This window comes from Uloborus diversus, chromosome 1, assembly GCF_026930045.1.
Source record: "Uloborus diversus isolate 005 chromosome 1, Udiv.v.3.1, whole genome shotgun sequence".
In the NCBI taxonomy this organism is placed as follows: domain Eukaryota; kingdom Metazoa; phylum Arthropoda; class Arachnida; order Araneae; family Uloboridae; genus Uloborus; species Uloborus diversus.
This window is the reverse complement of record NC_072731.1, coordinates 133,617,474-133,689,562: the sequence shown is the minus strand read 5'-3', so window position 1 is coordinate 133,689,562 and position 72,089 is coordinate 133,617,474. Positions and strand designations below refer to the sequence as shown.

The 72,089-nt window shown below is 33.2% G+C and overlaps 1 long non-coding RNA gene across 1 annotated transcript; it reads right to left on the bottom strand.

Annotated features, from left to right (window-relative positions):
* Positions 1 to 12,557: 12,557 nt before the first annotated feature.
* On the bottom strand, positions 12,558 to 41,440 carry LOC129221331 (uncharacterized). The gene is made up of 3 exons (XR_008580497.1): positions 41,403 to 41,440; positions 37,934 to 38,035; positions 12,558 to 12,991 (listed from the first exon to the last, which is right to left on the bottom strand). It is a non-coding gene; the product is annotated as an uncharacterized LOC129221331 (long non-coding RNA).
* Positions 41,441 to 72,089: the final 30,649 nt, after the last annotated feature.

The window sequence follows — 72,089 nt, the reverse complement described above, 5'->3', positions numbered from 1 at the left end:
TAGCTAGGCTGGTCCTAGTCAATTTATTGGATCCAAATGAAGTTCAATGACCGTCCTTAAGCTATCTACCACTTTGCTGATTACAGCCTCTTTCGGTAAGCTGTTCCAAGTACCCACAAACTTACCAAAGTTGTAATTTTGAACATTTGAGGTAAAGGGGAAAATTGGAGATGTAGGGAGGTAAAAGCATAAAAAACGAACCCTACTAGATTTTCAGTGAATAATCAATTTATAATTAAAATTAATTAAGTAATAGAATTCCTATAGACGGCAGTACTGGCAGCTCATTAGAGATTTAGAATCACAAGTTAGCCCTTTTCAACTCTGGGTCTTCATAGTGAAGCTAAAGAAATTAAAGTGAAAGAATTTCGGCATTATTATCTTTGAAGTCAAATAAGTCTTTAACTTTGTGTATCCTCCGTTCTTGAGTTAAAAAGGAAATAATTGTTTGAGTACAAGAAATTTTTTTATAGTTAAAATTGAATCACTTTTTTAAAAGTAAATTCTAAATAACTTGTTGCGTTAACCCTAAATCAACACAATGATCATAGCAAAACATAAGTATTTGTATCCTCCGTTACAGTATAGATGTAGTGGAGGATATACAATCAGAAATGGAGCATACAACTTTCTTTAAAAATCCATGTTAAGAAAGATGTGTACATTTTAATCAGTTCAAATCGTGTTTCTCATACAAGATGCAATGTTTATTTAAATGAAAAGTTTAAAAATGACATTTAAAATATATATTTACTACTCACTGCTCTCTGTTCACAACCAAAATTTTAACTACAAAAGAAAGTTACAAAATAACCAATAAAGAATGTGACTAACTATGTGAGAGTAAAAAGGTGCCTAAAAGGAACAATATACAGTGACTTTTAAACAAATTGAAGATTTTTTTTTCATGAATTTCAACTTCAAAAACTTACATTTTTTGTATAATGACCCAACCACTTCAGTTACACATCTTAATTATTTTAGCGGACAAAGAAAACACATGTACTTATAAATTCAACTTTATAAAATTATATAATTTAACTTTATATTTAAAATATAAGTTAATTTGTTGTTTTCAAAAAATCTGTTATGACCAAAATTTAGCTGAAGATAATTAAATTCAAAATTGCAAAAATAAATAAGCATATAATTAAACAAGACCAAAGTAATTAATTCCTTAATTCTTTAGTTATTAAAATAAGAAACAAAATAAGCTAATTGATGTAGCATGTGTCAAAATTACTTCTAGTTGCCAAAAATATAAAAATATTTACAAGATGCAAAAGGATTGAAATCGCAAACAAGGGAAGCAAATTTTTGCGAATTAAGTTCAATATTGTCATGTTTCCCATAAAATAAATTTATATTGAACTAAAACTAAACATAAAATATGATAATCTAAGGTAGCATAAATGAAAATAACAGTAGATTAGTCAATATATTTAAGTATTTGCAAGATGCAAAAAAATTAATTTTAAACATGAGAAACGATTTTTCGCGAAGTCCGAGTTCCTTCAATGTTGACATGTTTCCTAAAAAATAAATTTGTTTCTTTTTAATAAAATTGAACAAAAAATACTAATCTAAGGTAACAAAATCCCATTTGATTAGCCAAAATATTTAAATATTTGCAGGATGCAAAAATATTGAAATTTCAAACACAAGAGTAATTTTCTGCAAAATCCTCGTAAGTTCAATGTTGTCATGGTTTCCAAATTGATTCCTTTGTTAATTAATGAAAGTAAACAAAAAATAAACTAATCTAAGGTACCATATGTCAAAATATATTTCGGTTGTAAAAAACATCAAAATGTTTACAAGATGCAAAAGGATTGAAATCCCAAACAGGAATAAATTTTTCGCGATGTTGCATATTGAACACATGTTCAGAAAATTGCATTTGAGAAATACTTTTAAGCACAATCCAATGATTTATGAGAGAATTAAAGCACTAAGAAACTTTTTCAAGGTTTTCAAGCACTTGAAAATGAACTTTCTTTTTCAAGCACTTTTCAAGGTTTTTCAAGGGTGTACGAACCCTGTAGAAAGTAGCAAACAATCATGACAGCAGAAACAGCAAGAAATAGAAACAACTGTTGCAGATTTTTGAGAAAGTTGAAACACTATTTCTTAATTGTAAAAAAAAACAATAAAAACTGAGAAAACTACAATCTCTAATAAAGAATCAGATTTTAGCAAAAGCAGATTTGTATTATATATTTTGGAACATGCCGCATATAATGCAAAATATAAAAAAACTAGATAATGCACAGTGGTGTATGATCCACAAATAAACAATTTTTATTATCCTACAGCATATGACATGCCGATTAACACAACAAAAAAATGTTTATACAAAAAAATTAATTTGTATTTTTGTTTAACATACTTTGTAATGTATACTAACATTAAAATAAGAACAAACTATGGAGCATCCCCCCCCCTCTTATTGAGATAAAAAATATTCTTATATTTACCCACATTCAAAATTTCAGTGATGCAGTCTGCGCCATGTACCCTCTCTAGTGAGCCTCCTTGCTTTCTTCCTAATGGCAATGGTTGATTTTAAAAAATTGTTATATTCTGATAAAAAAAAAAATTTTAAGCCTTTTCAGTTTTCTTTTATCCAAAATACTATTCACTTGAAATGAGCCATTGAACATTTACAGCAGAATGTCAAAAATCTGAATGCAGTTTTAATAAACTCTAAAAAATATCAAAGGTCCCTCAGCCAAAAATCAGTGATTTTCTCAGAGTCTGTTTTTCCTTAAGACATTTGTTCAACTTTCTTTCTTTTGTGGTGTATTTTTCAGAGGTTTATTAAATTTTCTTTGTTTAATTACATCATTATTCCTCACAGAAAACGTGCAGTACTGCAATTTTTTTTCTTTGTAAATGTTCAAGAAACAATAAGATTTTTTGCTTTTAATTTGTTAAAAAAATGTATAATTAATAATTAAAATTAATTAAATAATTGAATTCCTATAGACGGCAGTACTGGCAGCTCATTACAGAGGTTTAGAATCACAAGTTAGCCCTTTTCAACTCTGGGTCTTCATAGTGAAGCTAAAGAAATTAAAGTGAAAGAATTTCGGCATTATTATCTTTGAAGTCAAATAAGTCTAACTTTGTGTATCCTCCGTTCTCGAGTTAAAAAGGAAAGAATTGTTTGAGTACAAGAAATTTTTTTATAGTTAAAATTGAATCACTTTTTTAAAAGTAAATTCTAAATAACTTGTTGCGTTAATCCTAAATCAACACAATGATCATAGCAAAACATAAGTATCTGTATCCTCCGTTACAGTATGGATGAAGTGGAGGTTATACAATCAGAAATGGAGCATACAACTTTCTTTAAAAATCCATTTTAAGAAAGATGTGTGCATTTTAATTACATTAATATTTATACTGTATGTAATTATAACATATCAAAGTGTTATCTCCTGTATTGTATGTAATGTACATACATTTGCATGACCACTTTATTTAATTAAATAGCATACTACTTCCCTAAATGATATTTTCTTGGTTATTTATTAGCCAAGCCATTTGAAAATCTACACTACCTACAATCCCAATTAGTTTAACTTCCCAATAAATGTCAGAACAGTTTAATACATAAAATATGGTAGTGAGATCCCCAACCTACCAACTAAAGACAGTTTAAAGTTAATGTCGGACGGTACACGACTAGCAAATATGTTGTGATTTCTAAGTTGTGGCGGCAGCCCTGCAGGTTCAGAGGTAAGGGTGGTTTGAATTAATACCTAAAAGATGACCTTTAAATGCCACTGCTGCTTCAGATTTCAAAATTGTGTTTCAAAATCCTATTTTTAAAAAGCTTTGATAAATGAAAGGAGAATGGTCTGGTGGGCCTTTGGGTCCTTTTGTTAGTACTTAGGTGCTCATTTCCCACAATTCTAGTCATGGGCGGATTTAAGGGGGGGCGAAGGGGAGCAATGCCCCCCCCCCAGTCTTGATAGGGCTTTATACATAGTAACAAGACACCTTTCAAAAACTGAAAAGAAAAAATGATATTTTTTTCTTTGTCTTTTGAATAGTTCAGAAGTGAAAATGAAGAGTATAGCGAATGTCCTTTTCTGATGGGGGGGGGGGGGGGACGTACACTATTACAAATAGTAAAGCTGTCATTGGATTGCTGAAAATGTGCTTAAAACGACTCTTTTGAACTGAAAACGATTAGGGCAAATATATAATTGAAAATATCAGCTGATCGAGCTATGCGTTCAGATACAATACTTAAAATAATTGACTGTTATTTCAACACATTACACGCTATAACCCAGGGGTGATTATGACTCCATAAAAAAAATACCTGAACTTTTTTTCCAAGAAGAAAAAGTGTTTTGATGGGCATATATATATATATATACACATTACGTGTATGTATACATATTATGAATATAAATAATTTATATACATAATTATTTGTTGGGACTAAAACTCGAATTTTTAATTGGACTTAATACGTCCATGTGCATGGTGGGAATTAAATTCTTTTAATTTTTCTCATTTCTTAAAATTTTTCAAAGAATGTTTTATTTTCTCCTTTGTATCTGAATCCTTAATTACATTCATTTACTAATACATTAAAGCCTAATACACCAGCATTTTTTAATGATTCCCGGTTTCTTTTATGAGTATTTGTAGAAGAATGTTGCAATAATGCCTTCACACCATCATTAGCATATGTAAAGGGCTTGTTGCAAGAAACACAAAAACAATATCCAGCCCTATCAATTTTTTACGCTATATTTCAATCTTTTCATTTTAGGATTCCCCTCTATTTAACCATTCCCAATTAAACTTGTTCTTCTTTCCTGCATCGATGGAGCCGATATCTTCAGATCTATCCAGATACCTCATTTTTTAAATGAGAACATGCAAAGTTCAAATGAATAAATTTATCAAACAAAAACAGTAGCAAAATAAAAAGTAAGAGTTAACTACATATTAATAACAATAAAGTATAATTAGAATTAGTTCAATAACAACAGAACGCACGCAGATAAAGATCATAAACCAGAATATAAAATCAAGGAAATATTTGCATACGATAAATACCTCCAACTGCAATAAAGAACAAAGACAGGAGTCCCACTTTTCTCTTCCTACCTTCCCCAAAAGAAAATAAAACTAGCCTCCGATTTCACTCCTTCCCAGTTTGACCTTGAAGCACGTGTGAAAAATACCATTTCTTTTGCAGAAAAAAAAAGCAAAAGAAGGAAAAATGTTCTTATCTAGCCTTTATTCCATCCCCCACCCCAGCTGTTCTTCCATAATTACCATAGAGTTTAAAAACATGACCGTAGCTTCCGCTTTATACCAAACAAAACGTCTTCAATTTGGACTTTTGACATTTCATTAAACATCGCCCTAAATTTTACAAAAGTGAGTTTTTCTGAAAATATAGAAGTTCCGGTATTTTCGAAGATGAAGATACCGGAATTCAAGATGAAAATACCGAAAATCCGGTAAAATACCGGAACACAATCACCTCTGCAAGAATTTAAAAAAAAAAAAAAACAGATTTACCTATAAACTAAACAAGCTATAGCTTAGGGTACCCATTTTGTTGAAGGGCCAAGGACGGATCCAGAAAATTTTCAAGGAGGGGCGATAATTTTTTCTTTTTACTCTTTGAGCTTACATTTCTAAAAAATTTCGGAGGAATGCACTAAACCCTATCGCTTACCCTTACGTAATCAAAGGTGTCTTACAGTTATGTTTCTTTCGAAAAACATCGTGTAAAATTGAGGTTTTGGAACTTCAATTTCGAAAAAAAAAAAAAAAAATCCTGTAGAAAGTTTCAGTCCCTATCTCTAAACTAGAGTAGTAAGAGAGGGACTACAATTTCATTTTCAAGACTTGAATTTCGGGGAAAGAATTCCCTATCTCTTTACGCCATCGAAGATATTGTAAAATTGCGTTTTTGAAACATTAATATCGTAAATATACCTGAAAAAATTTCCTGTACCTCGGCTCAAGGAGGGGGCTATCGCATCCACCTATCCTCTCTTGTATCCCTTCTTGTGAAGGGCCCTTTTAGTTGAGGAATTAAGCAACTCGCGAAAATTTCATGATTTGTTCAAAAAAAAAAAGAAGAGTACTTGAAAAAATAAATTTCATCTTGAAGTGCTTGAAAACCTTGAAAATTAGAACAAGTGTGGATACAAGTCATAACTTTTTAAATTTATAAAAAATGGGAGGGGTAGGGGGGGGGAATGCCGAAATGTGTCAAATTCAGCTCCTTGCCATATCCTGCAGCAAAAACGTAAAAATCATGGTTATCACGTTTCTGTGACATATTACTTGAGATAATTTTTTGTGACTCACATGTTTCATATCTTGCTGTTTATTTAATCTTGAATGCTGTACTTTGGAAATTCTTTTGTATTGCCTGTTTTCATTTACTTCTACTGCATATTGTTAATCTGTTTAGCCCGGAAAAAAAATTACGTTACTTCTATTCCTTTTCTTCTATCCCTTTTCGTTTTCTGCACCACTTGTAATTGAAAAAAAAGTTGGTGTAATGGGAAATCTATAGGTTCTTTATCCTTTACTTTAAACTAAAACAGTTGTTTTTATAAAGTTAAAACAATACTGTAAAACTGTAGAATCTAGTACTAAATTTCAGTGACTAGAAAGGGCAAATGAAGTGCCTTAAATAATCTTAATTGTTCTCAGGTCCTCGAAAAGAATTAGATCAGTTTTTGAAATTCCTAAGCAAAGTGTACACCAATTTTATTTCTTAACAAGTGGATAAATTATGAATTCTCCAAATGGGCAGCACGATACTCCCTTGTTACTTATTTTCGAAATCTGCACACAATTTCTTTTGAAACATTTTTTACTATTGATCATTTTGTATTTACAATCGACTCCCGCTACAACGCGATTTGACTTAAGCGAAATGGCTATAACGCAAACTTTTCATAAGTAACAAATTTTAGAACTACGCGAATTTTTCGTCTACAACACAATTTTTTGGAAAGAAGTATCAGCTTCGTTTTTGGCTACTAAATATTGATTCGGTGAATGTTATTACATCCCTTTAAGCATCACTGACACACCAAACTAGTCTATTGTACCAAATAATCACTCAGCATCTTTCATTTATTTATTTTTTTCACTCTAAACATAAAAGTTGATGAAATATAATGGCACCTTAGTGTCACCCTCATCTAAAGTTTGAAGATCGGAAGAAAAAGAAAGTTGCTGATAAAAAATATTAAAAAAAGTTAAAATTCTTGATACGCTTGAACAACTACAAAACTTCGATGGTAGCACGACAATAAGTATGAGTGAATCTCCCATACGGACAATTAAAAGTCAAAACAAAAAGATATCAGTAAAAGTTCAGAACTTAGTTTCAATATTGAAGCTTGCAGAGCAGTCTAGCAAAGTAAATATTATGAAAATGGAAGCTGCTCTTGTATTGAGGATTAATAAAGAGATCAAGAAGAGATGTTGCCACAAATTGAAACGTTATAAAGGGGAAGCAAACATATTTAAAAATGTATTAGATAAGAATAACGTCCGATCATGAAGCATAAATAATCACTATCTTCAATTTTTAACTCTTAAATATTGTTACCGTATCTATTGTACTATTATAGTGCATCATTTTAATTTTACAACATGGTGTGCGTACCATATTGTTTTATTTTATGTCCTTCATTCCCATTGGTCATTAATTTTGTTCATCTTAAAGTATTTCATGTTGAATAACAATTTTTTATTTTTTAAATACAGTAAAAGTTCATTTCTTTATGCAAGAAACTGTAGTGTATGGTTAAGGAATGCTTTAGAGCAGTTTAAGGGGTGTTTATAAGTGTCTAAAAGTATTTGGTATGCTTTAAAAAAATTGTATGCATATATTTTTCCACAACACGAAATTTCGACTTACGCGAAGTCTTGGAACGCATACCTCGCGTAAGTTGGGACTCGACTGTAATTCATTGTTGTATTTGTGGGTGGGTTGGACGCGTGATCAAAAACTTATTGAATTGAGCCGACAGCCGATGGAAGCAAATAACAATGCATAATCATCTGTTCTCCCTTTCTTTTCTTCTTTGTGAACTGCTGTCATTTATAGTCGACCCAAAAACAATTTTTTCTGTGTATTATTGTAATTTGCAAAAGAGTATGTTTGCCTATTCCCCCCCCCCCCCCGAGATTTTTGTAGTTCCAATTACCCCTTATAAGGCTTCAAAATGCAAAATTTCATATTGATTTGACAAAAATTCCTCCGGGGGAGAAGCCCCCGGACCCCCTAAAATTGGAGATATTCAACACCCCACTTAACAGAGATGCCATTTCCCCTCTTAAGTTCCAATTCGAAAGGACATCAAGCTATACATCAATTATTTTAAAAGAAGTATGGCATGATCGTATGTATCACAGGAAAAAAAAAAACAGGAGTGAGGGGGAGGGGTATAAAATGACCTTTTCTGCCACCTACAGAAAAGTTGCCCGGACTATAAATGAGACACAAAACCTGAAATAGCTTTGGGCCATGTTAAATTCTAAATCCTGCCTTGATTACAACTAATGTTGCACAAAAAAAAAAGAAAAAAGAAACCTGCTGTCCCACAAACTCAGTCCTAAATCCGCCTATGATTTTAGTGTGCTGGTACCCATTGGCAGAGCTAGAATTATAATTTAAAACTATCTACAAAGAAGAATAAGAGTGCTTTTAATGAATTTCAAAAATTAATTACTCATCAATTATGGATGATTTAAAAAAGAAAACTAGACATAAATTTAGAATATGAAAAAGCAAGATTTCTGAAAATTTCATGAGAATTAAAGATGGTATAGAGAAAAAATATTTTTCAGTTGATTTGACATAGAACCCAAAATTCACCTGCATTATAGAGACAGAAGTATTTTTTAATATTCATTTCATGCATAACATGCCTACCAATGCCCAACTTTTCCACACTAGCAACCAAGCCACCTACCCCTGTTTTACATATGGAATTGTTTGAGCCTCAGCGATTCGGAAGTCAATTTGTCAGAGCCAAACTACAAGCAAGGGACCAAATCAAATGTCTGTAGTTGGACACAACTTCAATAACCACATAGATATTAAAAAAAAAGTATGTGTCCTTATTGAGGTGGTATAATTTTTTTGAAATCATGCAAAAGCTAGAGGCAGATGTAGATAAATCAGTTTGGGTTATCAACAGGGTCTGAAATCTTGATGATCAAACCGTTTTAAACATTTGTGGAGCTCCAAGAATGACTAATTTTCAAACTGCCACATATGACGCTTCTTCTTGATAGTGATCACTAGTGCATCATATATTGTTGAATTCAACAAAAAATAAAGTGAACAGTTTCGGCCTCGAGATAGCTATAAATAATTTTAAGAATTCACCTTCATAGAGGAATTTTGAAAATAAAAAATAAGATTCAGAGTTCTTGGGGGGATTACAACATGATTGATGGAAGGGAATGGATATTTGCCCTCTCAAGAAATATCTGGAATTTGTAATGTATGCCGGTTTATTGTAAAACATTATGAGAAAAGGTATTTGCAAGCAGCAACTGTGTTTTGCCTCAAGAAATGATAATGAGCTCTTAAAAAGTGTAAAAAAATACAAACTATGAGGTTTGTAAATATCCATAGGCAGTTTTCATGGATATTAGTGGTACTACCTTTCAAAGGAACACTGATGAAAAACTTCCGACTTATCGGAAGTTCGACTTACTGCTAGTTTCGATTTTCGACATTTTAATATCAAAAACCATTGAATATTTTTAATATTTTCAAATAGCAGATAAAATTAAAAGTTTTTAAGCACGGTACACATAGTTTAATCATTAAATATTGAGAGAAAAAAATCAAAAGCATGGTTTTGATTTCGATACTGCTGGACCGCGGATTTTTCACGAGTAACGAATTTTAGAGCTAACGTGAATTTTTCGCCCACAACATGAGTTTTTTTAGAAGGAAGTATCAGCTTCGTTTTTGGCTACTAAATATTGATTTCGTGAATGTTATTACGTCCCTTTGAGCATCACTGACAGCCTAAGTTCCCAAGCCAAACTAGTCTAGTGCATTAAATAACCATAATGGCACCTTAGTGTCACCTTCATCTAAAGTTTGAAAATGAAGAAAAAGAAAGTTTCTGATAAAAAAAATTAAAAAGGCTAAGATTCTCAATATGCTCGAACAATTACAAAACGTCGAAGGTAGCGCGACAATAAGTATGAGTGAATCTTCCATATGTACAATTAAAAGTCAAAACAAAAAGATGTCCATAAAAGTTTAGAACTTAGTTTCAATATTGAAGCTTGCAGAGCAGTCTAGCAAAGTAAAAATTATGAAAATGGAAGCCACGCGCGCTTTTGCATTGTGGATTAATAAAAAGATCAGGTAGAGGAGATGTAGCCACAAATTGAAACGTTTTAAATAAAAGGTGAAGCGTGTTTAAAAATGTATTAGATAAGAATAACAATCTGATCTTGGAGCATAAATCATCACTAGTATCTTCATTTTTTAACTCTTAAATATTGCTACTGTATCTACTGTACAGTACTATTTTGTGCATCATTTAAATTTTACTGCATGCAGTACGTACCGTGTTGTTTTATTTTATATCTTTTATTCCCATTGGTCATTCATTTTGTGCATATTAAGTATTTCATGTTGAAGAAGTTTTTTTTTTTTTTAATATAGTAAAAGTTCAGTTCTTTATGGAAGAAGCTGTAATGGTTAAGGAATGCTTTAGAGCAGTTTGAGGGGTGTTTATAAGTGCCTTAAAGTATTTGGTATGCTTTAAAAAATTTGTATGCATATATTTTTCCACAACGCGAAATTTCAACTTACGCGAGGAGTCTTGGAAAGCATCCCTCGCGTAAGTCGGGACTCGACTGTACTTGGATTCTACCGCTTTAGAAGTTTCACTTTTTCTTTTAATATCATTGACAGAGTACTTGCTTAGACATCTTTAATAGTAAAGAATACTCACTCTGTCTCTCAGGAACTTATCAGCAAATGATAGAACTAAAGAATGAAGGGGAACACATCGTAACTTAGGTCAGCCTTTGAATAAAGGTACAATCGGTTGGTTAACTTGACAGCTTAAAAGCTAATTCATAGTCCAGCAACATGGCAAAGGGTAAACAGTACAGTACAACAAAAGAAAACAAGCTAACTCATTTCCGCACGTGTGACTCCTCTATCACACATTGGCTCAACTCTTCTTGCTTTAGAAGTCTATTGTTCAGGAATTGCAAGTAAAGGTGAATTAATTTTTCTCTCATAGTCACTTGTTTCTTTCTTTCTTCTTTATTTATTTATTTATTTATTTTGTTCCTTTGAAATAAATTTTTAGTCATCTTTGAAAAAACTTCGAGTTAAAGGAAGTTAACTTCGAGATATTGAGAATAATTAGCATGGAATTAAAGACAAAGGGTTCGGGACTTGATAAAAACTTCATGTTATAATAATATTTGAGTTATCATACTCCGAGTTATAGCGAATTGACTGTATTTATGATTCAACATCAAATAACAGTGAAATTATTCAAAACCTTGAACATACCTTCAGAGTTTAAAACAAAACCTAAACAAAAAATGAAAAAAAAAAAGGAATGGGGGGAGGGGCAATTTTACAAGGCAATGCAATTGCTAGTTCATTAAACAGGGATGCTCACCATGAGGAGAAGTCGTGGTCCTCAAATTGCGGCATTGAACTTTTCCTAGTGAGGGTTGTTTTTTCAAGGCTTTCTTAGTTTTTCTTTTTTGTGTGGGGGGAGGGGCATCTCTTATTGTAAATAATATAGCTAAGCACAGATTAGCAGTGATGAAAGAGTATAGTAAACCTCATATGAAAACTGATGAACAAAATCAATGTTTGGTTCTGCTAGTGAAGCAATTTAGATTCTGTGTATTTGCATTTTATTATCCTAAAAGGTAATACCTTGAAATTTTATTTCACAACTCTAATCATTTAATTTCTATTTTCTAGCTTCATAGATTTGATTATTTTTATACTGCATGAAATTACTTGAATGAATATTATTTTAACAGAAATTTGATTAATCCTATTTATTCAGGAATTCAAAAGTTTCCAGCTGTAGTAGCAACCTTTTAAAATGTCTTTGAAATCTTTAAAATTTACAGTAATTCTTTCCTACAGTTTAGATCAAAACCACTTGGTGCTCTGTTAAAAATTCAAACTTTTTTAAAACCCTCATGTTAAGGACCAACCTAATGCTACACTAATAACCTCTCTCCTTTTGCTTCAAGAGTTTTAAAAAAAGCCTAAAGAGCAAGAGAAATTAGTTTTTTACGTTGGACAAACTTTTAACATGAAATTCGAAGCTCGTACCAAAATGAGCATTCTTCCGTAGGATATTATCAAAATTCCCACATTGCATACTCTCCACATAGCACATTTTACATTCACACATGTAGCTACATTCCCACATTGCAAATCTAAAGCCATATGGAACAATCCTATAAGATGGCAGTTTCGTTACTATGATGCAACTTACTTTTGAAATTGTTTGGGTTCTTGGAAATCGCCATTCTTTGGCCTCATAATAGCACTGTCCCCTTCAAAAGAAGGATACTGCAAAGAAATATTTGGTTCATAACTGTCTTCATTCCCTTGATTAGGTGAGAGAAATGATTCATTACAAGAAAAGTAAGTAGAATTGTCATTTGATGCGAGAGTAGTGTTAGAAAAACTATTTCTGCTATCAAATGAGCTATCCATGCGATTTGTGGAGCCACCATAGTTGTTAACCATGCTGTCACTAAGGGAGTCTGGATTTGGTTTGCTTGCGGAAGACCTTGGACGAGGATATGACGAGGGGCCAGAGTATGCAAACCTAGGTCGTGGTGGCATTCTTATGCTAGGGGTTGAAGAATAAGGTGACGAAAATGAGGAAAATGAGGATGGAGATGAATAGCCATAACTCATATTGTTGTTCATGTTGAGGGCTAAAACCTAAAAAGAAAAAATATTTTAGAACTCAAAAATTTAAAATGCAGTTTCATAAAAACTACATTTTAAATTTGAGAACTAAAACAGATATGAGTGATTCCATACCAACTCAACCAAAATAAAAAAAGTTGGTTGCATGACCGCTCGGATTTTCTTTAAATATAGTACACATATTGATGATATAGAGGCATGAAAAAGTCCAAATTTTTAGGTTCCTGCTCCACTTATTTTTTGAGATACGGGTTCTCGAAGTTTGTCCACTCGCTCAAAGTGCCCAGAAAGTGATGTCATTTAATTTTTTTTTCTTAAAAATTCTACTCATTCAATATAGAAGTGGTTGGTATCTATGAAAATTAGTCACTCCAGGCATTCAGGAAAAAAATATTACAATGTTTAAAATGAAAACGGTTAAGGTACAGTACTCATAGAAGTTACTACCACAAAAATTTAATTTTATCGATTTCGCTGAAATTGAGACATTGATTCCATAAAAAGGGAAACAAAACCAATGGTTTGCTCACTTTCTGGTAGTCTACTGGTGTTCCCTATAAATAACTACACAATAAATTATTTGGGTTTCACACTCCTTCTTGGGAAAATTTAAGCTGAAAGACAACCCATAAATCAAAAAAACGCAATTTTGACCATTTTGGCAGCCGTTTTTCTTCTAAAGGGAGAGCACTAGGAACTTATTTCTTTTTTTAAGTAAGCTTCTGATATGTTAGCTATTCACAGGAAAGAGTTTACTTTTGGTTATTATTTGCATAAAGAGATATCCCGCTGATAGCATATGCATGTTTTCCTCGTAATACCATATGCTTGTGTTCGTCCCCTCAGACTTTACAATAATAAAAAAGAAAAATAACGCATTTATTAATTGTACTATATCTGGAAAAATTCAAAAAAAGTAACATATTACTGCATTTAAAAAAAAATTCTGTATTTTATATTAATATTAGGCATTTGATGAAAACAGAAAATAGACTTTTTTATCCAAAACTGAGCAATTTGCATTCATAATTATAAAGTACCAAATAATTTTTTAAAAAATCAGTTTAAAAAAAAGGAATTATAAATATTAATTTCACAAGCAGTATAAGTTGAATTTAGCATAATATTGAAAATTGGTACATACATAGTTTTATTTAGCTGCAAGCATAAGTTCCTGTATTTTTTTTTCCTTCCCTACAGCAGATACTTTAATCTGATTAGATATGTTTGCAGACACAATAGATACCGAAAGCTTAGATTCACTAATCGGAATAAATGTATGGTATTCTCTTGTAGCCTCAATTGTTGTGGCAAAAGCTAGTCTTTCAGAAAGCAATTCTCGTGTTTGCTACAGGGTTCATACTCTTTTTAGATGAAAAAATTCCATGACTTTTCCAAGACTTTTTCATGACTTAATAAAAATTTTCCTGACCTTGTTACACAAAAAGAATAGTACTATTTAATATCAAACTTGCCGATATCAAACTTCTACGTGAAATTTATTTAAATTTAAGTAAAGTAAAAATGCAGTGAATGCAATATAATAATTCTTAAATGTCTATTTTTCTTTTCATAAAAGGGCAGAATGATAAAGAATGGGACAAAGGTTGAATGAGTCATTCCTAAATATCAATAAATTTGCTTTAAAAGTTGCTTCTTAGTGTCAACATGCATCTAATTATGCATATAACCTGTCAGTATTTTGGTTCTTTAAAGTAAAGCCATTCTTCAGTAAATTCATGTTTCCAAAACAGATATTTACAAAAAAATCATTCAGTATTAAATAAATCTTCCGATTCAAATGCACTAGTTTACTAATTTATGCATTTTCAAATGCATATAAATTAATACGTTTAGAAATTTCAGAACATAGTGTTAGATTCCCGACATTGAACGTAACATTTGGCCGCATGGATCAGTTTCGCGAGCCGTATGTTGGGCACTACTTTTTTAGAGTATTACAGTTCTCCTATTTCTATATTGTATCGCCTCATTAAAGTTTGTTATTTCCTAAAACCTACAACAAACTAAGATAAACACTGATAAATTTAATAATAAAGTTTTTACGAGTGATTGAAACGTTCTCGGATGCAACTGAATCCCGTTTGTTGAGTGGCGTGGCAAAATCAAGCACGTGTAAGTTCGCTACTACAGAATATAAAATATAATAAATGTTGAAAATAATCATTAGATCAAAACTAGTGATGTCTAAGCACTATAATCACATTGCAAAAGAAGAAGGGCGGATGCTACAGTAGAGTGTATGCAATGGGATTTCAAAATTCAGATTTGTTTTTGGGATCATTCAATTTTTAAGTTTTAACAGCTTTTATATGCAATGCTGTTAAACCATTCAAGATTTCTAATGCTCTTTAAGCTACTGTTACTTTCTCTTTGCCCAGGACATTTTTCCATGACCTTAAAAAAATTTCCATGACTTTTAACAAAAATATTCATTTTCCATGACTTTTCCAGGTCTGAAATTAGTTTATTTTTTTTCCATGACTTTCCAGAATTTCCATGACCCGTATGAACCCTGTTGCTAGATGTTCTTCAGGTGCGAAGAAAAATTTGATCATTTTAAAATTGCCTTAACAATAATATATTTTATTAAAATACAAAAGTGGCGACAAGCAACAGGCTCTGGGCCCAGCTAGGATAGTCTTTGTCCATTTATCAATCCCGAATGAAGATTAAGAACCCTTCCTAAAACTGCTCACTCAGTTGTATCTAACAGCTGCTTCTAATAAACTATACCAAATGCGTAAAGCACTGTTGAAGTGGTAATTTTTAAGCCGCTACAGGAACTGAACAATGAACATTTTAAATAAAGTGATATTTAAAATTTAACAAAAGTAGATCATGCTTTATTGTAGCATATTTCCTTCTAAAACCATAAGGCTTAAGAGTCTGAAATTTTTCTTTATTTCTAAATCCTTTTTGTGCTTTCTGAAAAAGTAGCTTTAGCCGCTACAATTGAGGCTACAAGAGAATACCATAAATTTATTCCGATTAGTAAATCTGCTTTTGGTATCTGTTGTGGCTGCAAACATATTTAATCAGATTAAAGTATCTGCTCTAGGGAAGAAAAAAATACAGGAACTTCAGCTTGCAGCTAAATAAAATTATGTATGTATCAATTTTCAATATTATGCTAAATTCAACTTATACTGCTTGTGAGATTAATATTTATAATTCCCTTTTTTAAACTGATTTTTTTTTAAATTATTTAGTACTTTATAATTATTATATTTTAAAAAAATATTATAATACTTTCTAATATATTTTTTAATGCAGTAATATATTACTTTTTTTGAATTTTTCCAGATATAGTACTATTAATAAATGCATTATTTTTCTTTTTTATTATTGTAAAGTCTGAGGGGACGAACACAAGCATATGGTATTACGAGGAAAACATGCATATGCTATCAGCGGGATATCTCTTGATGCAAATAACCAAAAGTAAACTCTTTTCCTGTGAATAGCTAACATATCAGTAGCTTACTTAAAAAAAAAAGAAATAAGTTCCTAGTGCTCTCCCTTTAGGAGAAAAACCGCTGCCAAAATGGCCAAAATTGCGTTTTTTTTGACTTATGGGTTGTCTTTCAGCTTAAATATTTCCAAGAAGGAGTGTGAAACCCAAATAATTTATTGTGTAGTTATTTATAGGGAACACCAGTACACTGCAAGAAAGTGAGCAAACCATTGGTTTTGTTTCCCTTTTTTTTGGAATCAATGTCTCAATTTCAGCGAAATCAGCAAAATCAAATTTTTGTGGTAGTAACTTCTAAGAGTACTGTACCTTAAACGTTTTCGTTTTAAACATTGTAATATTTTTTTCCTGAAAGCCTGGAGTGACTAATTTTCATAGATACCAAACACTTCTATATTGCATGAGTAGAATTTTTAAGAAAAAAAAATTAAATGACATCACTTTCTTGGCATTTTGAGCAGGTGGACAAACTTCGAGGACCCGTATCTCAAAAAATAAGAGGAGCAGGAACCTAAAAATTTGGACTTTTTCATGCCTCTATATCATCAATCTGTGTACCAAATTTAAAGAAAATCCGAGTCGGTCATGCAACCTCCATTGGTTGAGTTGGTATGGAATCACTCATATATCATCATAAAATACAGTATTTTATTCAGATAAATCTGTGATTGGTCGTTGCAGCACAGTGAAGATCAACGACCAATATTTCTAAATTCAGAAGAACTCTCTTCTGGGTAATTGTAGACCGAAAAATAACTTCTCACCATATTGTGAGTACACAGGAACAAAGTAATAATTGGAATAAAAAGAACAAGAGGCACTTTTCAGGCGGCTTTGCTTTAATTTTCAAATTTCTTTTTTTTCTACAAATTTCTTTCAAATTATTTTTTTTGGTCCAATAATCATTATCAGGATTAATTTGTCCCAAGCAATGCTTCTTCGCACCAGTGGCGGTTTTAAGGGAAGGGTAATGGGGAAAAAGATTTTTTCCTTTCAAATTTTAATGAAATGAGAAAAATGTTATGTTTTTAGACTAGATTTTTAAGATGAGTGTGGTTTTTAAAGATTGAAAAAAAGGTTTAGTAACTCTAAAATATGGCTAAGAACAAATATAACTCAATAATGAATTATTTCAATATACAGAATGGCATGAAAGTGGCCTTTCTTTTATTTTCAACATTGTGTCAGCTATGGCTGAATGGTTATTATAGAATACAGTTACTTAGAAGTCTTAAGAGTTCTAAATATCGCCTGAACTTCATCCATATCTTAATACAGGTGAATTTTGAGGCATGTTCACATCAGAAAGGAACATCATATTTAACCATTTTGAAGTAAATGTTACTTCCTCCATTTAGAAAGTCTGATTTAGAATAAAATGTGTGTTTCTCAGAAAAATGGGCATTTAAAACAATATAAAGAATCATTGATGTTTCTTCCAATAAAAAAAAGGCTTTTGGATAGTTCGAGGAAGGGTATATAGGCACCATAAAAAATTCAAATTTTAACAGAATAGCTAGGTTACGGGCCTACATAATTGTGATACTTGAAAAAATTAAATCTAGTAAAACTTCTCAGAATATGAAATACACCAAAAATGTCATTGAAATACTTTCTATCATATCACCTTGTAACAACACCATTGAAATAACTCGGAATTCGGTGAAGTAAGAAGTGTTTTTGTGAAAGAACAAAAACACATAAATGAAGAAAGCCAGTGTAAAACAGAATTTTTATCGAAATGTCCAATGTCTCTGGCCAAAGTCTACTGCTTTAGAAACAACTAATTAGTGATGGACAGAATCAAGTGGAAAGAGGGTACATTAATAATTCACAAATATAAAAGTTACCCATACTAATCCAAGTTTTTTTAATTAAGTGCTATAATATGTATAATTTATTCTGTAACTTTTTTAAAAAATATTAAGAGAAATTTCTGAGACTTTTATAGCTGTTGCAGACTTGGCAATCATACAAAGTTCAAAAGCAGGAGGAACGAAATGAGAAAGGATAAGAAATTTTTGTACCTTGGAATCAGATAAATGCTAGTACAAAATTCATAATTTTCATGTTGTTTAGTGTTTTCTCAAGGTCTTTAATGCCCTGCCTCTTCAATATTAGGGTTCGGTGCGCCCTGCCATTATTATTATTTTTTATTTATTTATTTTTGCATTTCTCAATGTATCTCTTTTGCCCTTTTGAAGTTTTGACAAAACTTCACCAAAAAGGCATGTCTTTTTTTTTTTTTTGGCCTTGAAATGTATTTCCCTTGTTTTCCTTAGAATTTGATTTGGATAAAAGTCTCATTCCAATATTAATGTAACATTCGATGTCCGAGATTTTATGATCTAATACCAACTCAAATTTTCTTCCGAAACTAAATGTAAACATTGAAAATGATAGCTTCGAAAAAATTTTCTGTAATACATTTCTAAAATTTTACAAAAGCTGCATATTTTTAATTTTTAGCATACTTTCCCAGTAAAAGTCAGAGAAAGACGAAAAAAGCATGAAAGAAGGCTTAATGCATCTCGAAAATATTACAAAAACAAGTCAAAAATAAAAAAAAAATAATTAAATATTGAAAAATTAAAAATTGGAAAGTAGGGTATTGAGATGGGAAAAAATGTCTGTCTGTCCCTCCCCCCTAATAACTTTTGAGTGAGTAGTTCGATTCGAAATTTTTCTCTTCTTTTTTTGTTCAAAAGATCTCAGTGAGGACACCTCATTCCTATATTTCATTTTTTTGATTTGAACCATTTTTTGTTCAATTTTGAACAGTTTCAAAAAAACTTAACATTAGCGCCTATGGGGAAATGCAAGGCAATTCCGAACTGTGAGGCGAATTTGCTTCAATCTTTGTAGGAAAAGCTTTTGATGAAAAACTTGTATTTAAAATACCTTTTTGATTTGAAACATTTTCCGTTCAATTTTGAACAGTTCAAATCCCTTAACATTAGCGCCTACGGGGAAACTGAAAGTCAATGCAGATTCCGTACTTGAAGGCGGATTTACTTCAAACAAATTTTGTTGGAAATAGCTCTTGACGACAAACTCCAGACTCCGACAATTTAGGGGCACCCCAGACTTCGCCTCTGACTTCGTAGCTTTGGCAAAAATTTATACACGGAGGACAAATGACTGTCTCAGATTCTCGGATATTCGACTCCGACTCCTTTATCCCAAAATGAGATCGACTCCGACGCTATGGTTTTAACTGTGAAGTAATTATTGTTACTATGACTTGTTTTTATTTTCATGCAAAAGTTTTAATTTAGATATTCAGTTTTCGGTGGATAAACTTGAAGTCATTATTGTTTCTACATAAAGATATGCACAGACGATTTTTTTTACAGTGAAAATTATTTTTTTAAGTTGACATTTTATTGTTTTTATTTATTTTGGTAAGTGCATTAATTCATTTAAAAAATTATTTTTGGTAACAGGAAAAAAGAAACATTTTTTTTTTTGATATGATGTATTTATTTTAATAAGCTTATTAATTTTAATTATTATTTTTTGTTTTGAAAGCTGTTAAAGAATTTTTTTAATGGGAAAAATTGTATTAACTGCTTTGTTTTAAAGGTGCTGCTATTTTATTTGTTCGTTTATTTATTTATTTATTTATTTACGCATCTAATTTTTTAGATGAGTAAGGAATATTTTATTCCTAGATATCAGCTTAAAATATTTAAAAAATATGTTTGAACAATGTGCGATTTTAGCTATTTTTGAGAATATTGATCAGGTACTAGAAAGTAGTATGGGTATATGGGAAAGTAGGCTCGTTTAGTTCTAGACGGAACTTCTTGTTAAATAGGGTTATTGAAATTGAGTCTTGTAAAAAAGCCAGGCTGCCACTTTTTGATTTCTAGACCATATTTTTTTCATGTTATATATTTTTAAAATTGTTTCTTTTTCTTTTCAACTCCTTTTAAACATGACACCTTACTAACATATTTTTAAAATATAATTTTCAATTTGTTTTCATTTTATGGAAGAAATTATCATGTCCCCTAATATTTGTCTCCTGTGCTACTCTCTACTAATATTAAATTTTATAATTAGAATTTGTTGCTTAAATATTGGCTGCAACAGTCATTTATGCATTTTTACAGTTATTCATGCTAGACAGTCATTTTTTCATATGCATCATATTGAAGTATACTATATCAGAAAAAAATTAATTTTAGACAAAGGATTTTTTGATATCAAAATTATAGAATTTTTATTTTCAATATAGGATTTATAGGAAAATTTTGACCCCTGTATTTTTAGTATTAGCTCAGTTTTTATGGCAACTACATTTCAACCACTACCAATACTATTGAATTTAAATTAAGTTGCTGGATAGGAAATATATTGCATCTAACAATAAACACTTTTAATTATTACTATCCCTTAAAATGGTTAAGATTTTTGTAAAAAAAAAATCATATATATTCCACTTAAACATGCAAGTTCAGTTAATATGTATTAGCTATGCCAGAAACATACACTAATTTGAGTTCTCAAATGTTCAAAAATGTTTGAGTGTATGAATTAAGTATAAATCTCAGAGATTTGGAACCAGTTATTTTGGCATATTTTTTCTTAGTTAAAATTATTAAATTCCAGCTTCATCAGCATTATAATTTAATTTTTTCACGCAAGACAACTGCTGCTATACTGCATTCAGAGAGAACCAATAGCAGAAGTAAACAAATAGAATTTCTGTGTGGTGACTCATTGGATTGGCAATTCTGTTCATGAATATTTCACTTATCTGATTGGCGCTGTTTTCAACATCCCAGCGCCAAGCAGACAATTGTATTGCAAAGTGTCAAATTGTTTTGTTTACTTTCACTATCACTTCTCACTGAAATATAGTTTTTAGTTTACCTGTTTCTTCAGCAAGCTCTTGGTCACCAGCAATTTGGACTAAAGCGGTTAAAATACAGGCTGGTGCATCAGCTGAAGTTTAGCCATTTTGGATTGGATTTTCATTGTTGAGAAGTTGTTACCAAAGCAAAGTTTTGGGTCTTGTCAAATTGGCTAAAAATATTTTATCACGGAATAAAAAAAAATACTTAGAGAGGCTCTGCTTATGGCAAAAAGGTGATAAAATCGAAGCTGGAACTATTGGATACATCAGTACGAAGATGGGCACAGTTATAATTACATAACAGGGATCTCTCAAGGATTTTTCACAAGGTCCGTTTTTTGTGAAAAATCAAATAATTTTGTAAAAAATCAAATCATTACAAACAACAAAAATAATAAATTCTTGTTAAAACGAAATTTTAGAATTTAGAATTTGGCACAAACTGCATCATTTAAACTTAAAGTTGAGTGTTTTCCTCTTCTATGTTGAGAATATCATTCTGGGATGTTTTTCTAGTATTTGGCGGGGGGGGGGGGGGGCATCGCTCTCTCAAGTATCAATATTTATCTACCATTCGACATTATGTTAAATTATACTAGAAATATATCTGTATGGTATTTAAAATAATTGTAACAAAAAATAAATAAAATTCAGACAAGGGTTCAGCATTTAACTTTTTGACCCAAGACGCTCTTAAAAAGCACAGAATTTTGTTTAAAAATTATAAATTTCATGATTTTAACAAAAATAAAGAGAGATTTTATTTGTTTACCTCTTAACAAAGCGTACTTAACACCAAATATTCGAAAAATCGGATTCCCATAGCGGATGCAAAGAGATCACAATTCTCAAAGTGAAGGCATCAAAAGTATAAAAAAGACTTGTAAAAGAAATATTTTTGATAAAATTATTTTTAAATTGCATTTTAGAGTCCTATGATAAGCATATCATTAATATCTCGACACATTTGAAGTAAAAAAAAAAAAATTAAACCATCGTTTCAATAATTTAATTTTTAACTCATACAAGAAAATGCAATTTTGCTTTTAAAACTTGAAATGAGCGTTCTAACAAAAATAAAGAGACTTTTCATTTATTTGCATCCTAATAAAGCAAAATTAGCTTGAAAAAAGAACAAAATATAATTTTCATATCGGATGTTAATAGATTGCATTTTTTAAAATGTAGACATCTAAAGAAAACGAGCTGATGTGTACATCACATGACTTCCTTTTACTCCACTTTAATGTCATTTCCCAATTATTGGCAATTTTAATGTGATTCAATTGTTCACTCTCTAAATATCACCAACAGTGGCCAAATTGAAACCAAATTTTAAAAAAATTAAAATAAATAAATAAAAAAAAATTGCCAAATTTGACACCAAGTTGGCAACCAAAATATTGGTGATATATTGCCAAGTGTCTGACAAATTATAACACAACTTGAGTTTACATCGAAATTAACAATGATCCCCCCCCCCAAAAAAAAAGAGATAAAAGACCCCTTAGGAACATCCGACTGCAGCCAAAAGGGAAGGTGCACAACTAGACCCCACTAGGAGTCTACGTACCAAATTTCAACTTTCTAGGACATACCGTTTTTGAGTTATGCGAGATAAATACGCACATACACATACATATGTACATACGGACGTCATGAGAACATTCGTTGTAATTAACTAGGGCAGGGGTCTGTCCAGGATTTTTCACAGGGTCCGTTTTTTGTGAAAAATCAAATAATTTTGTGAAAAATGAATTAATTTTGTAAAAAATCAAAAAATTTCGCAAAAAAAAAAAATTTTTTTTTTTGTCAAAACAAAATTTTAGCATTTAGAGATGGCACAGATGGCATCAATTAAACTTAAAGTTAAAGTTGAGTGTTTTCTTTTTCTACGTCGATAAAATCATTCTGGATTTTTTTCTGATATTTGGCGGGGGGGGGGGGCATCGCTGCTTCAAGTATCAATATTTATCTACCATTCTACATTCATTATGTTAAATTATACTAGATATATTTCTGTACAGTACTTAAAATAATTGTAACAAAAATATGAATAAATAAAATAAAATTCAGAATGGAGTTCAGCACTCAACTTTTTGACCCAAGACATTCTTAAAAAGCAAAGAATTTCGTTTAAAACTTATAAATTCCGTGATTTTAACAAAAATATAAAGATATTTCAATTGTTTACCTCTTAACAAAGCGTAATAATCATCCAAATTTCGTAAAATCGGATTCCCATAGCGGATGCAAAGAGATCGCAATTCTCAAAGTGAAGGCATCAAAAGTATAAAAACGGCTTGTAAAAGAAATGTTTTTGATAAAATTATTTTAAAATTGCATTTTAGAGTCCTATGATAAACATATCATTAATATCTGTGGACACAGTTGACCCAAAAAATAAAATAAAATAAACCATCTATTCAGCATTTTAATTTTTGACTCATAACAGAAAATGGAATTTTGCTTTAAAAACTTGAAATGAGAGTTCTAACAGAAATAAAGAGACTTTTCATTTATTTGAATGCTATAAAGCGAAGTTAGCTAGAAAAAAGAACAAAATATGATTCTCATATTGGATGTTAAAAGATTGCATTTTTCAAAATGTAGACATCTAAAGAAAAAAAAACGGTAATTAAAAGAGTTTATTTAAAGTTAATCATCCTTGTTAGCATCGAAAAATCAAAACCCATATAATTTTCTCCCAAAATAACAATTAAACATCGCACGGCACCGTAAAAAACACAAATATTGACAAGCTGGCAAAATGATGAGAATATTTCCTAATCAAGTCATTATAAAGGTTCAACGCCAGAAGCTAAGTGGTGATAATTTTGAAGTTGGTAACCCTATCTGAAGCTATCATATTTTTTCCTCATCCTTACTATTCCTTTGCAGTTTTAAGTTCATTTCGCAGCTATATATTATTATTGTTTATTAAATCATGAGCAGAGAAAAGTGCTTACCAATGCCTTTTCAGAAAAGTTTACAACACTGCCGCTAATTAGCTGTGATAAAACAAACAACCATTATATTTATTTGGCAGTAGCAATTATTTATCACTTGCAGGAGCATCCCAGGAGTGCCCATTTTTTTTTTTTCAAAATTAGCCGATTTTGTATTAGCTAATTCCTCTAATTGGACTTTAAAAAAGGTTCAAAAAATTATCGGTTTATACACAGAAATATGCGTTATTTTTGCTTTCAGATTTGCTCTTTCAATAAACAATTTGTGACAGATCCGATCTTGTTTATCAGAATTTTGTGAAGAGTCCGTTTTGTTTGATCGGGATTTTGTGAAAGGTCCATTTTGTTTGATCTTGATCGGGATTTTGTGAAAGGTCCGTTTTGGTTGATCGGATTTTTGTGAAGGGTCCGTTAACGGACCCAAATATTCTCTGGCCAGACCCCTGTAGGGGGTCGTCAAAATTGATATTTCGGGTGTCTGTATGTTCCTAGGCATATATCCACGTGTGGTCAAGTCGAAAGAAAAAACTCAACATTCATTCTGGGGTGAGAAAAATGGAAATTAAGGCCGATTTTTGAGTGAAAATTTTTTGTGAATACAATACTTCCTTTTTTGTAAAAGGAAGTAAAAAACGGTAAGTAAGAGAGCTTATTTAAAGTTAATCATCTTTGTTAGCATCGAAAAAAATCAAACCCATATAATTTTCTCCCAAAATAACAGTTAAAGCAAATATTGACAAGCTGGTAAAATAATGAGAATATTTTCTAATCAAGTCATTATAAAGGTTAAACACCAGATGCTAAGTGGCGACAATTTTGAAGTTGATAGCCCGAATATATTTTTTCCCCACCCTTACTATCCCTTTGCAGTTCTAAGTTCATTTCGCTAATATATATTATTATTATTATTGTTTACTAAATCATGAGCGGCGGGGGGGGGGGGGGGGGGGGTGCTTACCGACCCTTTTCAGAAAAGTTTAAAACACCAAAAGTGCTTAACAACGCCTTCTCAGTAAAGTTTACAAAAGCACCACTGCTGATTAACTGTGATAAAACAAATAAAATTATTTAAAACCAAACTTATTTTCAGCTGTCAATTTCTTTCCAAGATATAAACAACAAGTTTAACAACAATTTATTTGGCAGTAGCGGCATATGCGAAAATATGCATTATTTTGCTTTCAGATCTGGCAGTTCTCAAAAGGTGGGAGCAAACACAGACCTCACTTTGAAGTTTCAACACCAAATAACTTTCATTTTAATTGGCTCAAAATTTTTTGAGTTAAAAAATAATACTGTATGGAGACAAGAATTGACATAAATTATGGAAAAAATGCTCTTCAAATACCCTTTAAAAAATATTTTCTTTGCTAAAAGGCACAATTTTGAACTTTCAAAACGTTAACTGAGCAAATGTACCATCAAAAAATTTTTTTTAAATATTTCCAAATGTTTCAAAACAAAATTAAGGGTAAAAATCTCAAACTGAATATTTTTTGATAACATTTTCTACAAATTAAAAAATTAAAGACAGATTATTGTGTAAAAAATTTTAGAAAAAAAGGAAGTTAGAAGTTTTATGTATGTCCAAAAGTTACGATCTTGACAATGCTAATATTTCAGTACTAAATATATGACATATGTTTTAAAGGTATTTTTCGATCCTCAAAATCAATTGTTAATCATTTTAAAGTGTTTTCATATGTTTCTATTCAGTATCATTGAAGTAAAATCATTTTTCTTAAACATATATGTGAGATGTCCAAATTGCGTTACGATCTAGACGCCGATAATTCTGTCCTTTTATTCAATATTATAATATGATCTTCTGTCTTGTAACTGTTAGACCACTAACTATTTTCACAGCTCCATCCTAATTTAATTTACATTTGTTATATAGCCAAAGAGTGGCAACACTATTTTACTCTTTATTTAAATTTTATGTAAATTACCTTTTTATATATATGTTGAAATAAAATAGAGGTCGTCTCTTGACTCAGAAAATTGGTTCATGTCTATTACTTATTAGACGTAAGATCCACGGAAAAATACTGCGCATAGCTTTTAAAGCTAACAAAATGGCAGCAGAGTGTTGTTTAAACCTAAAATGTTTGAGTTTGGAAATAGCGCAGTGAGAAATAACTTCTATCCATTACTGGGTAACAATGGCGCACGCTGAGGAAAGTGGCGTATTTAAGTTTCAGAAGCTAAACAGAGACAACTATAAAAGTTGGAAGTTCAATGTTAAGATGTTATTAACGAACTATGATGTGTTTAGCGTAGTAGACGGTACGGAGACTCTGGCAAAAGGTGCTGACGAAAAAGAAACGAAATCTTGGAAAAGACGCGATTCTAAAGCAATGTCAACAATTTGCCTGCTTGTGGACGAAGAACTGAAAAATTTGGTCATAGACTCGACTAGTGCAAAAGAAGCATGGGACTCGTTATGCAAAGTGTTCAAACCTACAACTTGAGCTAGAATTGCCGCTTTGCGTTCGGAATTCACGAAACTAAATTTAAAAGAAGACGAAAATATTTCTGTTTTTATCGGCCGCATTTTTCGAGCTGCAAAAGACTTGGAATCTGCCGGAAGAAAAGTGGAAGATGACGAAATAGCGTATCAGATGCTGTGTAATTTACCTCCGAAGTATGACAATGTTGTAATTCAACTGTATCAACTGAGTGATGAAAGTTTTACCTCTGAAAATGTGCGAAAAGCCTTAATATCTGAATTTGATAGACTTCAGCATAGGGAGAATCCAAAAGAAACTTCAACATTCTCGCAAACTGCATTTGTTTTCGACAGACACAGAAAAAATGTGTGTTTCGCTTGCGGAGAAGAAGGGCACTACTATAGGAACTGTCCGAAACGGAAAAATAATTCTAACTACAACAACTGGAAGCGTGAACAACGTAAAGGTCAACAAGATATGGTTACAGAAAATCGCGGAAAACTAAAGAAAGTCCAAAATTCCAATTTCCGAAAGAAGGACGGAGATGCAAGTTCTTTTCTCGCCGGAGCAATGACAGCAAATACAAAAACTGTTGAATTCGCGGTAGATTCTGCCGCAACAGAACATTTCTGTGCTGATTTAGAACTATTTCAAGACTTTAAAAGTTTTCCTAACTCAAAAGCTGTAATTGCGGAAGGAACAACAAATATTTGTGGTTCGGATGACATTTCTTTGGAGATTATACAAAAGTCAGGTAATAAAACTCTTTTACTGAAAAATGTAATGTACACTCCAAATATGTCGCGAAACTTGATTTCTGGTAGATTAATTGACAAAGCTGGTTTTTCATTAAAAATTAAAAACAGTAAAGCTGTAATAAGAAAACCGAACGGTCAATTTTTCGTAGAAACACCTTTGGTAAACAATTTTTACATTTTAAAAGCAAATTCAAGTGTAAAAACTTCTGAAATTTGTATTACTGAGAAAAACTCAATTATGTTAATGCATAAGAGATATGGGCATCAAAATGCTCAAGCTTTAAAGAGCTTCAGTAAATCTGAAAATGTTTACGGTTTAGAAAACTTAAGTGGTAAGATTGAAATTTGTGACACTTGTCAAATTTCAAAGTCCACTAGAGCTAGTTTTAAAAGTATAAATAAAATTACTACTAATAGTGTTTTGGAACTACTTCATTTAGATTTATTTGGCCCAACTGCGGTAAAATCTTTAGCAGGTTCGCGTTATTTTTTAAGTATTGTAGATGATTATTCTCGATATGCCAATATTTATTTCCTTAAGCATAAAAATGAAGCGTTTAAATATTTTAAAATATTTCAAGCAGAAGCGGAAAGACAGTTTGACAAAAGGATTAAGCGCATTAGAACTGATAATGGGCTTGAGTTTTGTGCTAAATATTTTGAAGATCATTTAAAGTCGGAAGGTATTAAAATTGAACGTACTAATATTTATTCCGCAGAAATGAACGGGACAGCGGAACGTCTGAACAGGTCAATTATTGAAGGTGTTAGAGCAGTGTTAAGTGAAACTAATTTACCAAAATCATTGTGGGCTGAATTAGCTCATACGCAAAACTATTTGAAAAATAGGTTTCCGCATAAAAGTTTAGGAAATGTAGCACCACTAAACATTTGGGGCAATAAAAAGTTCTCGGTAAGCAGGGTTGGCTTTTTGCCGGCAGAAACTGGTTTTTGCCCTGCCAGTGGCAGAAACTGGTTATAACCGGTAAAAACCGGTAGAAACTGGCAAAAACTAGAAAACGTTTTTAATAGCTCTAGTAATTACTTAATGACAGGCAATTAAGTAAAATAAAAAATATAACTTCATTTCGTCATTGCAAAAACTTAATATAATAGTTATTTAATAATTAGTGTAAAAATATGTTAAATAACAAAACTGACATTTCCAAAGCAAAGTAAATTTTTTTTCATAGTTGAAATTGCTATGCGTTAGAAATTTTAGCCTTCTAATGTTGTAAGTAACAAATTTTTCAGTTTGTTGTTTATAATTATTTTGTTTGCATTTAATTTAAAGTGTAATATATATATATATATATATATATATATATATATATATATATATATATATATATATATATCAAATATTTAAATAAATACAGATTTGTTTTATTTCATTAAACTCTAAAATTCAAGAACTTCTCATTTTACACTTAATATAACTGAACTAAGCTATTCTAAAAGAGCTTAATCAAGCAGTTATTGATAATCATTTACTCGCCTATATGCTCCATCCAAAGTATTTGGGAGTAAATTTATCATGTAATCAAGAAGAAAGTGCTCGCACTTTACTCACAAATATTAACCCTGATTATGTACCTTATACCATTGCTTTACAAAACAAATCGGCCCCTTTTCCCAAAACCTATTTTTCCAATCACATGGTAACAACTACTCCAAATACTGCATGGTGGTGCAGTTTGAAAAAATGTGCTATAGATGAAAGTTATGTGAATCTTGCTTGTTCTTTGAGGATAATGCCAGCTAGTTCTGCTGGGATTGAAAGAATCTTCTCAAATTTCTCCTTTGTGCACAACAAATTGGGAAATTGGTTAGGTTTAGAAACAGCGTCAAAACTTTTATTTTGTTGGAGGCTGCTGCAGTGGGGAAACAATGTAAAATTTGATTTTGAATGGTGGTAGTGTTGTAAATAAATTGTATTTGGGTTAATATTTAATTATTTTTCTTATACATTTTCTATTGTATGTCAGGAGTTGCATTTATGTAATTTTTTGAGTTTCTGCCAGTTTCTGCCATAAATGTGGCAGAAAGGGGTTTTTGCCATGCCGGTTTTAACCGGTTTCTACCAGTGGTTTTTACCGCCTCGGCAGAAACCTGCCAACCCTGTCGGTAAGACACTTGGAAACTATAGGAAGTACCGCGTATTACCATATTCCAAAAGAACGACGAAGTAAATTGGAACCAAATGCTGGAATCGGTATATTAGTAGGTTATGCAGTAAAAACATATGGATATAGGATATGGGAACCAGGTACGCGAAATGTATTTGAAACTAAGCATGTAAAATTTGACGAAAGTAAACATAGATATGAAACTGAATCTAAGCGAAAAGAAACTGTTATTACAGCGTCAATTTTAAATTCAGAAAGTGATTTCTCGGATGAGGAAACTCAAATTTCCTTGGATATTCCAGATAAAGGTGAAACTAGTGGGATAAAAAGAATAAACTGGGAAAGGAAAGTAAAAACTAGAAATAGAGGTAAATCTGAAGGTCGAAAAGACATTTATTACTATCCTGAGCCTAAAATTAGACTTAGAAGTCTAAAAGAAGTCGAAAATTATTGCACAAATAATGACATTCCCTTTAATTCCAAAGATTTTGATTTTTCAAAGAAAGATTTAAATGAAGAAATTCTTAGTAGTGATAATGCTGAACATTCGAGTGATAGCGAGGTTGAAATTCATTGTGCGGAAGTTAAAATTCCTTTAACATTTGAAGAATCTCAAAACTGTTCAGAAAGAAATGAATGGCTCAAAGCTATGATTGAAGAGATAAATATGTTAAAATCTCGCGGTGTTTACGAGTTGGTTCCGAGAAAGGAAGCCACAAAAGTTTTGGGTTGTAAATGGGTGTACAATTTAAAAACAGATACTAATAAATCAATTAGGATATATCGTTCAAGGTTGGTTGCACTCGGTTTTAGGCAAACAGAAGGAATAAATTTTTTTGATACTTTTTCGCCAGTAATTAGCTTTACATTAGTTAGATTTTTCTTTACAATTCTGGTCACCTTAAAAAGTTGGAGACATGCTCATTTGGACATTAAATGTGCGTATCTGTACGGAAATTTAACAGAAACCATATATTTGGAACAACTAAAAAGTTTTGTAACGAGGGGTAAAGAAAATCATGTTATGAAACTTAAAAAGGCGTTGTATGGCCTACATCAATCAGGGCACGAGTGGTTTCATGAATTAAATCGAGTATTTTCGGAATTACATTTCGAAAAGCTGTCGAGTTGTAATTGTGTTTTTCATTTAAATTGGAAAGTTATAATTTTGTTGTATGTCGATAATTTAGCGGTATTTGCTTTAAATGACGATTTATTGAATCGTGCAATTGATTTAATAAAATCAAAGTTTGATATAAAAAATTTAGGGGCAATTTCAAAATTCTTAGGGGTTGAATTCGAATGTATGGATGATGGTCATTTACTGATTCATCAGAAATCTTACATTGAAAAGTTAGATTCTGTTTTCAATCAGTTTCGAAAGGAAAATGTAAAAGTTCCGTTAAACCCCGGTGTAATTGTACAAAAATGTGCAGAGGGGGAAGAAATTCAAAATGTGCCTTATAGATCTTTAGTTGGTAGTCTTGTTTTTAGCCACGAGAACTAGGCCTGATATTATGTTTCATGTATCTTTACTATCTAAGTATTGTAATTCTCCTTCCAAAATTCACTGGAAAATGTTGTGTCAAGTTTTAAATTATGTTATAAATACTAAAGAGTATTGCTTGGACTTATCTAAAGCTAGTAATTCTAATGTTGAAGCATACGTAGATGCAAGTTGGTCTTCAGATTGAGATGATCGAAAATCAGTAAGTGGGTTTTTAGTTACGTTAGACGGAGTTCCAATATCTTGGTTATCGTCAAAACAAGCCACAGTTGCTCTTTCCAGCATGGAATCTGAATTTATTGCTATTTCAGATGTAGTAAAAGAAATAATCTGGCTTTCACGAATCTTAAAAGATTGTAGAAATTTAGGAGTTATTTTTCAAAAGCCGACAGTTTATTGCGATAGCAAAAGTGCTATTTATTTTTCTAAGAATTTTGTGGAAAATAAAAGAACTAAACATATAGACATTAAATATTTTTTCGTTAAAGAAAATTTAAAAGATGGGAAATTTGAGTTAATTCATGTTAATGGAAAGAACAATTTAGCTGATTGCTTGACTAAATGTTTAACTGTGCAACAGTTAATGGACTTCTGTAAAAGTGTGTTTTGTTTTGGTGTTTAAAAATTATCATTTTCTTGTATGGATCTGTGAAAATGAGGGGGATATGTTAGACCACTAACTATTTTCACAGCTCCATCCTAATTTAATTTACATTTGTTATATAGCCAAAGAGTGGCAACACTATTTTACTCTTTATTTAAATTTTATGTAAATTACCTTTTTATATATATGTTGAAATAAAATAGAGGTCGTCTCTTGACTCAGAAAATTGGTTCATGTCTATTACTTATTAGACGTAAGATCCACGGAAAAATACTGCGCATAGCTTTTAAAGCTAACAGTAACCTTAATAAAAAAGGCTATTATAATGTTAATTTCTTTAATCCATTGGTATTTTGCACAATTAATACGTTATGCATTAAACATTACATAAGCGCAGTTCTCAAAAGGTGGGAACAAAAAAGTTAACTTTGAGCAATTTCAAAAATTTTCAAATTTGACATCAATTTTGCTTGTATTCTGTAGCATGCATACCTAGAACACAATATATGAACATGAAAAGACAGCACGTATTTGTAAAAATTGTTAATTAGCAAATCAAATCAGCAGTCTGTAGGTAACAGATTTTGGACATCATCATAATGTATGTTTCACCATTTTTGACAATTGTTAATCTGATTTTTAACTTTTCCAATGAAAATTTTATTTACTAGTTTTTGAGTTTTGAAATTTAATAATAAAGAGGATATTAATGAAGTACTTGAATGGCTATACATACTGCTCTTTACATATAATAAAGTTTTGGAATGATTTTGAAGAAGTTGATGAAAGGTAAAAAAAAAGCTTCATGGAAATAACTGTACAAACTCGTAGCTTTTTTTATTAAATAACATTTGTATTTCTCTGAATTATTAACTTTTATTTCTGTAGATATTTTCCAAACTTAGAATGTACTTCTAATATAAATACAACACAAATTCCATAAAAGAACTTAATTAAATTGTTTAAAGCACTTTTTCAAAACATGTTGTTAATTCAAAAGGCTTACTATCTCTCAAATCTCAAGATAGAATGAAAATTACCAACTGATATTTGTTTACAAATCAACTGCAGACGATTTTTTTTTAACTCTAAAAAATTAAAAATAAGAAAATTGCTAGCGCAGATGATAAAGTAGCCAAAACTAGTGCAGCTGATGATAAACTACATTTGTCAAACTGGAATCCCCCTCTGGTAACCTTTAGCTTATCGTATACTGTGTTGTCGCCAATGGAGGTTTGCTTGGCGATTTTAGCGCAAAATGGCTTTTGTTACGAACATAACCAGCCATGTTTCTATTGTAATTTATGTATTGTTCAATGTGTAACGTATTAATTATGCAAAATACCAATGGATTAAAGAAGATAAAATTATAATAACCTTTTTTATTGAGATTAGAAGACAATGGATCATCAAAAATTATGAATAAACGGACAGAATTATCGGCATCAAGATTGTAACGCCATTTGGACATATCACATGTATGTTTGAGAAAAATCATTTTTCTTCTAAGATACTGCATAAAAGCTTATGAAAACACCTTTAAACAATTAAAAATTGATTCTGAGGATCGATAAATACCTTTAAAACGAAAACATCATATGCTTAGTTCTCAAATACAGTGAAACCTCTCAGGAGCGACCACTCTCCGTTCCTGAAAAATGTGGTCGTTAATGGAGGTTGGTCGCTCTTAGAGGTCATTAGGTCATTTTTTAACATGCAAAGGTAAAATAGCACCTATGGAAATTATTCATATTCTTCCTGCAGGGTAATCAAAAGCAATAGAATAAGAACGTTTAAACAAAGAAACTTCTTTTTTTTTGAAATTTTTAATGTAAAATATAATTTTTACATGATTTTTACACTTAAACACTATTTAGTAGTGTTAAAATAATATGTAAAGAGATTTGCCTGTTTCAGGCTTTTAGTTTCGTCTGAAACAACTTTAGATTCTAACTTAGCTTTTAGCTGTAAAAATAAATTATTAATGTCCTCATCATTAGTGCAACATAAGATTATCTATCTCTGTTAGAGTTTGTTGAGCAGACAGCCTTGGTGGTACAGCATCCGTCAACCCCGCGTTTTCATCACCTTCATTAAATGTATAACATCAATATGTTTCTCGAGCGTGAGATCAACTCGTTTTTTTGACATTTTTACTGCGATGTTGATCAAATGCAGATCCAATGCAACACTGAACTTTGATACTTTAGCTATTCGAATGAGCTGTTGATTTTGTTCATTCTAATGACCTAGGATTGAACCGTTCCAACACCCCTCTACCGTAGTAACCAAGAAATTCCAAGAAGCAATCCTTGAGAGAACTTCTACTCTTATCACAATGATAAGGGACGCACGCCTGACTTGACTGGTGATATACCTGTGCAACCTTTTAACTTCCCAAGGGTCCGAAAAACTACGCCCTCCGTTTTGTGACATTTTTGAGGTTTAGAACAGGAGAAGACAAGAAAGGAACGTGTTTGAAACCACAGGGAGAATAGATTTTAATCCCTTATTCTGGTTTCTTTCCACTTCTGTTAACAAGAGAAAACTGATATGTGTGTAAACTAAATGTTCTATTGCTTTTCATTTGTTGTCTCTCTTTTTTGGTTTCTAACGAAAAATAACTATCATTTGTTACAGCAGAAGTTTTCGATATGCCGGTCGTTGTGAGAGGTTTCGATGGTCTTTCCCAGAGGTATTTTAACATTAGGTATATACGGGGAAAATCGGTGACATTTAAAATTGGTCGTTAATAGAGGTGGTCGCTGTATAGAGGTGGTCGTTCATAGAGGTTTCACTGTAATAGCATTGTAAAGATCGTAACTTTTGGACATACATCAAATTTCAAGCTTGCGTTTTTTAAAAATCGTTTACAAAGTAAATAATCTATCTTTACTTTTATTATTTGTGTAAAATATTAACAAAAAGTTATTCAGTGTAAGATTCATACCTTAAATTTTTTTTGAAATGTAAGGAAATAATTTTAAAAAAAAATTTTTTTAATGGTACATTTGCTCAGTTAATGTTTTGGTATGTCCAAAATTGTGCCTTTTAGCAAAGAAAATATTTTTTAAGGGCATTTGAAGAGCATTTTTTCCATAATTTATGTCAATTCTTGTCTCTATACAGTATTATAGTTTAACTCAAAAATTTTTGAGTTACAGGGTTCATACTCTATTTGGATGAAAAAATTCCATGACTTTTCCAAGACTTTTTCATGACTTCAATGAAAATTTTCATGACCTTGTTACACGAAGAGAATAGCACTATTTAATCTCAAACTTGGTAATATTTGGAAATGAGCATTAGCAAAACGTCCCACAGCCTCATTGAAGCATACTCGTTGTGGGAAAAAATATAAGTGCACACTTAAAACACTAAACTATTCTTATTTGTCTTTATGATATAATTTTAAGTAAAGTAAAAATGCAGTGAAGCAAATATGATGATGCTTAAATGTATGATTTTTTTTTTTTTTTAAACGGGCAGAATGATGTTGAATGGGACAAAGGTTAAATGAGTCATCATTAAGTTTCAATAAATTTGCTTCAAAAGTTACCTTCTAGTGTCAACAGTGCCTTTAATCATCCACATAACTTGACAATATTTTGGTTCCTTAAAGTAAAGCCACATAGTTTAGTTTAGTTTAGTATAGTTTAGTTTATGTTTCCAAACCAGATCTTTTTTGAAAAAAAAAAAAAAAACATTCAGTAATGAATCAATCTTCTGATTCAAAAGTATATTTGTTTTGTTTACAAATTTGCATTTTCAAATGCATATAAATTAATAGGTACAGAAATTTCAGAACACGTTTAATTCCCGACATTGAACGTAGCAGCGGGTCGCATGGATTAGTTTTGCGTACCGTATGTTGGGCACTACTGTTTTAGAGCATACGAATTCCTCTTTTTCTGTATTCTGTTGCCTCACTTAATATCTACATTTTCTAAAACATTCAACAAATTAAGATAAACTCTGAAAAATTTAATAACAAAGTTCTTACAAGTGACGGAATCGAACTCGCATGCAACTGAATTGCTTTTTTTGAGTGGGCGTGGTAAACTAAGAACGTGAAATTTTGCTACTACAGAATATGAAACATAAGAAGTGTTGAAAATAACAGAAAATTCAAAATAAATGATGTCCAGGCAGTAAAATCACATCGCAAAAAATGGCAAGCGGCTGCGACAGAAATGGATGCAATGAGATTTCAAAACTCAGATTTGATTTTTGGATCGTTCAATTTTCCACTTGTAATAGCTTTTATGTGCTATACTGTTAAATCACTCAAGATTTCTAATGCTCCTTTAGTTACTGTTCCTTTCTCTTTGTCCAGGACATTTTTCCATGACTTGAAATAAATTTCCATGACTTTCAATGAAAATTTCAATTTTCCATGACTTTTCCAGGTCTGAAATTCTGTTATTTTTTTTCCATGACTTTCCAGGATTTCCATGACCCGTATGAACCCTGGAGTTAATTAAAATGAAAGTTATTTGGTGTTGAAGCTTCAAAGTTGAGGTCTGTGTTTGCTCCCACCTTTTGAGAACTGCCCATAAATAGCAGTAGAAACTCAAGTTATGATCGTAACGAATAGTAAACAAAGGTGGCAAAAATCGCCAAGCAAATCCCGATTGGCGACAACTCACAGCGTACGATAAGCAAAGGGTTACCAGAGAGGAATTCAGGTTTTCGCCAACAGCGTCTGTTTTGGCGACTTGATCACCTGTGCTGGCAAAATGGATGTTTTTGTTTTGATTCTACGAAACCATAACAAAATTTTATTATTTTAAGACCAGTATATAAGGTCATTCATGTACTTCATAAATCCTTTATTTTTCATTGCAGAATTTAAAATAGATAAAATTTTCATTGGAAAAGTTCAAAAACTGAAACTTTCATTATGATGATGTACAAAATCTGTTACCTACTGGACAAATGTATGTCCAAAATCTGTTACCTACAGACCGATCATTAAATTTGCTGTTTATTAATTTTTATAAATACCTGCTGTCTTTTTATGTTTGTGTTTGATTTTCTAGGTGTACATGCTATGCAATAAAAGCAAAATAGATTTCAAATTCCAAAATTTTAAAAATGGCTCAAAAGCAACGTTTTTGTTCCCACCTTTTGAGAACTACCCATTTGCTCTTTCAATAAACAATTTGTGAAAGATCCGTTCTTGTTTATCAGAATTTTGTGAAGAGTCTGTTTTGGTTGATCAGGAGTTTGTGAAAGGTCTGTTTTGGTTCATCAGATTTGTGTGAAGGGTCCGTTAACAAACCCAAATATCCTCTGGTCAGACCCCTGCATAATGAGGTGTTGACTTAATCACTTCACAAGAACTGTTATCACCAGTCTCGCTGTTTTAATGCAATTTCAAAAATTAACTGCCAATTGAGACCCAGTAATGGAATGTTTTGAATCAAAATGTATCTCAATACATTTAGCAAGACGCTAAGGATCTTGAGATACATCGGTGTAAGTTCCGGCTTACACCGAACAGGGCCTCCCTATGAAATGTCTTTACTCTATGTATTTTATTTAAAAAATAATTCACGTGCCGCTAATAATTGCTCACAGTGCAAAGTCACAAAATGTGATAACTTTCCAGAAAAGACAACCACCCAACCTTGAGCTCCGATCTAAAATGGCTAATCTTAGGCTGATGCGTTGACTCTTATACACAGGGTCCTTAATTTGGACCATAGAGGGCTTTTGACAATTTAAACCACTACTATACCGGTGTTACGCTAAGAACCACTTTTTAATGCACAATTATTTTCTATGGGAAAGTTAAAGTGATGCAAGGAAAAGAGTCAACTTTAAGTGGAAGCAGCATTCAGTCAAATCAATTCGACTAAGCTTGGAGTAATTGATGTATAACTAATGTGGTTTTTGAAGGGAAAAATCATTATAACTGTTCTTTGGTTTTTCTTGATAATGTTTGCCTTATTCCTCATTACTGAAAACTTTTTGAATTCAAATGGCATGTTACTCGACAAATACTGCTCTCAAATACATCTATTCTGTGTTTGAGATATCTTTGATGTTTCTTAGTACAAACCAATTAACAATTACTTTTTATGGTTAAACAATATTTCTAGTAACATTTTAAACATTAAATTTCCACATATAGAAAAGTAAATAAATTACTATGCAAAACATACGTACCAGTCTTTCCACGTATTAATTTTGCCTAGTATAGCCTTAGGAAGGTAAACTTATGAAGATCAACATACAGTTAGCAGTTCTCTTTTCCTCCCCACAGCAGATCTTTGTATAAAATAAATAAGCTTTATCCTGAATTCAATTCAACATAAAAAGGTTAATATAAATACTGCATAATACAAATTGAAGCTCAGTACACATGCATTTGAAAACAAGTAATCTAAGAACTAATTCATTTTACCCATGCATTATTTCTGCAGTACATATTTTTTTAATTTTTATTTTTAATGTAAGATAAATACAGTTGGAGTAATACTACGACAAAAATCAAAAATCAAGAACAGAGCTTCTACTTCCTAATTTGGAATTTTCAAGAGGAATCTAGAGTTTAGGTTAATATTTTTTTTTTAAATATAAAAGTCTTTTTTTTTTTAAAGTAAATCATAAATTGCAATTCAAATCACCAATTAAAATCTTTGACACCCTGCTTCAGTATTATAGCATAACTATTATATGAATTACAATACAATAAGTCATTTAATCTGAAAATGTTTACTTGATCAGCCCTTGGGTTTATCAATAGATCTATTTCAAACAAATCTAAGAAAGTTCTTCTGCCTTTATATAGGAGTTTAGTAAGACCTCATTTGGAGTATGCTGTTCAGTTTTGGTCGCCTTATCTGAAGAAAAATATTTTTGTATTGGAAAGGGTTCAACGAAGGGTAACTAAATTAGTAAGGGAACTCTCAGATTTAGATTATGATACCAGACTTAGTAGGCTTAACATGTATAGTCTGGAGCAAAGGAGAGTCAGAAGGGACATGATTCAGTTATTTAAATTTATCAAAATGAAAGATGTAAATGGATTAAATTTTTGCGGGGAAAGCAGGACAAGGGGTCATTGTTTTAAGCTATTTAAATCTCAGGCTAACTTGGAAATCAGGAAAAACTACTACTTTAGCAAGATCGTGGGCACTTGGAATAGCTTACCGGAAGAGGCGGTAATGAGCAAGGGAGTGGATAGCTTTAAGAGGGCCATTGATCTTCATTGGGGACTAATTAATTGACTAGGACCAGCCTAGCTGGGCCCAGAGCCTGTTGCTGGTCGTCACATTTGTATTTGTATAAAGTGTCACAATTGGGTCAGGGCAGCACAATGATAACAGAGTTACAAATAGGAAATTAAATCTATGAATCATAATGGCTATATAATAGTATTGCAACATTGATGTGGATGTTTTAGCTAAAACATTGATGTTTTTACCATCCATGTTGGAGGGATGATTGTTTTTCTAACCTTGATGTTCGCGTTCAACGTTTTTTAGATGTCAATATTTTATATTTTAAAGAAAAATGCTCTTAAAAATATATTAAGATTAAAAGCTATGATGAAATCTTTATTATTAATTAGTTTATTTGAGATCCATCACATCTGAAAGAGTTTTCTATTGTTAGTTGCCTATAGAAGTGAACTTATATTGTAGAAAAGTTAACCCTTTTTTTTCAGCACTGTTAAAAAGAATATTGAGTGTTTGTAAAGTATTCTCCAAATATAAACATGAGTTTCTTTCATGAAAGATATATTTAAATCTATATTATTCCCCCTCACTCTCAATAAGTCATTGCTTTAAAAAAAATAATTTTATTTAAAATATATATTTAGTATGCATTTCAAGGCACATTAAATATTTATTGTCTTTGAATATAATTTGAGTTTTAAATGTAATTTATGAAATTCCTCCACGTAAATCCACTGAAAGAAAGTAAACTAGAACAATCATTCACAGAAAAATGCCCACAAAAATATTCTGTTAACCTTTTTCTCTTCATTTTCTTTCTTCTTTTTTGTGTGCTCAAGTTATCAACTTTGAAATTTCTCTAGTTGATTTACATTATACTAATTACCTTACTTTCCATTTTTGTATTATTCAGACAGAAACGTAAAATATATTACAAAATTATTTGATGTTTGATTATTTTTCTTTCTTTTTGTATTAAATGTATAAGTACTAAGTTAAATGTATAAGTTTTTAATCTCTTTGCATGATTTAATTTGGTTAATTGTTATTATCATTATATTAGCTTTTCTTTGACAGTTTAACAACTTTTGGAATTAATGAACTGACAGTGAATTTAGTTCAAACACTGAACATTTTTTTAGAATTTATCGTGCAGGAATATACATTAAAAAGATCAATATTTTGAATCACTGATACTTTTTTCACCGATAATGCACCATCACAGCAGAAATACAGCACCTAGGTTTTTCATTGCCAAGTGTAAAAATGAAAAACCTAGGTGCCAGTTCTGATAAACTACAAATGTCATTAATAGGTTCAAAAACTTATTTTACAGAAATACTGCATAGATGCACTTTAGAAATGTTAAGATTGAAGAGTGTTTCTTTTTATTCATTCAGGTCACTTGTAGAACGTAATTACAATCAGGGCTGCAGTCAGAGGTAAAATGACCAACTCCTTTACCCTAAAATCAGTCTGACTCAGACTATGCAGGTTTGATTGCAATGAATGAGGTTTGATGCAATCAAAATTTCCAGGCACCAAACTCGACATTTTAAATTTTAAATCTGGACGAGAAAAGGAAAATTTTTGTCAAATATGCCTGATGACTGGTTAAGTTATTTATTCCTAACACAGATTGATGCATAACCAGGGATTCATTGAGGAGGAAATTGGATTCACTTATGAACACTTTTGGAATTTTGAAGTCCAAATACTGAATACAGAAATTACAGAAATGCAATTATTTTACTGAATACACTAGTAAAATAATTTCAGTTTTTAACACATTTGAACTTAATACTTTGTATTGTAAATGAAAAAAATCTCATAAAGATAACTTTCAAATTACTAAGATTATTCCGCAACCTAACTACTTTCAATTTCTACAAATAAAAAAAGCTACTTGCAAAAAAAAGAAAAACCCCAGCGTTTTGTCACTCCTACATGCTGACAGTACAGTGTCGAATGAGACAGAAATGTTCGTAGCTACATTAAAATCAACAGCTCGTTGTTGAGCAAAGTGTTTGCATTTAATACTGTGCTTTATTTCTGCAGAACTAATTAAAATATAATAGAAAATCTTTATTTTACTACCAAAATGAGTTACACAGAATACAGGAATTATGTAACAATGTTTAAAGCACTTTCTAAAATTGGCAAATTGCAAACTTCAAGAGAGATTTGCCATGCACACTTAACACGTTTCTTGATAAACTAAGCAACATTTTAAACAAATACACATTTATTTTATGTAAAACTTAGTATCGTGAATTGATAGATACAGTGTGACTTCAAAGTAACATCGAAATTCATAGCTTATTTGAAATTGCAACAAATGCACCTTATGAGATACAATGGATTTCATCATTTTACATAACCTTAAGATCAAAGTCAACAGAAAGTAGCGTACTTTTAAGTTATATGTGTTTCAAAATTTCATTATAACTTACCGACAACAAACACAAAATGTCGAAGCTTTCAAAATGTCCTAACAATACAATTAGTTGTTCGTAGCTGAGAACTACATCTGTTATAAATAAATAACAAGGCTTATCTGATAAAGAAAAATACTTCTTTTAATTTTTTTTATGGGTCACAAATTTCGTACTATAAGATATTTAATTTTGAATAGTAAGATAAAACAGAGTTAACGAAGTCCAGAAGCAGTATTAATACTTTGGGGCAAAGAGTCCTCAAAATTTTAATTGTGGCCCTTTAACTTTTCGTCTGTGGGTATTTTCATCCGATATTCGGTGTTAAATCAATAATCATTCGACTTTATGTTCACCGTGAACATGTGTAAGGCTAAAACAGAATTGTAACTGCATGAAAACTGCAAAGAAAAGGGATAAATAAAAAGAAAATGAGTTTTCATCATGTTTCTGATGAGGAGCCAAGACGTTTAAAATCAGGAAAATAAGATTACAAATGAATCGTTAATCATTCTTTTACATCATTTCTTAGATAAAAACTTTCGTAGGACCTCAGTTTTAAATATAAGGAAGAGTTTATAAGCCGCAAAAATGCATGCAGTAGACACAGGAAAATCACGTGTAACACCGTGGTTATCAGTGACATATCAGGTGAACAGCAAGGCCGTATCCAGAAATTTTTTTCGGGAGGAGCCCGGATTAGCACGAAATGGGAAGACTGGGCGCCGAAGATTGGGCGCCGGGAACTTTGGGCGCCGAGCACTTTGGGCGCCGGGAACTTTGCCCGCCGAGCATTTTGGGCGCCGAGAACTTTGGGCGCCGAGCACTTTGAGTGCCGGGAACTTTGGGCGCCGAGCATATTGTGCCCAGTATTCCCGGGGCCTAAAATGTTCGGCGCCCAATGTTTCCGGCGTCCAAAATGCTCGGCGCCCAATGTTCCCGGCGGCGAATTTTGAAACGCTCTCAATGCTTACGTTACGGTAGCTACCGATTAGTGAACCACGTGATAGCTAATGATCACGTGCTCCAATCAACTGCTTAGAACGGTAACCGGTTGATCATAGAACGCTGGGGTTAGTAACCGGTTGACCGGTGAGGTTCGTCGAACGCAAGGAATGCTTGCGTTCGCCGAGCTCAACTGGTAGCTACCGGTTAATCGATCACGTGACATATAATGATCACGCAGCGGTTAGCAACCGGTTACTCAGTGGTCGACCGGTTAGGATCGCCGAACAAAACCAATTACAGTACATTGGCGAAATGAGAAATAAAAACGAGCGCGTTCTATTAAACAGCATGGTGAACTGGATACATTAAAGCAACCCCGAGTAAAATGTAAACAGAGCCGCCCCTTTAAATTGTGAGGTAGAAATTGCAATGCGAAATATTGCTGTTTAAAGTTTTAGTTCGTTTTAATTTCACGATTAACTGTTTTTTGTGTTGTGAAATATTTCCGTTTTCGTAGGGTTTCTTCTGAATCTTAATTTACGTCTGTATCGTTGTTATGTTTGGAACCCTTTTCCCCCAACTACCAATCACTTCTGAAGTGCTCCAAATTCAGAGTTAATTACAATACAATATGAATAGCAACCCCTTCTGCAAGTTTTCCGGATTTTTCGCATGCCATGAATGTGTAGCTTTAGTGTTGTTGTTGATTCAGTAAACACTATCATCTGACTCCATATTATTTATTAATCTTACAATGATACACACCAAATCAAACGCGTCTGTTCGATCGCCGAATTGTTTTCGTTCCACTCCTGCTCTCCGCTCGAGTTGAGTTGCTCGCTCGCAGGAATCAGTGACTTCACTTCACTACACACTCCCTCCCTAGTGCAAACGATTAAGAATCATAATCCTTTAAATGAGGGGGGAACCTGACAATCCTTCCGCTGCGTGTGGTATGGGTGCGATTGCTCTGCGGTGAAATTTCCTCTCGAAATGCACCTTGGGTGGGTTGATCCGTGAAATCCCTGTGTCTTTGGTTTTCGAGGGGTTTCTCGTCGTTGTCCTTTACGATAAAGCATGGTTTCAGTCGGTCAATTGAAATTCTTTTGACAGTTCCATTGATTTCAATGTCAAAATACTTTGGTGACCGATGTTTCACAACATAAGGCCCAAGATAAACTGGTTGCAAAGATGAAGTGACGGCATTATTGTAGACGAAAACGTGTGAGCAATCCAAAAGCTGTTTTGAAACGAACACGTTCGTATTACCATGGGTAGTCGTTGCAGAAGGTTTTAGGTTGCGGATAATACTTTGTAGCCTTTGTACAAAATCTGAATGCGTGACATTAGGAATGGTGTCAACAAACTCTCCGGGTAAACGTAGAGGACTTCCGTAAAGGAGCTCGGCCGAAGAGTATCCTATGTCTTCTTTCAGTGCAGAACGCAATCCGAGGAGAACCAAAGGTAAAGCGTCAACCCAAGATTTGCTTTGTTGTAAATGACATCTCAAGCTTGCCTTAATAGTTCTGTGTTGTCGCTCAAGCAGTCCGTTCGATTGTGGGTGGTAGGCTGTGGTTCTGGATTTTTGAAACCCGAAGTATTTGCTCAAAGATGAGAAGATTTGACTTTCGAACTGACGTCCTTGGTCAGACGTAATACGTTGCGGTATTCCAAAGCGTGAAATCCAGGTTGAGATCATGCCTGTTGCAACTGTTTCTGCTGATTGATTCAGTAAACACTATCATCTGACTCCATATTATTTATTAATCTTACAATGATACACACCAAATCAAACGCGTCTGTTCGATCGCCGAATTGTTTTCGTTCCACTCCTGCTCTCCGCTCGAGTTGAGTTGCTCGCTCGCAGGAATCAGTGACTTCACTTCACTACAAATGTAAGGGGAAAAAACGGAAACGAACAAGTTCAAAGGGTGCAAGAATGCACTAGCCAAGGGCACTCACTTTGGCTCCCCTCCCCCCTCTAACTTAACTATCACAGGTGCTATGAATTCAAAGTCAATTATACAATATTTGCTGTAAACTTCTTTGATAGGGAACATTTTAATATAATTAAGATTTTGGTGCAATCTGCAAATTGTTATCAATTATCAGTTCATTCAGGCAAAATTAACAAGGCCAAAAAAAAAAAAAAATTTAGAGCTCTGAATATATATTATTATCATTAGCATACAAATGAACTCACACCTATTAGACTATAAAGATTTAGTACAGTTAAGGAGTGACACAAGCTCGGAGCATAAAACAATCGAAATGGAAAAGCTTATAGTTCCTGGGGCCAATGACTAATGATTGCGAGTAGTTGGTGGTAGCCAAACGTGTCATTTTAATTTTTTCTAGGAAAGGGGGGGGGAGTGTGCAAAGGCTGAAACTGGTCGCTCAAATTCTCACGAGCCCCACAGAGCATAGGAGCAGTGACTCAACATCTTTCCACCCATCCTTTCCCCTTTTTATTTTTTTTTTATAAAACTAAAAACTGAGACAGATGAAGGTGAAATTAAATTAAATGAAAAGGATTATATTCTTTCCTGAGATAAAATGTATTTCTTAGATCATTAAATGGTCGTATTTTTTACAGATTTTCTCACGACATTTTTATTGTTAAAAAACTTTATGAAATAACCAAAATCTTCAACATATTGTTCAGAGAAAACCAATAAATTAAAACATCAACAACATAAGAGAAGCGCACTCAGATTGTATTTCAGTTACTATTCTCAAGAATATAAATAAAAAATCAACAATCAAAGAAACTCATTTTGAAACAGCATGTATTATCTACCATGTTAAAATCTGTTCTGCGTCTCTTTCAATGTGAGTTTATTGCGAATGTTTACAGCAAGCAGAATTTTCCAAACATAACAACAATACAGACGTAAATTAAGATTCAGAAGAAACCCTATACGAAAACGGAAATATTTCACAACACAAAAAACAGTAAATCGTGAAATTAAAACGAACTAAAACTTTAAACAGCAATATTTTGCATTGCAATTTCTACCTCACAATTTAAAGGGGCGGCTCTGTTTACATTTTACTCTGGGTTGCTTTAATGTATCCAGGTTACCATGCTGTTTAATAGAACGCGCTCGTTTTTATTTCTCATTTCGTCAATGTACTGTAATTAGTTTTGTTCGGCGATCCTAACCGGTCGACCACTGAGTAACCGGTTGCTAACCGCTGCGTTCTATCATCAACCGGTTACCGTATTAATATGAAGCACGTGATCATTAGATGTCACGTGATTGATTAACCGGTAGCTACCAGTTGAGCTCGGCCAACTCAAGCATTCCGTGCGTTCGACGAACCTCACCGGTCTACCGGTTACTAACCCCAGCGTTCTATGATCAACCGGTTACCATTCTAAGCAGTTGATTGGAGCACGTGATCATTAGCTGTCACGTGGTTAAGTAAACGGTAGCTACCGTAACGTAAGCATTAAGGGCGTTTCAAAATTCGCCGCCGGGAACATTGGGCGCCGAGCATTTTATTCCCCGGGAATACTGGGCACAATATGCTCGGCGCCCAAAGTTCCCGGCGCCCGAAATGCTTGGCGCTCAAAATGCTTGGCGCCCAAAGTGTCCGGCGCCCAAAGTGCTCGGCGCCCAATGTTCCCGGCGCCCAAAATGCTCGGCGCCCAAAGTTCCCGGCGCACAAAATGCTTGGCGCCCAAAGTTCCCGGCGCCCAGTCTGCGGCGCCCAATCTGCGGCGCCCAATCTTCCTAGACCGGGATTAGCACATTGCCCTAACACACACGCACACACACATAGTATATATAGACACACCAAACGCATAAAAATGTCAACATAGAAGACTTTTTGTCTCGATTTTTAATGATTCCACTGTTTGGACTGTTGTTATTTTAATTTCTTATTATTTTTCTTATTCACCTTGTAATGGTAAGGATAACAGGAGAGTGTCCCTTTAAGTCGGATGTAGAACATCCATAACTTCAGGGGATCTGGGGATTTTTCCCCTGAGAAATTTTTTTTAAAAAAAATCTGTATTTTGAGGTCTTATTATATTCGCAACTCCAACGAACTATAGGGGGCACTGTCTAATGGCAGACGAAAAAACTAAAACAAACGCACGTGGTAACGAAGAAAATGCTAAAAGTGTTGTGATTTTTGTTCGTATGTATGATTTTTTTGTTTTATCCTTTTTAAATCAATATTTTAAGTCCTGAGGATATTTTGGTCCACGTAGAAAGAGATTAGAATTCAAGAAGCATTACTAAACGTCAAACACATGGGCGGATTTATGGGGGGCAGAGGGGGGCAATGCCCCCCAGTTTTGGGAGAACTTTATGTTGTAATAACACATTTTCCAAAAGTAAAAAAAAATCATTATTTTTTCTTTTTTGAATAGTTTAGAAGAGCATGGGTGGATTTATAGGGGGGGGGCATAAAGGCAATACCCCCCAGTTTTGAGAGGACTTTATACAGTAACAACACATCTTCCAAAATCTTAAAACAAAAAAATCATGACTTTTTTCTTTTTTGAATAGTTCAGTGAAAATAAAGAGAATAGCGAATGTCCTTTTCTGATGGGAGAAAAGAAAAGGACAAAAAAAAAAAAAAAAATCGAACATTAAATACAAATAGTGCAGCTGTCACTGGAGTGCTGAAAATGTGTCTAAATTCACTATTTTGGACTGAAAACCATTTGGGCAAGTGTATGAAAATATAGGCTAAACAAGCTATACATTAAGCTGCAACACTCAATAATAGTTGACGATTATTTTAACAAATTAGAACCTAAAACAAATGGGGGAGGACCCCCCCATTTGGGCTAACAGAACGATCTACTCGTTATGATTTGTGTCCACATTTAAAGCAGATTTGTGCATAATATTTATGTTCTTAGTAGATTAATTGGCTTTTTGAGAGATTCTAAAAAATAGTCCCCCCCCCCCTTTTTGGGAGAGAGAGAAATTTAATTCTAACACAAACTGAATAAATTTCAGTTATCTGAGTATTCTGATTAATTGAATCTTTTTACTTAGTGGGAAAGTACAATTTTACTTACTTTATAAATACTGTTTAAAAAGTAAGGTAAGTCATAATCATCTAAGTCTAAGTGAGTCAGTCTTGGTCATTATTGAAATCTAAATAATTGAGCCATCAAAAGTTTTGGAAAATTTGTGTAAAATTTTATAAAAATCTATAAAAACCCTAACAAAGTTTGGTAAAATCGTAAAAATCCTTTAATTGTGAAAACTGAGGAATTTTTGTAAAAATTACAAGAAAATCAAGCAAAAATCTGCAGGTAAGAGTGAATTACAAACATGGCTGAATTTGCCTATAAGATAAACAAGCTATTGCTTAGGGCCCATGCTTTGAAGTGAGTCCCTAACTCCCCCAAAAAAAATTGCATGATTCGTTCCTTAAAAAATGAAAATTGGTTGAAAAAACTAATTTCATTTTCAAGTGCTTGAAAACTTTGAATATTTGGAAATATGTAGCTACAAATCTTAAATTTTAAAATATCTAACAAATGGTAGAGGGAGAGGAATGCCAAAATTTGTCAAATTCAGTTCCTAACCACATCCTGCATTAAAAATGTAAAAATCAAGGTTCTTGCGTTTGTAACATATTATTCGAAATAAATTTTTGTGACTCACATGTTTCATATCTTGCTATATATTCAATCCCTAATGCAGTATTTTGGAAATTCTTTAACATTGATTGCTTTTATCTTACTTCTACTGCATATTGTTAATCTGTTTAGACCGAAAAAAAAATCATACACTACCTCTATTCCTTTTCGTTTTCTGCACTTCTTATAATTAAAAAAAGGTTGTTGCAATGAGAAATCTATAGTACTACTATCTTATTTTTTCTTTCAAACTTAAAATGGCTGTTTCTTACAAAGTTTGAACAATACTGTACAACTGTATAATCCAGTTATCACTTTCTTTGTCTGTCCCATTAACCTTTATATAAGACAAAATGCAGAATTTCATATCCATTTTACGAAATTTCCTCCGGGGGAGAACCCCCCGGGACCTCTAAATTTAGAGATATTCTATTTCCCACTTAAAAGGGAGCCCTGTGTCACTCTCTTGATATCAGCCCCGTCTCTTAAGGTCAATTCAAAAAGGACAACATGAAAACAAACATTAATAAAAACAACACAAAAAAGTAAAGCATAGACAAAAACATGCGAGTGGGGGGGGGGGGGGGGGGGGGGGTATAAAAATATTGCTCAAAAAAAAATCCCGCCCCCCCCCCCCAGGAACTCAGTCCTAAATCCGCCTATGGTCAAACATTAATGCAAACTACGTAGTTCGTAGTTCTAAGCAGCCATTTCCACGACGTTGAATTCGATATTTATCAATTCTTGATAAAACTAAATAATAATTGCGGCCTGACAAGAATAACAATTAATGCTAGAAAATTAAATATGACATTACAAATTATTATCAAAAGAAGATGATACTTCTTTGCCTTGCTTGGCTAGCGCTTATTGTTTTGCATTTGTAGCTGAGTTATTTCTCTCAAATTCCCGAATCGGTTAATTAAAAATTTTTCTGTTTCGATGTTTCTAATTTCTGAGTTACGATTTAATTATGTCATGTTATGCAAATCATCAACAAAATTCTCACGGAAATATAGTAGTAGTTTTCTTTTCAGTTGAATGACCATTATTTCTTTTAACTTATCGAATTCTGTAATCTTACTACCATTTTATTCCACTCATGATAAAAATTAAAAATGGTTTAACTAAAAACGCGAAATCTCGCCAAGGTTACTTTGCTCGCACAATACAAAAACTATAACCCTAAACAAATTTGGCGAAACCTTTCAGCTGAGAATAAAAGGAATAAAGTAAATTCTTTCTCGGTTAAACATTTTTCATTTTGTTCTACGATAATATATTCAAGAAAATATTTTGCATACTGTCCATTCCAACTGAATGCTGCTGTAAAATATGGTTAGTTAAATTAATTTAAGATTTAAAACAACCCCATATTCTTACAAATTCATACAAAACAATAAAAATTTTTACCTTGTATAACGTTATCCAAGTTTGTTAATCCAGAGTTTTCGCTTTAACCATTTATCAATCAACTCACATTTTAGAAGGAAACAAGGAAAACTAACATTATTCTGAGAAGCTCGAGAATACTACTAAGGGACGAAACAATTTCTGTAGCTGAAAACTACAGAAATCGAACTAAGACACATCGATTGCGTTAATAAATACTCAGAACAAACTGCCTGTGTTTACGTCAACAGACACACATGGAACGCAACGTGGCAAAGTTTTAGTTTTTCCGGCAGTTTTGTAAATCACCGCAAGGTAGCGTATTCGAGCGCTGGAGTTGCGAATTAGGTAATTGAGACTACAAAAATATGAGAAAAAAATAGGCAAACAAAGTCTTTTAAAAGTTATACATTCTTTTGCAAATCAAGATCAAACAAAATAAAAATTGCTTGCTTGACAAATCATGGAACTTAATGGACAGAGAGGAAAAACGAGAGAGGAGAAAAGAGAAGCACCCCGCCATCTGCTCATATCGGCTTTTAGTGAAGTTTGTTTTTGATCACCCCCCTACCCCCTTTTTTTTTCATTAAATGCCCTACAGTATGAAAATCGTACAAAACAGTTTAAAAGAAATGGTGTAGACATTCAGAAAATAAGAACGGAAGAGTAATATTCTGGCCATTTGGATAATTCATACTTTATTTTCTTGATAAGATGCAAAATTGAAGAACATTTCAAGGAATTTCAAAAACTTAAATAATTTTCAAAGACTCTTGAACAGTTGAAATCATTTGAAGCTCTTTATTTACACTTTTCAGAAGTTGATTGCACAGTCTTACAAAATGATTATAACTTTGTAAGACACACCCGTTTTAAGTTAAAAATAAATGCAACGAAATATTTCTCCAAACAAACTTTTTTTTTCAATCACAAGTAGTGCAGAAAATGAAAGAGAGTAGCAAGCAATAACAAAAAAAAAAACTTCCATGATACTGAATTCGGCATTAAATAAATGCAAGACAAAAAACATATCAGTCACAAAAATGACCTTGAAAATTATGCTACAAAAACGCGAGAATCGTGATTTTTGCATTTTTTACTCAGGATATATCAAGGAGCTGAATTTGGCACATCTTGGTAACAAGATACTCGCCTAATCGGAAACTACGGGCCCAGCCTTTGGGGAGTCCCCGGCTCGAAATCAGTACAGTGTAAGTTTTATAAGAGTTTTAGGGGGAGGAAGGCAGGGTCGTGCACAGAGGGGAGAAGGGACACCTGTTGGCCCGGACCCGAGCTTAAATGGGGCCCAATATTTTTAACCGACTTCAAAAAGGAGGCGGTTATCAGTTCATACCGTATGTATGTTTTTTTTTTTTTGTTTGTCCACTCATAGCGTCTCACCTAGTGAACCGATTTTGATGATTCTTTTTTTAATGGATAGAGGATGGCTCAACTTAGGTCCCATTACTTTGTTTGACCATATTTGTTCTTTAGAAAAAAAGTTATGGGCAAAAAACAGTAAATTTCCCTATTAAATGATTAAAATGATATTGTAGCAAAGTTCTCACTTGTCATCCGTGGATAACGGTGGCTCAGTGGTAGAATTCTCGTCTCCCACACGAGCAACCTGGGTTCAAATCCCGACTAGGACAAAGTGAATTTTACTAAAATTTCGTTTCTACTGTTTTCCGTGTTTTCTCGAATGTTCTATTAATTTCTGTATCTTTTCAAGTCTGGAAAGTTCCAGCACTTTTTCAAGTTGTATATAAGGAGATGTAACGTTCATTCGTGGTTCTGAATTAAGATCTCGAGTTGAGACTAACGAGTATTCGCTTCATTTGGCTTTCACATTGTCTTCGCTATCTTCATCTACGCGACAATATGAAACTCATTGTTATAAAAGTTTAGTGCCATATAACTGTAACATTAATAGTAATTGTAATGATAATTTTGAATAAAGGCTTTTCTAAAGCAATACAGTGATATAGAGCCGCACTTCTTACTAGGTAACTTCTTACTTTTACTGAAATATCTACATTTACACTAAAAAGAATGAAATAAAAAAATTTTGAAAAAAAAAAAAATAGAACCGACTTCAAAATTGCTCTAAAAAGTGAAAAATAATTTTATTCTTTAAACACCATCGATAATACTTTTAAACATAATTTTTGAAGTTGGCGCAAAAACAAAAAGTAAAATCCATTGTAACCATGCTTCGTTCATATTTTTATCAAAAAATCATCCAAACTTAGGAACGAAACATTTATATCGTTACTCAAATATGCTGTCATCAATGCGTAATGCATGTGGTAGTGAAGAAACTGGACGTGGTTAAATTTATACTTGTAGTTGAGTTATGGCTGTGAATGGTTTTATCGATCGTTTTTGCGCCAACTTCAAAAATTATGTTTAAAAGTATTATCGATGGTGTTTAAAGAATAAAATTATTTTTCACTTTTTAGAGCAATTTCGAAGTCGGTTCTTTTTTTTTTTTTTTTAATTTTTAAACCTAGGGTTGAAAATATGGGTAAACAATATGGAGGAGGCCCAAAAAAAGCATTTGTGACAGCCCCAAAATTTATGTGCACACCTCTGGAGGAGGAAGTGCACAGAAGTCAGTTTGGTAGACTTGAAAAGTCTACTGATCTGACAAAGGGCCTGCCTTGACCCTGGACCAGGCGCGGATCCACGGGAGGGGAACTGGGGGAACGTTCCCCCTCCAAAATCCCAAGTGTACCTAAAAATTTTCAAAAGAGAGTACGGGAAAATAATTCCGTTTTTCAAAACTTGAACTATAAGAAAGGCGCCAGAAAAAGTAAGGAGAGAATTTCAAAAGCGGATCTAAAAAGAGGAACTGCTGGAATGTCCCCCCCCCCCACACACACACTTCAGAACGTGAACTAAGGCACCAGGAAAATCAATTAGGCAACAACAGAAACGGATCCATGGAGGGAACTGGGGGAACCTTCTCCTCCCCCCAAAAGCCCCATATATACCTAAAAATTTTCACAATAGAGTGTAGAAAAAATCTTCTGTTTTATAGAACTTAAACTCGAGGAAAAGCTCCAGAAAATTCGATCAAACAATAGCAGAGGTGGATCCCTGGAAGGGAACTGGGGGAACGTTCCCCTTCCTCTAAATTCTCATGTGTACTTAAAAATTTTCACAACGTATTATAGCGAAGTTCTCCAGTTATATAGAACTTTAGCTTGAAGAAAGGCGCAAGAAAAAGATAGGAGAGAATTGCAAAAGCGGATCTAAAGAGGAGAACTGGGGAATGTTCCCCTCTTCCCTGCATAAAAATAAATAAATGAATAAAGACAAACCTGTTTAAACTGTTTTCTGCATTTATTTGGTGAAGGATTGATCATTATATTTAAAGCTACTGCAATTCAGTGGCGCTATTAGAGGTGGAGGCTGGAGGGGGGGGGACACAGGGCGGCAGGATCCATGATCCCCCAGAAGGCCGAGTAGAATGTTTTTGTAAAACATTTCCTATAATTAAAGTGAACAATAGAACGTACCTTGGAAACAGTCGCCTTTTTTAGTCGGTCTAAAAATAAGAAAGTCCTCATAATGTCGGAAGTCTGCTTCCTCTGCCAATACCTTTAAAGCGCGTCTCAAATCTTGTTTTCAGGACTTCAATTTTGAAAATTTTAAAGGGGAGAACTACCTAACACCTTGCATTCTAATAACATCGAGAATCGTTTAAAATTGCTTTTTTGGAGCTTCAATTTTGAGAAATTGCCAAACCCCTGACGTTACCAAATATGGTCTACAGTCATTTTTTTAAGATGTTGATAACGAAAAATTTCCAGACAAGGGTCCGAATGCTCCTGTAGAAAATGTGAACATTAAAAAATTAAGGTTTTGAAAAATTTAATGGGGAAAGTGTTTAAATCCTTTATCACCGAATATCGCTCAAAAACTTCGTTTTCTAGGACTTCAATTTCGAAACATTTTTTGCGAAAAGCCCCAGAACCGTACTCCTCGAAGTATTGTCAAAGTTAGTCTGTAACTGCGTTTTTGGAAATTCAATTTCAGAAAATTTAGCGGAGGGATTTTCGATTTAAATCTATTTTACAAAAAAACGGAGGCAGCCCCCAAAAAAATCCCATCTCTGACCCTACCGTCAATAAATATCGCCTATAATTGCATTTTTAAAACTTTAATTTCCGCAGGCGGCCCCCGAACCTTTCTTTTTCGTAACATCACCAGAGGCCGTCTAAAGACTAAAATTTAAACATTTCTTTTCAACAACCGCCCTATCAGATGGTGAAAATTTTAAAAGTGCACCCTCTATAAAACTTTTGTGGTTGAACCACTGGTGCAAATATTATTTCCTTTAAGCACATACAAATAGAAAAATGAACAAACTTTTTAAACTACTTATTTAAGAATTGTACTTTTAGAATTTGTAATGAATACATTTTTTTCATAAGAGGCATTAAGAAGCAGTAGATACGTTGAAAAACTCAATATTTATGGTTATTTTTTAATGAGTAATTTCATATAACTCCCCCACCCCCATAAACATACTTGCTAGAAAAGTTCCCTTCCCAAATCCATAGTCTGGATCCGCCACTGCCCTGGACTGCCCTGAATTGAATTGGAAAAGAGAGCAGGAAATCCTAATTAATTAAAGGTCTAAATTTCAAGTGTGCCTTGCAGCTAATGAGAACTAGAACTGCTTTTTCTGTATTTCTTCAAAATATTATAAATTTTGAATAGTAGCAAAATTAAGAATTAAAAAAAATTGTTATTTTCCTTTTCTGACAATAGGAATTTAAAAAAAAGAAAAAAAAAACCTCCTTCTGTTTTACGGTACAAAACATTTCGGGTTTCGGGGGGGGGGGGCCGTCAGGCCCCCCCCCCTCTGGATACGGCCTTGGTGAACAGGGTCCATTATATTTAAAATAGTGTGGTATTTTCCCTTCTCATCATGATACAGATAAAAACAACAATCACCTGAGGACCTTTGATGCTATTCTTAGAAGTTTTCAACCCCCCCCCCACTCTTTTTTCTTTCTTTTTTGCTCTGATTTCTCAGTTCAACGACGGCGAGAACAGGTCAAGCTCATTGTTTTAATATTTCTTAAGCGGATATGTTTTCGTCGCCATGGTTACAAATCATTTGCATTCATTCATTCCCTACACACATACCAGGAGCGGATCTACACAAGGGGCATGGCGGCCATGCCCCTCCCAAAGCCTTGTGATTGTAGGAATTTTTTAAGAAAAAAAAAGGAAAGAAAATGTTATGAGAAATGTTATGAGAAAATAACAAAGTACAAAGCATGTGTTTTACTTTAAAAGAAATTTAGGTCCTAAATTGGGAGAGAAATTATTATTCTCTCCTTAAATCAGAAATATTATTTCCAAAAATTTTCTCCATCGTTAAAACATCATTTCTTGATGCCAACTTAAGATACTTAGACGATCTTTAAATTCTGCTGTCCTCAGAATACATCTGTTGGCTTGCAAGTTCCAATGAGAAATTAAATTTGAGTTTTTATGGATCCAATTTCAAAGCACTTCTGCCTCCATTTTCTCATGCTTCCTTTTTCAAATGCACCCAAAAGATAACTGAAACTTTCATTTTAAGACTTCAATTTGAAAAAAATATTCAACGGAGATTTTAGCATACCACTTATCACTTACTTTGCCTAAAAGCGACCTATGGCATTTTTGGGGGTTTCAAAACGATTTCCGGTAAGATCCCTCGATCCGTCCAGGGGCGGATGGGACAACATGAACCGGCCCTGGCATTTACCGGTCAGCCGACCATTTAAGACTTGCTCCTTGAAGAAGAGAGGCACCCCCTCCCCCCTTAATTTTCCAGATGTAAAGGCGAGAGCGGATACATCTTCTAGTTTTAGAAGGGAGTCACGATTAGAATTTAAAGACTCAAATTAGAGGAATAGCGTTTACGAATTTGGAGAAAAAAAAACAAAAAAAAAACTTCACCTGCATAGTAAAAAGTGTAATATTTGTGCAGACAATAAGGGGGGGGGGGGCAGGGGCGGCATTTCAGCACTTCATTTGGGGGGGTCGAGTTTCTAAAATGTGTATTACCACAGTGCGATTCCAAATACACATTAGCTAGCAGGAAGTGGTCAGAAAATCGGTTTATTATGAATAAAAATTAGTGTTTAGAAACAATTAAAATTTTGATTCACTTTAAGAAGTTATCATACAAAACATCTCGAGACTAAATTTATAATACCTTTTGGAAAAGCTTTAATGCATGATTTTTGGAATTCGGAAGAGCAGGGAATCGTGTTACTAATCTATCAGTGCCCAGTGTCGTGCCGTTTTGCCAGTACAGCTAAATAGAAAAGATGGTGAAAAAGCTCTGACCTTTATCATGTATGACTTCGTTTGATTTTTTTGCCATTGTGCTTCAAAAATTCTTCTCTAGCCTACTGAAACATAAAAAAAATTTCTCTACTAGCTGAGCTGATTAGAATAGTTAAAAAATAATTGAAGTAACAAAGTTATATATGAAAACATTTTTTATATCTTGCTCTTCAAAATCACCCAGGCAACTTCAAAAATTGTGAGGGGCTTCATTTTTCACTGAATAACCTAGTCTCATCGGCGTTCTCAGCTTCAATGAGATGTCATTTGATTCCAACTCTGTTATTCACTATTCCAGAAACTGGGCCGTATACAAGAAGGGTGTCTTAGGGTTCACCTTCCCCCCTCGAAAAGATCGGCTTGACATTTAAATGTTCGTCTGTATTTAAAAATTTCCAAAAAAAAAAATAGTGTTCCAAAACTCAAATGTCTTTCATATGTATATTAATTGCAAATAAAATTCATAATAGATAACCCGACGACTTGAACATTAGCACAAATAGCGCAAAACGCTCCGCATGAAAGCTTTTAAACCCTTCCTGAAATTATTTTCTAGTTACGGCCCTGTCCAGAATGATGAGTTCATAGCAAGTACGAAACTGCAGTCTCTGGATGTGATAATCGGTCTTGTCGGTATATTGCTTGTAATTTTTCTTGCCTCATGCTAAAAGTTTTACTCATAATTGAAACATTTTATTTTTCGTTTCCAAAATCTGTATAATATAGAGCAAACCATACAGAAAAATATTTATCATCAAATCTTGTGTTGCACTTGAAACTAAATCTATTATTCATATTAAAAAATCAATATTAAAAAATCAATGTTTGACTTTGACCATCATCATGTGAGTTTATGTCACTTTTTTTTTAAATTGGCTCAGAGGAAAATTTTTTTTGAAAACTTTCACGCTTGCTTGAAATATACAACTATGTAGAATCTATTTTCAGTTTCAATTGTAGATTGAACTATGGTAGTATGGTGCACAGATCAATTGTAGGTTGAACGGTGGCTGGAATAGTCCAAAAATTAAGGGTAGCAAATTGAAGATGTTTTGATAGAGTAAAACATTTTTCAAAAACTTTCCTCAATATAAACTGAATAAAAATTCAAATGAGGTCATACATGCTAAAAGGGCATGAACTTTTTCACCATTAAAAGAATCGTTTTGCAATAATTCTACCAGTCGTCAAATCACTGTTTTGAAGTTATCGAGAAATGTTTTTATGGTACTCTTGAAGACCACCCTATGTCACTACGAGATTGCACAATTATAGAGTCCCATAAAACGTATTTGTTGATATGTTTTTTTTTTCCATTCAGTAATCACATGCATTTTTAAGAAATATCCATGAAAGCATATAATGCATTGAGCAGCTGAAAGGTGTTTCTAGCAGAAGAAAGTGATGAACACTCATTAAATAAATATACACTTAAAAAAGGAGGGTAAAAGTAAATGTAAAATATCAAGGAATTTTCTTGTGAAAATCTTGCAGCCACACGACTTTGCACGAGCCTCTCATATTGAACAGACCATCGTTACACTGGGCACACAAGTATGAAATATTTAGCCTATATGAGGAAATGTCTTCTTTAGTTAAAATTAACCATGGTTCTTTCTATCTTCTATGTCTGAAAAGGCCGGAAAATACTTCATGAATTTCTAAGTCGTCATCCAAATAACGAAAAACACTTTCTAGTCTGGGAATATGTCGAGTTTCATCAAATAGTTACTGAGAACCAGAGAGATTTTTTTTTTCATGAACATTGATTTCTGACTTACATAAATTGAATTCACCCATTTTCTATCATTCTATTCAAAAAATTTGGGGGTGCGACCGCCCCCTCTTGACCCCCCTATTTGCCGCCCCTGGGGGGGGGCACTCCCCCGGAAAATGTTTGAATTTATAGCTTCATAAACGTATTGTTGGACTATTTCTAGATGATCTTGGCCGATGTTTGCAGAAGGGGTATTTGAAGAATTCCCTCAAAACTCTTCGAAATCAGAGCTTTAAAACGTATGTGTACGCTAAGTTTGGAAACACTAGGAGGAGGGAAAAGGTTCAGGAATTCTTTCTGCGCAAAATTTCTCAATCGAAGTTCCCAAAGCGCCAATTTAGGTGCAATTGACGCTGTTTGGGAGGAGGGCGTTGTTTTTTGAAATTGAAGTTCTTAACAAGTTTGTTACCGATAAATTCCCCCCCCCCACTCCCTAATCAGTATCTGAAGGTCTAATGTGCAATAACGATTGAAGAGGAGGAACTTTTCACGCGATATTGCGTGAAAACAGAATGTATAGTTTTAATGAACGACTTTAGACTATCTTTGGCAATGTTAAGTTGAGCAAAGATCCGGTGCCCTCCCCCCCTCCAGGGAATTTTCTTATTTGTTGTCTTAAAAATTCATTCTACGTGATCTTAGGTAATTTTAGGGAGAGAAAAGGTTCGGGGTGCTGTCCAGGATTATTTTCGAAATTGAAATCGAACGAAAAGGATTGTAGTTCTTCTTTTATAACGTTAAGGGGACCGAAGCTTAAAAAACTTTATTTTAGTCGACTTTCAATGACGTGAGAAGGAATAGTTTTAAAGTTTTTGTTAGTAAAACTTTTGAAATGCGTTTTTAAGCTACCTTAGTGGTGTAAAATGAAGGGTAAGGCTCGAGGACCTCCCTCCCTTCCGCATTCATGGCTAAGTCCCTACCTTCTTTTATAAAATTACCTACCTTCTTTTATTAAATTATTGTTACAAATGTTGTGGAAAAACATCCACCAGTATTTCTTTTCCAAGACCATTTTAGTTCTTTGGTTTTTCAAAAGTAAAATTTTCATTTTCCAACCTGATGTTTGTGTTTGTTTGAAATTATAGCGTTTGGAATTCGTTAAAATAATCTTTTAATATTTTGGACTGATGTGGTACTTTTCACTGACACCGCGTAGTCTTCTTTCCCCAACTTTATTTTATTTTAAATATCATGCCTCCAGCTAGAATCTCTTGATAAAGTTTTGGTTTACTTTTGCTTCATACATTCATTCTCAGTATTCATTATAATATTTTAAATCTCATTTACTGCATTTTAACCATTTTTCTATTAAAAACATGCTTTGGCGGTCCCTATGAAACTTTTATGATTATTTATATACTCATTTATTGTATTACGCTGAAACGTGTCATAATTTTTTACTATGTACTGAATATTTTTTTCGTTGAAAAAAATGTTCGAAATCTATCAAATGTCTCGAAAAATTTCAGTTGCTCTCATTAGGTAAATTATAATAAAGAACCGTGGATGTTCGTAAATAATACTCAAAGGTTTAATTGGTTAATGTTCAAGGGTTGCATTTTTTTAAAAATTTTGCTGAAAAAATACTTTTTATCTCTGGAGTTCTATTTGGTATTTTATTACTACCATTTCATTTTTTTTTAAATACAGAGAACGTTTTCTTTCTTTATTTCTTCTTGTTCTTTTTTTTTTTTTATTCATCAATAAATTAAAATTGGCAGCCTCGGTTCTGCGCTTCCCTTGGTGACGGCCCTGCCTTTACATGTTTATGTCCCTTACAAACTATTACAGGTAGCTGTTAGGGTCTTAGAAGATCTTGGACTGTAATGCAGCAAAGTAATCTTATCTGCCGCTGAATTTACAGACACACGGTAAAACATCTTATTACTCATAGAATGAGTTTGTAGAGTTCATTTTTTTAATAATTTTGTTACCATTACTTTTGTTACAGGAATTTTCTTATAAGTCGTTTAGAAATGTACAGCATTATTATAATATTTTCAGAGATATTTAAATAGATTTTTTTTAAAAAAAGAAAGGAAAAATCATATTTTGTTTTGTCTTTTGTTCGTACCATTCAAGTGAAAAATTCAAGGCGGCCCAAACAGAGGCGGCCCACCGGGCATTTTCCCGGCTGCCAGCCGGCCCCATCCGCCACTGGACCCGTCCCCTCCGGCTAATATCGTGATGATAGCTTTATAGTGAGGATTTGGGAGAAAGAGCTCACGAAGTTCCATCCTCTTCTCTAAAACGGCCAAAAATAGCTAAAAAAAATGAATTTTTTGAGCCTCAATGACAAAATATTTCCAGGAAGGGAAGATTCCATGCACCCTCCCTTTAATGTTAGCAAACATTACCCAAAAGCTCTTTTTTAGGCTCTAGGCAGAAGAGATGTTGGAAGATCACCCACACCATCTCCTAATTTCTCATCATACAACGGAAGAGAATATTTTGGTTTCAAAACTTCATTTTCAGAAAATATTTTGGGGTCAGCGCCTGAACTCTGACCTTTTTTTTAACAACACCAAAAAAAAAAAAAAAAAAAAAGCCTAAAATGCGTTCTTAGGAACTCAATTGAAAAAAATTACTCGTATTTCAATTTTGAAATATTTTCGAGGGAGATTCCTACAATTATTCTCGTCACCTAACGTCTCCAAAAATAGCCTGAAATTGAGTTTTAAAACTTCATTTTAATAAAATTTCTGGGGTGTTCGTTCAAAAATTTCGGATGGCCCCTCCCAAAATGATCGGCTGGATCCGTCATACCTACACACATGCCTAAACACAGACACGCACAGTGGCGGATCTAGAACTTGGACAAGGGGGGGGCTAACTTAGGTCTGTTAAAAAAAAAAAAAAAAAGTCCAGTATAATATCGTTCAGCATCCTTTTCACGAGAATGTTACGACATTTGTTATTTAAAATAAGCATATGTTTATTTTTAACTTGTAAAACATGAAATACACTAAAAAATTGTCAAAAGAGTTTATTTTTTAAAATGATTATGAAACAATTTTTCAAAAACACAGTCGGCACATTAGTTGTAAGAAAATAAAATGATTTAATTTGTTACTCTAGTTTAAAACAAAAAAAAAATACTTTAAATATTATTTGACATGTTCCCAGTTTTCCAAGCACATTCTCCTCTTCTTACTTTTGCAGAAGAGTTCAATTATTTTGTCGACAGATACATCTCTATCTCTTGCCACATTTGCTAGAGCAAGTCCATTTAACCGTACTTCTCCCATTGTGCTTCTTAAATAGGTTTTTATCCTTTTTAAGGTAGAAAAACTACGTTCAGCTGTTGAAGTCGTTACTGGGATTGTTGCGAAAATTTGGAGAAGAACAGCAATAGATGGGAAAAACGAAGGGTCTAGCTCTTTCAGTGCCCCGATAGCTGTTGTAGGAGGACCGCATATCGGCAGCCATTTATTCCTCCACATCTTGATTTCTGCTAATAGCAAGCTCAAACTTCCTAGTTCATCTGTAAAATTCCTGTATTTTTCTGCAGCAGTTATAATATTTTTGTCAGTATACCTCGACAAGTTCGATGGAATTAGACCTTCGAGGGGAAGCACTCCAAGAAAATCTCTGCTAAATCTGCAATCAATCTCGGAAATGAAGTGATCTATCAGAGGAAGAAAGACTGTTCGTCTGAAATAAACTTCTGGATTTTCTGGAGGTGTACAGTCTCGAGCACTTTTACGCTTTCCTGATCTGGGTATTTCTAACTCCAGATCCAATTCTTCAGCAATTTCAAGGCAGTTTTTGTAAATAGTTTGAAATTCGAGTTCTGCGTTTTGTCTTACACTCCGAAAAGTGTCCAAAACTTGAGACACATTAGCTAATGCAGAAGACAAATCCTGCTTCGGGCTTTGCAACTGCTGACTTAGCCTCAGTGTCAAACTGAGACAGTACACTGATATTTCGACGCCAACAATAAATTCACTCCTTTTTATTGAAGCATTTAACATATATGCTTTTGTTGACGCTTCGGAAGAGGCAGTTGTATGTAAACTTTCCAGCACAGTCACAACAGGAACAAGTAGTTCCTTAAATGTTATTAGGCTGTCATGCCTTTCTACCCACCGTGTAGGGCAAAGTGCTTTCAATCTCTTTTTTTTAGTTTCCGAAAAGTCTTGCTTTTCTACAACATCGATTAATGCATTTGTTCTGTGCGCAGAAGCCGAGAGAAACACAGAGACAGTCTCAACTGTTCCCATTACGTTTCTTATAACAGGAATTTGGCAGCTTTTTGTGATGCACAAATTCAGGGAATGGCTGAAACAATGAGTATAAATGGCGAGGGGTTGCTCCTCGGAAATTAGAGCTTGAACGCCCTTAAATGGCCCAGACATGTTGCTTGCTCCATCGTAGCCTTGTCCACAGAGGTATTTGTAAGACAAATTCAGTTTTGTCAGTTCTTCGTCTATTGCGGATTTAATCGATAAACCAGTTGTCGCTTTGAGTTCCACGAATCCAAGGAAATCTTCCCTGGTTGTGAAACTGTCTATGTCGACATATCGCACACAAAACGTAAGCTGCTCCTTCTTACTTTCATCTGTGGTTTCATCACATATTATTGAGAAGTATTTGGCTTTTTGTATACTACTCGTAATCTCCGAACGGATATAATCGCCAATGCATTCGATTATGTCGTTTTGGATTGTTTTGCTGATATGTGTACTGTTTTTTCTGCAAGTGGTAAGGTGCGTTTTCAAATCTTCATCACCAGCATCAATTCTAAAAGCCAATAGACTTTTGAAAACACCCTGGTTTCCTCTTAATGCATTTTCTTGCTCTTCCCTGCTGTTCAAATTGCCGTCATCCCTATGACCTCTCAAAGGCAGATTGTTATGGGCACAAAACAGTACGGTTTTTACTATAGGCTTCAAGCGTTTTAAATTTTGCTCTATTATAGAGGCTTTTCTAGCGTCTATCAGGAGGCCAACATGACTTACTGAACTTCCAGGAATAGGCTCCATGGATTGTTTAAAATGCAGGGCTTTTTCCACAGAAAATTGATGGTATTGGGTAGTTTGGTGATATTTTAGTTCTTCTGTAGCTTTCTTAAACTTAATCAACGGCTCCTTAACGAATGTTTTAAGCACCTGAAAATAAATAAACATCTTATTAAACTGCAATATAAAAAAAAATTTGACGCTCAATTAATATCCCAATTTAGGTGTTAAGAACCGGGTGGAACATTAGAAGCAAAAGTCTTTCGAAATAATTCAAACTAATTTATGTTGATATTCGAGGTTTTATCTTTTAACAGTATGCATGAGTTGCTTATTCCTTTGTATTACTTGATTTCGAATTGAGGTAATTTCAATAATTCATTAAAATTACCATTCTTCCTATTTTTATGGACTTTGCTTAGACAATTAAAAAAATAAATTTGTTATGAATAAATACAGCTTATGAATTTACTTGTCTAATATGATAACTTTTAGTTTACAAGCCTTAAACATATGTAAAAAATATGATGTATTGATGCCATCGACGTTAAAACTGTTAACATAGATATTTTGTCATTGATGTTTCAAAAATAATTAAAAATTAATTTAAATGAACTGTTTTAATAATAATTTTTCTATCTACGAGGTTGTTTTGGTCTATTTCTTCCTTTGGCTTGTGAATGATGGAAGCTTGATCGATATTGACATCGTGAAATGTATTCAGTGGGTCATGAGATTTGCGTAAAACCTAAAGCTGAGTTCGCACTAAGGCGCGGGGTTGCGCGATTCCCGTTTTTTAAAAGATCGCGGTCTTTCTTATCTTGAATTTTTCTATTTTTCAAATGTACTTAATAACGACAGTCAGTATAAATGAAATAGCCGAAAAGAACTTTTGACCACCACTTAATGGAAGAATCTAAGAAATAAACCAAAAAAAAAAAAAAACAGAAAAAAAATATCGAGAAGAGCGCTTAAACTATTATTTTGCCTATAAAGAATATTGACACTATTAAAAAAAAAATTCAATTCAATTCTGAAAAATGCCACTTATGAACTGATGGAATTTCTCACCTGATTTCCAATTCCAGCTCCAGTTGGTGCAAACAGAACGCACATTTTACAAAATCCACCAGACGAAAGCTCACTGTAAGCAAGCCAATTGTACTGCTCCAACCATTCTCGTCTAAATTTACGGTTCTGCTTTCCTTCAGCTCTTGTTGGAAAGCTATAACTCACCGGAGGCTTCCATGTTTCATTTAAATATTTCAGCTTTTTATCGTCATCTAAAATCTTTCCAACAGCTAATCCAATATCATATAATTGATAATTTGTTAAAGATGTTATATCAGTAGGATTCTAAAAAAAAAATACATTTATAAGTTAAGTAATTTAATATATTCCCTACAAATTATAATACATATTCCTATCTTAAAAATACATTCAAATAGAAATAATTTACCTGATACAAAAAATCTTGAATGTTCAAAACGGTTTAAATGCATTTAAAATGCAGTTGACACTCAATTTTACGAAACTCTATTTACGAACACTCACGATTTTAAGAATTATTCTCTAGAAAAAAAATTTAAAAATCTTAAATTTAAGCACTGTAATTTTTCATTATTTTTTATGGTTAAACCAATTTTCTGAAAACGAAACTATCTTTCTCATGCAAAAAGATAGTTATTTAATAATATATGAACAAATAAGATTCCTTTTCAAAGTTTTAGTAAATTTCAAAAAATTTGTCTAATTCATTAGCAAACATTCTAAATTCACACCTTTATTTTTTCAACTTATGAGAGTACCAATGTAGAAGAGAGAAAAAACTATAGTAGTATTGCAAAAAAAAAAAAAAAAAAAAACCCTCAGTATAAAATGCTGAAACTTAACATGTGAAAAATAAATAAATGAATTAAAAATTGAACAAAGGCACCTGATTTTTATCAGATTGCTTTGAAATCACCTCATCTTTTGCCCATGTTTTGGGGTAAAAAAAAAAAAAAGATTTTTCAATGCAAAAAAAAAAAAGTGCAAGCTTATGGATGCAGAAATTCGTTAAACGTCTTAGACTCCATAATCTCACACTTTTTTTTACATTGAAAAAGGGGGTTCCTGCTAACATGACCCCCCCCATGTACCAGCAATCATGATTACTATTTTACTTATTTATGCTTTAAACGATAATTTTAATTTTATTTTTGTATATCAATATACAGTTGGTATGTTATAACATATTTAAAATATAGCTGAATTTTAAAGAAAATATATTTACTTGTTCTTTAGAAGTCTCACATCCAGCTGTACAGTTGTTCACATTCTCAACGTTAGATGTAGTCGGCATGCGTTGTAGTAGTCCATTATTAGAACACGGCTGTTTGGAATCTGATGGTATTTTATCGATACTATTGGGTTGTTCGGAAAGTCATTTCGTTTTTTTTTGGGAACATGAAAGACAGTTTTCGTATAATGAATAAATATTTTATTAAATTATATATTGGCTATTCTGGTCCAACACCTTTTGCCATCTTTCTGGCAGTAACATAATTCCCCTCTCATAAAAGTTTTGGTCCTTGCTGGCAAAAAGCTGGTTCAGGTGGTTTTTGACATCTTCATTTAAGGTAAAGGTTTTGCCATCCAAAAAATTTTTCAGGGACCGGAACAAATAGTAGTCGGAAGGCGCCAGATCTGGAGAATATGGTGGATGTTGCAGTACGTCCCATTCAAGCTGTAAAAGTTTTTGGCGAGTGACCAAACTTGTGTGAGGCTCCGTAAGGACATGGGGCACCCACACATCGAGCTTCGAGGTTAAGCCCATGCCTTTCAAATGGCCATAAACAGTCGAATTCGACAAATTTAATCTCTCACCGATCTCTCGTGTGGTTATTCGCCGATTTGCATCAACTAATGCCGTTATCGCATCTTTGTCAGCTTCGACCGGCCTTCTAGACCGTGGTGCATCTTCGACATCAAAATTGCCGGATCGAAATTTGGCAAATCAGTTCTGGCAATGGCATACTGTTAACACGCCTTCTCCATACACATCCGTCAATTTTTTTCTCGCTTGGACAGCATTTTTACCTTTTCTGAAGTAAAAAAGTAAAATATGACGAAAATGCTGCTTATTGCTCTCCATATTTAAAAGGGCACCAACCAAAAACTACTGCGTAGAATTAATAGAACTTTTTCACAGACAAGCCTTGCAATATCAGCTCTCAAGACATATAATGGTTATGCGGCTTAAGTGTGAAGTTGGTTTCGAAATAACGTAATTAAGTCCTCTGACGGGAAAAAACGAAATTACTTTCCGAACAACCCAATAACTCCATCGTGTCCTTGGAAATCATCAGTTATATGCGTATTGCTTTTACTAAAATAATCTGTAAGTCGACGCTTCATATTCACTCGACAATACTTATATTTAAAATATCAAAACAATTGCGAAATAAATCAAGTCAAACACCAATTTTGCGCCCGCCCTTTAAAGCGCCAGTCCAACAAAATCGCCACATTTGTTTCTTAACAAAACTTCCAAGTGTGAAAAAACCAAGAATCCAAGTATGAATTTTTATACAAGCAATTCGTTAAAACAACAGTTCAATGCTGCGACAACCGATGCCGCGTCCCAGAAAAACTTTTCCACAATTTTCCACCTTTTATTATTTTAACTAAATTTTCGCTCTTGGTGTTTCCTTATCAGTAACCTTAGCATATTATGAGCATTACTACTTCGTTGTGCTATTGCTGGTTGTTCAAAAGAGGAGTACTCAATGTTGTCTCTGGGCAGAAACAGCCTATTAAGAGTTCATTTACAATAAACATAAGTCCTAACGAGACACATGGTCAGCAATTCAACATTACAGAAAGGAACTATTGCTTTTTTTCTAGTCCGACTGCATATTCCTAATTCAGTGGGAGGGACTCTATTATCGGTTTCCGCGGAAATAGGGATGCACCATACCTGCTCCTGATGATACCTGTCAGTAGCCATTATGTATCGTCCTCTCCGGCTTGCTTAGTACACTTGCTTAATTTACTGCCTAAACGTTTTGAAAAGGATTAGTGAACGACAGGTTTTCATTCTGGATGTCGCGGGCTTCAAAGAAAGAACAGTGGTGTCCGTTGACAGGAAGAGAATTTAGTAAACATAATCCTAGCTTAAGTTTACAAAAGTGGTGCAGTAATGAAAATCGCTGAAATTTCATTTTCTATGAATGTAATTTTTAACCAAATGGTAAGGGTTGCTATAGTATCCTTAGCACCTCCCCCTCCTCCCCACTGCTCTACAGATCCACCATTGAAGCTGTATAAATTTTATGAAATATTACAAACTTAGTAAAAATATTAAAGTATTAAAAATATCTAAAACTGAAATTTTATCGAGTGTAAGTTCTGACCTCAAGGGGATACTATAGACCCCCTTAGCCCCCCCCCCGCATAGATCTGCCAGTGAAATGTATAAATTTAATTTAATATAATACAAACATAAAATATCCATAAGTAGTGCAGTATTAAAAAATATAAAATTTCAGTTTTATCTAGTATAAGTTTTGACCTCATGGAGGTAGGGGGGGGGCTATACTCCCTTGCCCCCCCCTCATAGATTCGCCACTGACGGCGTTAATTGGAAAGTAATAACTTCAGATTAAAAACCTCGATAGCAGAACAAAGTTATTGTCTCGAAGACTTTCCATGAAATTACAAATCGCATTGTAATCTGTTGTAAGTTTTAGCCAAATGGGAGAAGGGGTCACAGTCCCCTTACTACCCCCCCCACCCCAAACTCGCCATTAATGAACCACCGTATATAGTGTGCATATTTAATAAAATATAATGCATGTTTGTAATTCGCAGAAGTATTGACGTATTTAAAATCTTCGAAATTTCGGTTTTATCTAGTGTAAATTTTGACCTTATGGGAGAGGAGGGGGGGGGGCTATAGCTCCCTTAGCCTTGGAATGATGTAAAATATATTACGGCTAACTTTCAGATTAAAAAATACCTCGATCGCAGAATGAAATTATTCCCTCTGAGCCGTTCCGTGCCATTGCAGATCACAATTTAATCTGTCGTAAGTTTTGACGAAATGAGAGAAGAAGCTACAGTCCCTTATGCCCTCTCCCATCCCCCATGTATACGCCGCTCTACATAGTGCTTCTATATTTATTTAAATATAATACAAACTTAAACATGTTACAATATCGCAGTATTAAAAATCTCTGAAATTTCGATTTTATCTAGTGTAAGTTCAGACCTCATGGGGGGGGGGGACTATAGCCCCTTTAGCCCCCCCCCCGTGGATCCGCCACTGATAGTGCTTCTATATTTATTTAAATATAATACAAACTTAAACATGTAACAATATTGCAGTATTAAAAATCTCTGAAATTTCGATTTTATCTAGTGTAAGTTCAGACCTCATGGGGGGGGCTATAGCCCCCTTAGCCCCCCCCGTGGATCCGCCACTGCACACGCATACACTCACCCACACGCCTGCACACATATACACACGCACACGCACACGTCTACACACGCACACGCCTGCACACTTACACACACACGACCTAACGAGTAGGATCCTACCGCAACGCGTGATTGCGAAAAACATAAGCAAAGATGAATCAGATGTCGCTGCAAAGAGTTTCCTTTTCTTGTACTGAGATAGTCGAAGGCCGTATGACACAATAAACTGATTTTTTATCTATTCACTTTGATTATTTCACTGCTGCTTAATTGTAAAATACTGCTTGAAACTACTCAAACTCTATTTTTAAAATGTTTTAAGTGTCTAATTTGAGCTAAAAGAAAGAAAACGAGTTTCGTGGAACTTTTGAGTGATCTAAATGGAACCCTAACGTTCCGCGGAAGAGAACCAGTTTAAGAAACCCTTTCCTAATGTACACAAATACAACCCCAATGTTAAGGTTATCTTTAAAGTAAGAAAAAGGTTAGGATTCGAGGATTGCCCTCAAAAAAAAAAAAAAATAAATAAATAAAAAAAAAAAAAATAAATAAATAAATAAATAAATAAAAATAAAATAAAAATAAATAAAAATTATGAGCTTTTTTTGAATGACTCTTTAAAAATAGAAAATCGCCCGTCAAGTTTGAATGGTGAAAATTGCTTCTACATTTGAACGAAGCTATTGCCTGTTTGGTGATATTTTGATGTTGAAAATTTAACCCTAACTCCCGTGAATTAACCCTAAACTCCAGTACGTAGCGTTAATTGTTGACCACTTTTTTTTTTTTTTTTTTTCATTCTCTAAAATTACACTCTTACCAGTAAAACAGTTAAGTTCCCGGATACAGTTCAGCCTTGTCAAAATAAAGCGTTTCCTTGCATGTCAAACTTTGTCAGAAATATTATCAAACTATCATGCTATGGCGCAAGTTTCATTGTTAGTGACGTCAGCGTTACTCAATCAGTGAATTGGCTAATATGTATATGAGGATTATTTTTCTAAAAATTTTAAAACACAAAATTTCGGCCATATGTTGAGATGTAATGGGAGGTGTATTTGCTTTCCTCTTAAAATTTTTTCAAAATTGAAGACTTAAAAATGTATTTTTAAGTTATGCTCGGTGACGTTAGGAGAAGTGGGAGACTTCAAGGGCTCTCTGCCGGAAACATTTCGATAGTGAGGCTAAAATCCTAAGCAATTCTGAGGATTCCAACTCAAATGTGTAATTGATGGCATATCTTAATCACTACAACCAGGGGCGGATACAGACTTCCATTTTAGGGGGGGGGGATCACGCTGAAGAATGCCCCCTTCCTCCCTATAAATAAACCTACTGTTTTGGGTTTGAACAATTTTTGAGACTGCTTGGGTCCTTGGGTGTCAGTAAAAAGCACCAAATTGGCCAGGAATAAGGCACGTAGTAGGGCATAAACGTTATAAATATTTCATAAACAAAGAAAAGAAGTAGAGTTTCAAATATTTACTTTCAAAAATAATTCATTAGTTGAAAAGACTACTGAAATCATTGACATTTTATTCAAAAACTGTTTGAACACAATGTGGACGGATACTGTCATTGGTTTGGGGGGGGGGGAATAAACCCATGACCCTTCTCTTGTATCTGCCACAACAAAGACTCATACAGTAAATGACCAGAAATTTGAATGGTCACTGCCAGGGAAATCTATAGGTAAAATATTCTTAAATAAATCGAGTCTTAGCCAGTGGCGTAACTGTAGTTACGCCACTGGCTAAGACTCGAGTTATTTAAGAATATTTTACCTATAGATTTATATAATATAGGTATATTATTTTATAGGTAAAATATTCTTAAATAACTCGAGTCTTAGCCAGTGGCGTAGCTACAGTTATTGCCGCCCAGGGCGGTCCCTCAATTTGCCGCTCTTTTGCTTGGTATTAATACATTAAATAGTTAAAGTACTTAAAAAAAAAAAAAAAAAAACTAAGACCTTAATTTCAGATGAAAGAAAACTTGTTTCCATATATCCATATATCATAATCCCAAGAACATTTAAAAATTTTAGTTCGAAATCGCAATTTTTGGCAATTTTTAGTAACGTGAACGGAAAAAAGGGGTTGGAATTCCCTCCCGAGATTTTTTTCCAAATTGAAGTTTGTTATAGACTTTCTTTGATTACGTTAAGGGTCTTGGCTCCTCAAGAAATTTTTCTAAGATTGAAGTATGAAAAATACAATTTTAGGCTATCTTTGTAGACGTTAAGGTGGAGAAATTTCGAGGACGTGGTCCAGAAAACGTTTTGACTTAATTGTAAAAAATTATCCTTCCGAAATATTTTCAAAATTGAAATCAATTTTATACTTTCTTTGGTGACGTTAAGAGAATGGGGAAGGTTCGTGGAGTCTCTTAAAAAAAATTTCGATACTGGAGTTTCAAAAACGCAACTCTAGACTATCTGTGGCGGCATTAGGTACACTAAAAAAATTCCGGAACGTTACTTTTTATTTCCGTGTTTCCCCGTAAAATCAAGTTTCTTCACAAAAAGGTTTCTTGAGTTGCTACAAGTTGCACGAATGCAGACTTTTCACTGTTATGAAAAATATTTTCAGCTACCAGTTTAAAGATTGAATGAGCGTGTTTATTATATGTATTGGCTGAAGTCTGATTACGACCCATCTAGATTGACTAAGGTCCCATTGTGAGCCAATAAAGTCACTGGGTAGCTGCAGCTTTGCAAGGCAGGAATTGCAGGCGAAAGATATACTTGGTTCTCACTTTCAATTCTTTCGCAGCTTTGACCATGGTTACTCTAATGCTTCTAGGGCTTTTTTGGTAATCAGGAAAGTGCTAATTGATTAAGTTAAATCTACTTCATTTTTCAAGAAAGTTCCCGAGACATGACTGGCTTTAACGGGGAGATTTCCCAGTTCTTCAGAAAGTTTCAAGGATAATTTCAGAAAGGTTACCGGCTTTTAGCGGAAAACGTTCCTGCACAAGATTCTCATGCAGCTGAAGACATTAACTCATTTGATGCAGGTAAGTTGTTATTATATTATATCTATATATATATTAATTCCAATGATAGGCTTAAGTTTAGTTGCCAAACGTGGATTGTCGATTAATTATTTTCCAACTTTCGTTTCTAATAAAATAGAGTCGAATTAAGACATGATTAACATTCGTTATAAATTTTTGTGAAAAATGTCTAGGACCAATTCATTCTAGTAGTCGAAGTGTTTAAGTTATGTTTTTCGCTGTTAAATGTAAAATAGTGTGTGAAATCGGTCAGCCGATCTCTACTGGTTCTAATCGAACTTTAATGACTAAGATCTAGCTAGTACTTGGTTGACAGCAGTTGATTGTAATTAACATTAAATATTACATTAAGTTAAACTAGCACTGGTTAAGAGATTTTTATTTTGATTTCGACCTCCAGTGAATGGACAACTCACAATTTCGATCAAAATACGTAACTGCAATGACTCCCCCCCCCCCAAAAAAAAACAACGATTCCTTATCCATATACTCTTTATTGGTTTCACAAACTTAATTAAAATACAATGCTTCGAGCTGTACCAAAACAGGTCTAAAAATTAGTCATTTTTTCCACAACTAGTTATTAAAAAATATTAATTTAATATTTGTAGTGCACTAGAATACAAGGTTTGCACTTGTAATAATATTTGATTTATTTATAAAGTTTGTTCCCGTCTTAATACATTCGCTCTCCTTTCTATTGAAGCCGTATATAGCAAATTTAAGGATGTAACGTAACAGCTTCAATCCTTTTTCAAGCTTTATATTACGGCTATAAACGAATTTTTTATTCGATTCTTTGACTCCGCTATAAATGTACTATATTTCTTAAATGACTTATCGGCAAAGGCGCCCATATAGGGGGGCAGGGGGGCTAGAGCCCCCCCCCCCCCCTTTGAAATTAGAACTTCCTTGCTTTTAGTACTTTTTTCTTTGCAAAAATGTAAAAACATTTCTTCTCCATCCAGAAATGAATAAATTATTGAAAATGTCAAATTTTAATGACTCTAATCTGTCCTGAAATCGGTTTCCACGGGGAAAATGTTCTGTTAAATCACGGGGAAAATATTTGAGCCCTCCCCCCCCCTTGCAACTCTGCATATGGGCGCCCATGCTTATCAGTAAAATTGCTTTTTATTCTTTTATTTATATCTATTTATTTGTTTCTC